The 65109-nt window shown below is 35.3% G+C and overlaps 9 protein-coding genes and 1 non-coding gene across 11 annotated transcripts; 7 read left to right on the forward strand and 3 right to left on the reverse strand.

The window, feature by feature from the left end:
- Window positions 2842-3729, reverse strand: LOC105159787 (NAC transcription factor 32-like). Its single transcript, XM_011076973.2, has 3 exons — window positions 3510-3729; window positions 3149-3426; window positions 2842-3034 (listed from the first exon to the last, which is right to left on the reverse strand). The coding sequence occupies exons 1-3, from the start codon at window positions 3727-3729 to the stop codon at window positions 2966-2968; spliced, it is 567 nt and encodes a 188-aa protein (XP_011075275.1). The 3' UTR covers window positions 2842-2965.
- On the forward strand, window positions 4862-6416 carry LOC110011864 (uncharacterized mitochondrial protein AtMg00810-like). Its single transcript, XM_020693285.1, has 2 exons — window positions 4862-5111; window positions 5458-6416. Exons 1-2 carry the CDS (start codon window positions 4862-4864, stop codon window positions 6414-6416), a joined length of 1209 nt encoding a protein of 402 aa, XP_020548944.1.
- On the forward strand, window positions 10859-12287 carry LOC105159754 (RING-H2 finger protein ATL79-like). Its single transcript, XM_011076941.2, has one exon. The coding sequence runs from the start codon at window positions 11465-11467 to the stop codon at window positions 12041-12043; it is 579 nt and encodes a 192-aa protein (XP_011075243.1). The 5' UTR covers window positions 10859-11464; the 3' UTR covers window positions 12044-12287.
- Window positions 18162-35454, forward strand: LOC105159756 (insulin-degrading enzyme-like 1, peroxisomal). 2 transcript variants are annotated; one of them, XM_011076943.2, is made up of 26 exons: window positions 18162-18487; window positions 18601-18676; window positions 19550-19617; window positions 19854-19945; window positions 20035-20108; window positions 20193-20236; window positions 20461-20512; window positions 21351-21473; window positions 21553-21665; window positions 22568-22730; window positions 24853-24945; window positions 25045-25130; window positions 25948-26034; window positions 26623-26726; window positions 27058-27160; window positions 27266-27361; window positions 27463-27652; window positions 27885-27946; window positions 29459-29563; window positions 30683-30884; window positions 30958-31166; window positions 32112-32236; window positions 32336-32387; window positions 32495-32581; window positions 34727-34849; window positions 34965-35454. In XM_011076943.2, exons 1-26 carry the CDS (start codon window positions 18359-18361, stop codon window positions 35214-35216), a joined length of 2910 nt encoding a protein of 969 aa, XP_011075245.1. In that variant the 5' UTR covers window positions 18162-18358; the 3' UTR covers window positions 35217-35454. The 2 variants fall into 2 exon arrangements, with proteins under 2 accessions (XP_011075245.1, XP_011075246.1); XM_011076944.2 differs by lacking the exon at window positions 18162-18487 and having other exon boundaries at window positions 18612-18676; window positions 19539-19617.
- On the forward strand, window positions 36018-36089 carry TRNAC-GCA. Its single transcript has one exon. It is a non-coding gene; the product is annotated as a tRNA-Cys (tRNA).
- Window positions 40187-44657, forward strand: LOC105159757 (probable glycosyltransferase STELLO2). Its single transcript, XM_011076945.2, has 4 exons — window positions 40187-40842; window positions 41158-42397; window positions 43598-43724; window positions 43868-44657. Exons 1-4 carry the CDS (start codon window positions 40377-40379, stop codon window positions 44333-44335), a joined length of 2301 nt encoding a protein of 766 aa, XP_011075247.1. The 5' UTR covers window positions 40187-40376; the 3' UTR covers window positions 44336-44657.
- LOC105159758 (magnesium-chelatase subunit ChlH, chloroplastic) lies at window positions 44918-50547 on the reverse strand. The gene is made up of 5 exons (XM_011076946.2): window positions 48915-50547; window positions 48648-48730; window positions 46191-47993; window positions 45606-46082; window positions 44918-45515 (listed from the first exon to the last, which is right to left on the reverse strand). The coding sequence occupies exons 1-5, from the start codon at window positions 50323-50325 to the stop codon at window positions 45138-45140; spliced, it is 4152 nt and encodes a 1383-aa protein (XP_011075248.1). The 5' UTR covers window positions 50326-50547; the 3' UTR covers window positions 44918-45137.
- Window positions 51872-55322, forward strand: LOC105159759 (cytoplasmic tRNA 2-thiolation protein 2). The gene is made up of 7 exons (XM_011076947.2): window positions 51872-52299; window positions 52752-53100; window positions 53181-53267; window positions 53418-53539; window positions 53670-53748; window positions 54357-54748; window positions 54933-55322. The coding sequence occupies exons 1-7, from the start codon at window positions 51872-51874 to the stop codon at window positions 54979-54981; spliced, it is 1506 nt and encodes a 501-aa protein (XP_011075249.2). The 3' UTR covers window positions 54982-55322.
- Window positions 55616-58232, reverse strand: LOC105159762 (protein N-terminal glutamine amidohydrolase). The gene is made up of 6 exons (XM_011076949.2): window positions 58098-58232; window positions 57525-57630; window positions 57330-57407; window positions 57094-57224; window positions 56505-56629; window positions 55616-55929 (listed from the first exon to the last, which is right to left on the reverse strand). The coding sequence occupies exons 1-6, from the start codon at window positions 58184-58186 to the stop codon at window positions 55772-55774; spliced, it is 687 nt and encodes a 228-aa protein (XP_011075251.1). The 5' UTR covers window positions 58187-58232; the 3' UTR covers window positions 55616-55771.
- On the forward strand, window positions 58403-60033 carry LOC105159760 (DTW domain-containing protein 2). The gene is made up of 2 exons (XM_020693436.1): window positions 58403-58774; window positions 59458-60033. The coding sequence occupies exons 1-2, from the start codon at window positions 58423-58425 to the stop codon at window positions 59907-59909; spliced, it is 804 nt and encodes a 267-aa protein (XP_020549095.1). The 5' UTR covers window positions 58403-58422; the 3' UTR covers window positions 59910-60033.

Raw genomic sequence — 65109 nt, forward strand, 5'->3', positions numbered from 1 at the left:
GATTAACCATTTAACTGCGCGGTGATTTTTTTTTATTTATGTAATTTTTTATTCTAAAGGATGTTTGATATTTTATTAGCTCTGCCCTTTTATCAGATGTCTGTACTTATTTTTGTTCAGAATAAATTATATTTTTTTTAACACTAAATCTGATTATATATACACTTATTATCATTTGTAAAATTATTAAAATTATAACTGTAACTACAAGTATATCACATGTTGTTCAATTACGAAACTCTATAAAAGCATCTTTTCTAAATATATTATACTAACACCCCCTCCTCATGGGCATACATATAATTTTATAAAAAATATAGGGTGTTTGTCTAATTAAGTCTATTTCAAGGGGTGTGGATGAAATGTATCATTTTCTAATAAAAAATGTAATATATATATATACAGAAATAATAGGTGGAATTAATGAATTGTTTTATGTTCAACTGTTGAACCATTGAGATAGGAATAGGTATGGGGGTGGGGTGGGGGTGGGGGGCTCCCTTCCCTACTCAAACTAGGCCCACCATTTCTCCAATTATAATACCATACGATAATATAATAATAATAATAATAATTATTATTATTATACTACTACATAGTTATTTTTTTATAATTTGCAATTATGAAAAATAACATTTTCTGTCTCATTTTTAGAATCATCACATTTTCATCTTATTGATTACGAAATTCTCATTAATAGTACCATAATTTTTTAAAATTTTCATCAGATTCTTTAGTATTTTGATGAAAAATGTACGTGTTAAGCATCTAGTCATTAATTCTTCGACTACTTTTAATCTCATTAATTATATGATTCTTGTTAACGATCATATAAATTATAAAATTAAAAAATATATATAATTTTTTAGTCTTTTCATTGGATTTAGATCCTAACATAAAGGCCCAAAATTCCAATTTCTCCTTACAATTACAATTTACAACCTCAAAATATGTATTTATAAAAATTCCCAAGTATTTTTGTCATTAAATACCCTACACATAATCAATCATTATAGTTTCCCAATTATTAATTTATTTAATAATTAAAGAATCCATATATAAAGATGGATGAAGAAGTGCAAATGCCTTTGCTGCTTCTGCTGTCTCACTGTTAAAGATGTTTTCTGTGTTTGTCCAGATGATGATGGGGTGGGGTTTGGACACAATGATGAGTATAAGTAGGGGTTAATCAGTGATTAAGGCGTAATTAATGCAGGGATTAAGGAATCGGCGGGAAAAACACTGACCCATCAAATCATGTTTCTGCCTATCACTTTTGATTGCCATAATCATCATTTCTTCAGGCTTTTGAGTTGTTTCCTTTTTCAGCTCTACTTACTAACAATTTAATTAACCTATACATAGGATGACATCTTTTTAAGAATAAATTCATTAAACTCCAATCACAACATACCATATTTTATGCAAAAACATTACGTAAAAGACGAGACAACACATGCTATGTTAATGTACGACGTCGGATTGAATTTTTTATTTTTTTTATTTGATTACATACACGTCATGTATATCAATTTTTTTTAAATAAAATACATGATATTATTTTCATAATTATTAATTAAAATAAACAATTTAATAGACTTTAAAATAAAAAATTCGATCCGCAGCTTATTTTGGAGGGGTAGAGATTGGCACCAAAGTCATGTGGATGGATGATGGTGTGGGGTAGGGAGTGTAGGTGAATGTCATGTATGGTATGGTATGGTATGATATGGGTGGGCCCAAAAGGAAAAGATAAAAAGAAAGGGAAAGGGGACTTTAATTTTCAGTGTGTGGAATTGAGATTGGGGATACCACTTTATTAGACATGCATCATCACCCTTCTATATATCATGCATTGTCTCCCTTCTTTGAGGCACTCTTAGACTCTAGGGTCCCCCCCCCCCCCCGGCCCCCCCCCCCCCTATAATATGTAATTTATCATATTATTTGTTTCATATTTCACTAAATTGGTATTAATACATGATATACTTGAGACAAGTTTTATGTTATTTTAAGATTTATAATTTTTATTTTAAGAAAAATAAGACGTGGAAAATTATGAAAATTTTATTTTTACTGCATTATCGTTTGGTCCACATAAACATTGATGTGTGTGTATGTGTAATTTTTTTTTCTAATGTCGTGATGGTATAAATATATTAATTAATCTGTATAAAAATTATTTCGAAAATAAGTAAAACGCAAATTAACTAAATAAATGGCCCATGAAAAATGTTTATATTGGGCTGGCCACGGCCCAATAGTCATTGAAAAGGCCCAAGTTTTAACAACATTACAAAAAAAATAAAATAAATAAATGAATATCCTTAGAATGAAAAATAAATATATATATAAATTATATATGTGATTGACTCTTTATTAAAGACCATAAAGTTAAAAAAAATCTATTAATTTACTTCCAATTGACTTATTACTAATTTATTGTAGGTTCGATAAATTTGTTTATGGCCGAATCCCTTATAAATCTTGACTCGTTAATGCATGTGAGGAGTATATTTTTTCACCATTGTAAATGTAGTTTAGTTCAAAAAAAATTATTTGACATATAATAAGTTAGAAATAAGTTAATTAAGGGTAAATTTCATTCAATTTCTTTTTATTAATATTAGCAAAATTCAGTGAATTTTGAATAACGAAAAGACATACTTGTTAAATAGGATCAAACCTCAAGAGTGTTAAATATAATGTTTTAAACCAAAAAGGATTTAGGTGTAATTACACCAAATCTTAGGGAAGAGGAGTGTAATCATCCCTTAAACAACATATATACGGAAGTACTTTCTTTTTTCATAAAAGAATAATTTATCAATTTGCAATATCACATAAAAATTATTGACATTTTTTCATATATATATATATATTTATGTATATAGATAGATATATGAATTAATGGTCCGTATGATAATCAGAGAAGTGATGAATTTGATTTCCAGAAGTTGGGGGGTCATGCAGAGTCGTCCTTCTTCTGCCCAACATTTCTAAGGAAAACCTTGCACAACACCCACTCATCCAACTGCACACAAATAATTATAACATCAAACATGTATTGTATATATGGTATACACATGAAACAGACCAAATTTGCAGTAAAAATTATAAAAAGGTTAGGTTAAAGGGCAATGAATACCTTGCGAGGTTTGTTGTGTGGAGTTGTGGGTCTGTCAACTATATATTCATGCATAATCCAGTTGGTCTTTTCTCCAGCCATGGGCTTCCCCTCATGGAAACATAGAGTTCTCTTTGTGCCAAGCACGAGGCCGACGTGGTTGCGGACCTTGATGTCTGCGCCGGTGGTCTTCCAGTATCCGCCGGGAGTCCCCCGGTCTGGCCGGTCACCGTTGGCGTACTTCCTGAATCTTGGTGTGAAAAAATACCACTTCTTTTCTCTAATTAACTTGATGTTTGCTGCAGCGTTGGATGGATGGATGAGAGCCCATTCCTCCATGCATGCATGCTAAATATTTGTTGTATATAAAAGAAAAGCGCACCAGTGAGTGCCTGGGGAGTAGCGAAGCTGTAGAGGTCCACCTCTCTGATTCTGTTCAACGGCAGCGGTTGATTCTTTAGTTTCTTGATGAGGTAAGCCTCCAGAAGCTCCAGGTCTGTGCGTCTGAACTTGAAACCCTGCGGAAGCGACGAAAAATATTCATCCTCAGAATTGTAGATCCAATCGCTCTCAATCTCCTTCTCCTTCCCCTTCCTCTCCATCTCCGCCGATCCAGAGGTTTTCCTTTTTATATTTTGTTTTAGGGATAGAAAGGCAATTGAAGTTGGTTCATGCATGCAAATTAAGTGCAAACACGCAACCTATATAGCTATATTTATATATATGTAGTAAACAAATCCAAATAGAATTAGGATTGGGCGTTGTGAACTTGTGATTGGGTTGATTTTGAATTAGCTATATTCATTTGTCACATGCTCCTATTATTTCTTTTTTATATGTTAAAATTCTTGATTATTTTTATATCAAGTTACTTGTTTTGTATTTTCATATTTTTGCAATTTCTTTCAAATTTTACATCACTTATTTTTATAATTTAAATAATTTTCAATAAAAACATTTCACAATTTTTAAAAGAAAAAAATTATTTTTATAGTTCGCTTTGATGTCCAATATTATTTTTTTGCTTGGTAACTATGCTTTTTCTTTCTAAATCTAGTAACTTAAAAAATTAATTAGAAAAGGTCCTCCATTGGACGTGTTTTTTTCCTTTGATGACCATAAATATTACATAGCAGGCCAACTGAACATATTTTTAAAATATTTTAAGCCTAAGTGTGACAATTGAAATGAGGTGGACATATTTTGAATTATATTATAATTATAAAATGGAAATTATTATTTAAAAATTGAAAACTTAACCCCCACCCTCTCCCCAAACCACCTCCCCCTTGGGGCTGGTACTATCTCTTTTTGGCATGATCGGTGGCTATCGAAAGGCACGCTAGCGAATATCTTAGACACTCACTCTAATCTTTATGTCCAAATATCTTATGATCTTTCTTTACTTGTAATTCCAAAACTCACGGGCTCTACACCCCGTACCTCTGGATCATCTAATACAACTCTTCCAGCTCATGTGCCAGAGCCTGAACTTTATCCTCCTCCTTCACCTCTTGTTTTTGATCCTACTCCTTAGGTGCATCTTAGAAGATCTCAAAGAGTATCCAAATCACCCTCCTGGCTTGCTGACTCCATTGTAATTTTTCTTCTGCACCTATGATATCTTCTTCTGACCTAACTTCACCACATAGGAGCTTCTTAGCTGCTTTGTCTACCATTCAAGTGCCTAGAGGTTACCTACAGGCTAAGGGTTATGTAGAGTGGGAATAGGCGATGCAACCAGAATTGGCTGCTCTTGAGAAAAATGACATTCGGGACACTGTGGAGTTGCCTAAGGGGAAGAAATCAATAGGGTGTAAATGGGTGTATAAGGTGAAGCTAAGGTGGGATGGTAATGTGGAAAGGTACAAAGCTCGATTGGTTGCGAAAGGTTATAATCAAGTTGAGAGGGTCGATTATTTTGACAGGTTTTCACCTGTTGTTAAGGTTGTGACTATAGGAACTATTTTGGTGGTTGCTTCAAGTAATAACTAGCCTATTCATTAAGTGGATATCAATAACGCATTCCTCATGGGTTCTTGGATGAAGACATTTATACGACTGCTCCTGAAGGTTCGTCTATACCTTTTAAAAAGGTTTGCAAGCTTAAATTGTCCTTGTATGGACTAAGCAGGCGTCAATGCGATAGAATTTAGAGCTCACAGCTCAACTACTCTCTTATGGTTTTGTACAGTCCCAGCATGATCATTTCTTATTCATTAAAGACTCTGCTAATGGTTTAATTGCCTTGTTGGTTTATATACATAATATTTTGATCACAAGTTCTTCCCTAGACCAAATTTATGATGTTAAGTAGTTTTTGGATTTAGCTTTCGCTATCAAAGATTTAGGCCCTGCTAAGTACTTTTTGGAGTTGGAAATTGCACATTCTATTGCAGGAATGACTATCACCCAGCATAAGTTTATCAGAGACATCATCAAGGACACGGGTTTACAGTCTTCCAATTCCACAGCAACCCCCGTTCCCATGGGTTTGAAGTTGACAGCTTATGATGCTCCCACATTGCCTAATCCTGAACCATATCGCAGGCTAGTGGGACGTTTTCTCTATCTCAGTTTCACAAAGCCAGACATCTCCTTTGCTGCTCAGCAATTAAGTCAATTTGTATACCGTCCTTGCGTTGTCCACATGAATGTACCTCTACATTTGGTGCGCTATTTGGAAAGATGTCCAGACCTGGGGTTATTCTTCCCTTCTTCCAGTTCTTTCACTATCACTGCTTACCGCGATGCTGACTGGGCTGGTTGTGTTGACTCCCGTCATTCTTTAACTGGTTATTGCATTTTCTTAGATGAGGCCTTAATCTCTTGGAAGACCAAGAAACAGACAACCGTTGCTCGTTCCACAGTTGAGGCAGAATATAGGAACTTGGGGGCTACAACTTGTGAGCTCAAGTGGATTTCATACTTATTGCAGGATTTGCACGTTTCTGTCCTTCAGCCAATTCCTCTTTACTGTGACAATCAGGCTGCCATGCACATCTTTGCCAACCCCGTGTTTTATGAATGCACGAAACATTTGGAGATTGACTGCAATTTGGTTCGAGATCAGTACAAGGCAGGTTTTGTTCTTTCATCTTATATCTCTAACAAATCTCAATTTGCTGACATGTACACGAAGTTGCTCCCTCATGCTAAGTTTGTTTATTCGTTGTCCAAGCTGGGTTTGGTAGCCTTTCCCCAAGCCCATCTCCAGCAACAGAGCAAGCTCAGCCTCTGTCATCACAGCACTCTTGCCTCAGCCTCAAACTCGCTTATTGATGAATGAAGTCGTGTTTGTCCTCTTTTACATTTTTATTAGTTAAACGTTCTTTTTTTGTTTTTCTTTACAGACGTGTATTAGTTGTGCCAAATGGATGCCTACTTGTGCAGGTAGTTAGGCATTAGTTAGTCTGTTGCACAGTTGGTTATCTTCTTTCTTTTTCTTCCCTGTAACTATTTAATCGAGCTTCCAGCTCCCAATATGCAATACAAGTTTCAGTTTTTCCATCCTGCTAGTCATGAGCATTATGTGTCGTGCACAACTCTCGAGTTTCATGATGATTTCGATCTCTGATTTCAACAACTTGGGCAACAACCAATTTGTTGTCCAACGCGATTGATGGTTCAATTGTACTAGTTGATGTTATGTTTTAATTCTTTTGATTAGTTTTCAATAGGAAAAAATACAAACAACTCGTAAAATTATCCTCTTATAAGAAAATAAATCATTTACCTTCTTATATTTTTTAAAATATAACAATTTATCCCCTTATGATTTTTAAACTGAAGCAATTTACCTTCCTGTATGAGGAGATAAATTGTTTCATTTTGAAAAATACAAGAGAGTAAATTACTATATTTTTTTCATAGAGAGGTAATGTGCTTATTTTCAAAATAATCGGGAGCTAAATCACTATTCACCCATTTCCAATGTAGACCGAGCATAAGTTGAATGAAATTCTTTGCTTGTAGAGGGCTTACGTCTATTTTTCCGTTCTATAAATCATCCAACATCAACATTTCTGACAATTTCATATTCCAGAGTTTCATAGCATTACTTTTCCTTTGTATTAGAAATGAGTCTTTTTCTTTTTTGCTTTTACTTACACTAAAAATGCGGAATTCTAAACTATTTTCAACCCGAAATAGTTAATTACACGATAAAAATAGACACGTTCTCACATTCGCAATGAATGGCATGAACGAACGTTGTTCAGTAGCAACTTGGTGCAAGCGGCAGCTTCCGTCTCCGTCGACATTGAACAATCTTGATCACCCACCTAACCAGATGCCCCAACCTTAAATAACAAGTGGTGAATAGGATAGGTGTTGCCTGCTTTGCACCTTCTATTCAGTTCCCTTGCCTCCAGGGCACTTCTCTTCTGCAATTACCTATGCTGTCCTCTCATCAGTTCTTGTTAAATATACATAGAAACTTTGTCCTCTTTGGTCCCTTTTCTGATGACAGATCAGTTTTGGAGGAACTTGGGATTGTAACAGCAGCATTAGGAGATGTATGTGTTATATGGATAGTAGAGTTTTCAACTGAAGAACACACGTGGATTAGCTACTATTTTTCAAATTTGGTGGGGTCCTATAACTCAATACATTACCTCTCCATTATTCCACGATTGTGTGTATATATATATATATATATAACATATTTCCCTCTATATATATAAGTGGAAAACGGGTTGGATTTTCTATTTTAAAATCTATTCCATTATCTACTCCATTCAACATAAATACGCCACATGTATAAAATTTCTCCCAAAATAAATACATGATCTCATCTTATATAAGTGGCATGTGTATTTTAAATGAAGTAGAAGACTAAATAGAATTTGCAACAAAAAATTCAATCCCGAGTAGAAAGTGATGTTCTTTCACTATTCCTGTATTATTACTATTAGGGATGAGATTATCTTGGAGAATTTGAAAGTTAAAACAACGTATACAAACAAAATCCTCAGTTTCACAAGATAATAAGAAGAATGAATTGTATTGTCTTGATTCATATTCTACACTAGAAAACTACATGTTGCACAGACAAAATAAAACTGAGGATATGATAGAAATTTCAGAACCTGAATACACACAAATGAACATTAAATGAGGCTTGGAAGTCCAGTGTGCTCTAGAAACAAGAGAAGTTTTTAAATTCTCAACATCAAAACGAATGCAGATCAGAGAGCCACATGTGGGGTGTAACAGTATTTGTTGGGATTTGATTTCGTAGGGTCCAAAGCTCCATATGAAATGAATCATTGAGTTTCTCTCTAATATTCCAGAGCTTGCCATTATACGGCAGCACTGCACTGAGTCTGTTCATTAACTCCTGCGGGCCTTCACTCATTACCTACGAAATGGACAATTCTGCTTAGCTACTTCGATTTTGTCCTCTGGCTTTGCGCACTCTCCCATCTGATTTGTCACCACAAGAATTCAACACATCGCCCTATTTGCTTCCTGAGGCTGAAATAGATTGGCTACCGGATGTGTGGATAATTGCAAGTTTTCAATGACGATGAGTGATTGTGCCATTTCGCTCGGTTAAGATGTCACTAGAGTCAGTACTCTTTCAACTTGATAATCCTTACGTTCAAAACTACAACCTGCTTGCGAAAACTATGGATCAAATCAATGGGCTGATGAACTTTAGAGCTGCTAAATAAACAGACTGAATTAGATAAAAGCTCTCAATATATGATACCTCAGATGTAGTAGCATACAATACAAAGAAAATATCCTTACTTATTTATTATCGTCGATGCATATCATGAAGACTTACAAGAGATTGAAATGCTATTATAGAAAAGAGACATCAATGACGTTTAACTATTATTAGCCTAGATATTTAGTGAGAAAACTATTGAAGAACAGATATATTTGCCTTAAATGATGAAACTTTATATATCTATAGCTTTTCCCTTTACCTTTTCCTCAATAAATCCAAAGTTCAAACATATAATATAAAAATATTATTGGCTTTGTTTGAATTTGTTACTTTGCATTTCCCGAGACAAGATAAAACACACTCAATGTTTGTTTTTGTGTTTTTACACCTTATCTGCGTGTTTTTATGTTTTTCAACTTTCTATATATAATACATATATACATAATAAGAGACATCAATGACGTTTAACTATTATTAGCCTAGATATTTAGTGAGAAAACTATTGAAGAACAGATATATTTGCCTTAAATGATGAAACTTTATATATCTATAGCTTTTCCCTTTACCTTTTCCTCAATAAATCCAAAGTTCAAACATATAATATAAAAATATTATTGGCTTTGTTTGAATTTGTTACTTTGCATTTCCCGAGACAAGATAAAACACACTCAATGTTTGTTTTTGTGTTTTTACACCTTATCTGCGTGTTTTTATGTTTTTCAACTTTCTATATATAATATATATATACATAATATAAAACAGACATGATTTGACAATAAACAGTAATTTTTGTCTCCCAAAAGTACAACATTAAACATAAAATATTTATATATATATAAAAATATATGATTTGATAATGAACAGTAATTTTTGTCTCTCAAATCCCAACATCAAACCTACGCCACTTATTTTAAAATATTTTAAATTTTACCAAAACACAAATCCAAACATATCATCTATTTTCAACATACACTCACTTATCTCTATTTTTCTCTTTCTATTTCCAAAACACAAAATAAAACAACTAAAACACAAATCCAAACATAATGATTATCTTTTATACTAGTTCATAGACCTACATGGGATAAGAATTATCTTCGCAAGGTTCAAGTTGTAAAATGGAAAGTAGCATTTACACTCTAGTAATGATTGTTGAAAAGAAATAAATAGCAACCATTTTGATAGTATATAGTATAAAAGAGGGGAGATCAACTCACAAGTATCCTACTTTCCAAGCTTTTTTTGTTGATACTGTCAAATGAAATAGTACTAAGATAGGACCGGCACTAGACAAGGACCGGCACAAAGACGTAACTTAGTGGCACTCCCACTTATTGATGTTTAACAATGTAGTGAAGAAGTACCAACACCAGTGACGGATTCCTAGGTCGAATCTGGTTTTATGTTTACTAAAATATTTGTACCAGTTCCCAGAATATGTGGATCAAAAGCTTGTGCAAGGGAGAGAGAAAGAAGCAGTATGCAGCAAGCATAAATATTCTTCTTGCATTAATTTAAAAACGAATTTCACTTTATCAAACGCTGTGCAAGACCAGATTTTGCTGACCTTAACTTTGTGGTCTTTATAAGACCAAAGCAGTTTTCACTTTTCCCTCTAAAAGAATTTAGGGTTTCACGACTTTTTATTTTACTTTTTAAAATTACAAATAACATTTTACTTCTCAAATGAAAGAACAAACACACCATCATGAGACTATAGAAAGATAAAATGTGCATAACAATTATATTATGAACTCTTTATCTAGCATTCTTGACAAGCTTCTTCTGAAAATGCAAAGGTTAGTTAATAATATTTGTCCAATCAACATCCTTCATTAAAATAACATATCCATTCTTCTCCATCTTCCTAAAATTCACTTTTCCCATTTCCATCTTTCCAATATTTACTCTCTTTTCTTGGTTCAACAGGTATTTCCCGGTTCCCCAACTTGTCTTGTTTTGGTGTTAGATACGTGGCATAATGTTTTCAATATTAAGCAATCAATTTCCAAATGGGAAAAAACCATCAAATTCTGCCACAGGAGAGCAGTTTATATAACAGCAGCCACCTATCTTGTTACTAATAAATTTAATTTGCATACGTCTCTCTTTGTTATTACTTGATACACCCCATTCCTCCTCTCCACCTCCCTTTTATCAGCACTCTCTTCTCTCTTCACTCAGACCCATCCTCAACTCTCTTCCTGCAGAAGATTTCATCAAATAGAGTGAAAATTTTCTAAATATTCCCCCTCCTTTTAGTTAGCATTTTCTTCTGCTTCACTCAAAGCAACTATTCTTGCAGAAATTCAAGCACAGACTGAGTTTTATTTCAGGACATCAGCTTCATCCTCCCTCTGATAGCATTATCTTCTGCTTCAGTCAAACCAATTGCACAAATTTTCTTTGTAGAAATTCAGTCACTTTTGTTGCCTTGCCTCATCTTTTCTACTTCAATTAAGCCTCCCCTCTTGTGGAATTCAACCAATTAAGCTAAATCATTTCCAGAAAATCCTCCTCTTACTGTTTAGCAGTCTCTTCTAAATTGTACTTTTTCTGGGAAATTCAATCAAAAAGCTCTGTCAATTGTTTACTGAAGAAAAGCCAAAAAAAGTGTAAGAAATTCAGGTGCCAAATAAGGAAAAAAAATCAACAAAATGAGAAAAGTACCTTCTTTGGGAACAGAAGCAGCAGTGGCAATGGCCGAATTCAACATTCACTTGTCGCCACCGATTACCACTTCAACTCTGGCAGCGCCACCCCACTGGCCTCCGGCAGCGCCAGGGAACTGCGACGCCCAGAAATGTCCCTGGTGGCCTTACTCCAGCTCTAAAGATTTCAAAACAAACACGGCCTTAATCCTCGTCGTCCTCTTCTGCGCATTAATCTGCGGCCTGGCGTTCAACGCCGCCATTCGCTACATCATAAGCCTGCATTGTAGCCGGCGGCGGCAGCGAGAGGCTTCGGACGAGAAAGCGGACACCGGAGGCGCCGCAGCGGAGCAGGCAGCGGAAATTCCTTCCGTGATTTACTCCGAGGGGATGAAGCTGACGGGGGCAGACACGGAGTGCATAATCTGTTTATCGGAGTTCGCCATTGGGGAGAAAATCAGGGTTTTGGAGAAGTGCAACCATGGCTTCCACCTCCATTGCATTCAACGATGGTTAGTTTCCCATTCCTCTTGTCCGACTTGCAGAACAAATTGTTCAACTGAATCCAGCTCTTCACCTCCATGAAAATCAAATGATACCAAAAATGGGGCAAATTCTGTTCAAATGCCAACTCCATCACATCAAATATGCAATCAAAATCAAACTGCGTCTGAACAGAATTTTCCGATTATGACAAATTTTGGTGTGAAAAATCCTCTTCCTTCCTTTTTTCTTTTTAATGCTATAGGGTGGTTGTAGTTGTACTCTACTGGTTTGATTATGATTGCTCTTTTCTTTATGTTGAGGAAATATAATTTACATTGTTGCACATCTTTGTTTTATTTTTTTATTTCTTCTAATTCTATCATTTTTAATTAAACTTTTTGCAGAATAAAATAATTTTTGATATAAAGTAGTAGCACTGATTTTTCTGAATTACAATCAGACTTTATAATAAATCATGATTTCATTTCGTCTTATATCATTTCAATAAGAAAAAAAACGAGATAGCATGAATTTGGTAGATACGAGATTTTGAAAATATGTGTGTAATGATATTGAAAAATGATCAAATTATTCACATTTATTTGAATTATTATGAGTTTTAAAAATTGTGTTTTAATTAGTTTGATTATTGATATAATTAGCTCAAATTAACTTTAATTAGATCAAATATGGATTGAGCATCAGTAATTTAATATTTTTAAATATATTTTATTATTTTTACACCAATCTAATGATGCTCGAAAGATTATCGAACGAAAACTTTTATTCAAATTTAGTTTGTTAAGTTTTTAATTCAAACGAGCTTTTATCGATAACTTTCAAATGAGTGTTGCACAAATTGTCAAGATACAATTTAAGGGTGCAAGGTGTCAATGGAGTATCCATTGGGGTAGGGGTGCAACTTGGGTCGAGTTGGTTCGATTTCAAGCTCGAGCTCTATTATTTCTATTGCGAACTTTATTTCTTTTTTAAATATTTATATATATATATATCCATATATATATTTAAGCATTTTTACATGTTTAACTGCATATTCAATATTATCAAGTTCGTATTCAAAATTCACGGTATATTAGAATTATCAATCAATATTCAATATTTTAATTGAATGAATCCATATGGTCCGAGACTTGACAATAACGTAATAAAAGCATGAAAATAAACATATTTTAAATTCTTAATCAAAATGGAACTAGTCCCTTTATCCTGGGTGTTTGGCACTCAACAAGCATAAAAGAACTTTGTAATAAAACATGCAGCTATAATAATATAACGTGGCGGAAATATAATCATAAAGTTTTACCTTTCCAATTTGAAAACTTTCTTCAAACTTTTTTCCTCCAACCGTGTGCTCACGCAAAGACCATCAAAATCTCCTATGTGTCGAACACATACACTACACCACAAGGTGGTCTACACCGAACATTGCTAGAGGTAATGTGCATGTAGTATATGAGATTTGATTATATTATTAACTTAATATATCAAATTTAAGATGACCGTGCTTCAACTTGAAACGAGTTCAAGAAAACTAAAGAATAAAGAGAAAAGAGATCGAGAACAAAGTAGTCAAGATAATGAGTATAAGTGAGGAGTTGTTTTTTGTATTATATACAAAGTAACACACACACAAGCCTATACACTATGCACACACACAACAAACATCCTATGTACAAGTTGTATGTATATATGTAAGCATTGCATGTCAAGTCAAAAGTAAGTAACATGGATGTTCTAATAGTTCACTACCTACTAGTATTACAAGTGTTCAAGCGTTAACTAACTCATCCTTACACCAATATTCATATATTTTCATCAATCTTTTAATATTTCATTTATATTGAGATTCAAACATCCGTTCGATTTTCTTTTAAATAACTAAACTTTCTAGGTATATATTTAATTTATCAACCAACTCCCAAGAATTCACTTAATCAAATTATCTTTATAACTATAATTTTTAATAACGTCACTAAATTGAATTATCATAAAAATACCATTTTTCTTTTTAATAACCTAATATTTCTCAAATATAATTTTTTAATATTTCTTAAATATAATTTTCGAATATTTTTATAAATTTTTCATCAATTTCTCGTTACTATATAATTTAATTAAACACCAATACATATAATTACACATTTGGTTAATAGGTAAGATGAAATTGAATAAATTTACTATAATAATGATTAAATCTAACAAATTTAATAATTTAGCTATTATCTATATATATATATATATACAGGGAGGCGGTGGGAGTGATGGCCCACCTGCTACATACTGATCCTATAAATATATTATTTAATTTTTTTTAAAAAATATTTAATTAGTCCTGTTTAATTTTTAAATTAATATAATTTACACTCAAATAATACAATAAGTTTCAATTTACTCCATTCAAAATTTATTATATTTTAATTTCAACTTATAATTATTATAATAAATTTATTTTTTTTTAATTATCAATTAGTCTTTCAATTATATATAAAATTTTATGAATAAATTTTTTACTGTTACATTTCAATGTCATTTGTAAGCTCTTTTACTTTTGTAAATTAACAAGTTATAATAATTAATTTACTTATAGTTTTTTATATTTATTTGTGGGTACATATTTGTAGCAAAATACATAATTACGTGTAATTTGTTTTATTACTTATATTGAAATTTGAAGTTTCTCATGAACTAATCTATAATAATACAATAGTGGTCGAACAATTTTACTTATTTTTACTGTTATTATATATATATAAGATGAAAATCAATCACTGTTTGATTTAAAAAAAAATATTATTTATATTTTTACATAATTGAAAGATATAAAAATTTAAACTACCATCATCACATTTTGAAAATATATATTCATAAACATTCTCATTTTATTTTTAGAAAATAGCTTATGTTTATTTGTTTTTTAAAATTAATATACTACATAATTCAATAAAAAGAGCTTTTTTTGGACAGATATATTTTTATATTTAATAAATATATAACTATACTAATTATGTGCAATCATATATTCAAATAAAAAATGTAACGTCCGTAGAATTTTGTACGTAATTGGAAGACTAATTGCTAATTATTAGAAATTTAAATTTAATTAGTAAATAAATTATAGACTGAATTTGGGATATAATAAAACTTGAATGGATTAAATTGGAATTCGTTATAATATTTGAAAGCAAATTATATTAATTAAGAAAATTAAAAAGGACGTAATAGTAATTATTAAAAAGAATTTTAAAAGAAAAAAAGAAAAAAAAAAGGGGGTGGGCAGTGGCATGTGCTGCCACCGCCTCACCAACCATTAAACATATATATATGTATATTAATTGCACACACATGCACAATTACACTCACAAAACACACACACTCACATTTAACACACACACTAGACGCACACACACATTTTCGGAAAAACAGAGGTACGAAAATTGTAATTTAATTTTATTTAATTTATATAATTATATTATTTAATTAGCTCGTTTATTAAATGTTGATTATATTGAGCGGTGAACTATTTAATCGGAGTATTTTATGATTTTGGCTATTTAAATTAGTGTCAAATTAAATATCACATTTGATATAAAAATGATATAGTTGGGTAATATAAAATATTAAATTTGTTGGATTTAATTATTGTTATAGCCAATTTATAGAATTCCAATTGAATGATTAACCAAATTTGTAATTCTATGTATTATTGTTTAATTAAATTGTATAGCAACGATAAATTAACAGAAAATTCATAGAAATATTTCGGAAGTTATATTTTAGAAATATTATGTTATTAAGAAGGGAAGATGAGGTTTTAATGATAATCTCATTTATGAATGTTATTAAAAACGATAGTCATAAATATATATGGGGTTTGATTAAATGAATTCTTATGAATTAGTTGATAAATTAAATATATGTTTGAGAAGCTTAGAAAATATAGTTATTTATAAGAAAATGGAACAGGGGTTTGGATTTTAATATAAATAGAATATTAAAAGATTGGTGGAAAATGTACGAATATTAAATAATATTTTATTTAGAGTTTATGATATTCTGTAAATATATTGATTATACGTATAACATTCTATTATAGGACGTGACGACAAAGTAGAGGGTTGAGCAGTCTCTCATAAAACAGAAGCATTTTGGGATATAAGGTAAGTATAACTAATTGGATTTATATATATCTGTATGTGTAGTATTGTATATATTATATATATTGGTTTCTTGGATGCGATCATGGACTTGGCTTTATATTATTATACGTGGCTTTCGTATATTGATTGTTTACATAATTAGTTGTGGATTATTTAAATATTGGTGAAATTGTTATTATGTGTCATATGTGTTTGAAATGGTTGGACGTGAGAGTGGTATGATTACGTGATCGTATGATTGATTGTAGTATGAAATCAAATTGGGAGCAATTATTGAGGAAGTAAATTTTATAAAGAAAAGAATGATGATCGTGTATTGAAATAGAAGATGATGCTTACCTAGTTGGGAACACAGTCAGTGGTTTATGAAAATGTGATTGATGATGATATGATTGATATTGAGATATGATTTAAGCTAGGTACCATGGCGCGTAGGGTACCGGGGCAGTAGAGAATATCCTGTGCTGTTAGCTACACACTGGGGTGGTGTGGGGGTACCATGTTTGTTGTGATGTCATGTGCTATATTGCTACACAACTGGAGTAAAAGAGTGTGGGGATATCACACAACCGGTATCCTGTGTTGTATATGATATGATGATGGCCGGCGAAACCATTGACTGATGTATACCAATTAGAGTAAGTGGGGCCCTAACTAATAAACGATAATGTCGAATAGTGTGTCATAGATCGATTTATAATTATGAGTAGGTATTACTGCTTATATTTGATGTTACTATTGATAATGACTGTTAGTCAATGTGACTGCATGTACGTGAAATTGTTGCCTGTGTATATATATAAACTGATCAGCTATACTTATTGAGTAGGCAGCTCATTCCTTGCCACGAACTTTTCAGGGAATAGGTCACACTGATTAGCCACATTGGACTTTGAGCGGTACCGTCGTCTTTATTAGGTGGGTCAGCCGTGACTTCTAAAACCAAAGTTTTTGATTGTTGGGTTGTTAAATATTCTGGTCTTTTATCGGGATTTGTATTTAAAGTTGTGGTATGATTTTCCTTGAGGTTATGTACATGAGAACATGTAGTAAGGGTAAATATTACTTTTGGTGGTATATATTATCTTTTGTGATATATAATATTATATTGATAAATTAGAATTTATTTTACGGGTTGAAATAAAATTACTTATAGAATGAGTTCTAATTAAAGTAAGGATGAAATAGTGATAATTAAATGTAGCGAGTAGGGGATGCTACAAAAAAAGCCTTTTGAATTTATTTGTTTATTTGTTTAAAATTTCAATCTGATTGACAATGGCACAAACTCTTTGTAATATGCCAAATTTTTATTCAGGAAAAAAGAAAAAAAAAAAAAGCTTGAGCTAGGCTCTTGAACAACACTTTGTTTGGTGCTCGAATTTGAACTTATTCTATCAAACTCGTCAAATTTGAGCTCGAACCTAAAATTTTGGCGAAGTTCGTATACAACTTTCAAATTATTTGCAAAACGCAAATGACAAGTAAGCAAAATTTTCTATTATAATACCAAATGGCAAAATTTTCAATAAAAAATTTCTATTATAAAACAATCTCGAATTTGAACCCTATTTTCATCATACTCATCAAATTTGGGTTCAAATCTGAAATTTTGACGAAGCTCGTTTACAGCCCTAAATTATTTGCAAACACCAAAGGGCAAACAATTGAACTTTTCTATTATAATACCCAAATGGCAAATTTTTGTCCCCAAAAAAAAAAAATAAAGCTTCACCTCAGCTCTTGAGCAACAAACTCGAGCACTTTGTCTGGTGCTTGAATTCGAAAGATTAGTTAAATTTGAAATCAAGTTTGAAATTTTATCCAATTCAAAACTGTTTTCATCAAGTCGATTAAACTTGAGCTCGAGTTTGTAATTTTGGCGATTTCGAAATTGTTTTCATCAATTTCGTTAAATTTGAGTTGGAGTTTGCAAATTTGGGATAGCTGGTTTACAGTCCTCAATTATTTGGAAATGCCAAATGGCAAGTACCGGAACTTTCCTATTATAATTATGACCGTTTTAAGCGCACAATAGGTAATGCATAGAATACAACCTTTCTTTTACCCCAAGTCTTTATAGAAAAATCCCTCGGATGACCCTCTCATTGCAACGAGTCAAGTCAATCTCCACACACACACACACACACACACCAATCTCTGTCCGTTTGTGTATGTATATGTAATCCACCCAATTTGCAGTAGTAGGAGAAGAAGAAGAAGAAGAAGAAGAAGAATGGCTGTGGGAGGAATAACAGATGAAGTGCAGATTATTAAGCCGCGCAATGATAAACGGGAGTATCGGAGGATTGTTCTGCAGAACAATCTCCAAGTTCTCCTCATCAGAGATTCCGAAACTGATAAGGTATATATATTTACGGTTGAATTTATCGGTTTCTACCCGTTTCTTGAAATTTTATTTGAAACTTTCGGTACTTTGTTTCGAATATGGTTGTCTGGATGTGTTTCTTGGTGCAGTGCGCTGCTTCAATGGATGTTCGTGTGGGTTCTTTCAGTGACCCCGAAGGACTTGAAGGCCTCGCCCACTTTCTTGGTGAGGAAGATATTGAACTTTCAATTCAAACACTTGAATTATTAAGGATGCACGGTGCCTTAGTTTGACTGATTTCTTAGAGTTACTCTGTGGAAGTAAATTTTGTTTCCAGTTATTCTGATCTTGAGGGACTTGAAGGCCTCTTGCATATTCTTGGTGGCAAAGATTGAAGTTCCTTGTCTGCATCTTTCAGTTTCAATCACTTGGACTACTTAGTGATGGTTAACTGGCTTTGTTTTGAATGTTTGAGTGTCGGTTTTGAAAATATGTTGTGTTTTCAATTCTTCCAGCGACTGAGAGATTTGAAGGCTTGGCACATTTTCTTGGCGACAGATATTGCATTCTTTGTTTGCATTGCATCTTTCCACTTCAATCACTTAAAACATTCGCTTGAATTCAAAATTGTCACTTATCCTTAGGGGGTTGAAAGCCTTGCACACTTTCTTGGTGATGGAATTGTCTTGGCTTACATTATTCAATCTAAATCATGTGTACTGCTTAAGGGTGCATGGGTATCCAATTTTGTGTGTTTAGGTTAGGTTTTGGAAATATCTTTCTATTTCAGTTCTCCATGAAAGGAACGAGGGAAAATAAAACATACGTACACCTGATAAGTGCATCAAAGTGTAACATTCATTTAAATGATGCAACACATGTTGGTTTTAACTGGCTTTGTGGCTGACTATTTTCTCACAAATATTTGATGCTTCCCATCTAATTCTTCATGTCTTCTTCTCCTCAGTAGAATTAATTTAATGTTCTTTATCCACAACATGTCATGTAACTCATTTATGTTTTCTGTTGCATAGTTGTAATATACTGTTCCAAGTAATCTTTGTTGGACTTCTTTCTCACAATGTAGTTATAGTACAGAACATATGCTTTTTTATGCAAGTGAAAAGTATCCATTGGAGGACAGTTACTCAAAATACATCAGTGAGGTAATCATCTGCTCTTTCATGTTGTTCTTGTAGCTTAATTGATCACTTATCTCTGGACATAGAAATAGATAATTAACTTGGGCCACATTGCCTTTTACCATCCTTGAATTTGAAATAATAGATGAATTTTGTCTCTATGGTACTGCTTCTGTTCTTTGTGTAATAAAGTGGATGCTATTTAATGTGGCTAGACCAAAAATAATCTCTCTGTATGTATTTCATGTCTTCTTTTTCAGCATGGAGGCAGTACAAATGCTTTCACTTCATCTGAACACACTAACTACTATTTTGATGTTAACCCTGACTGCTTTGAAGAAGCCTTGGACAGGTAGCATTGCTTAATAACCACAGTTTTTGAGCTGTGTTTTTAGTAATTATTGTCCTGGATGGATGGTCTTAATGCTGTTAATTATTCAGATTCGCTCAGTTTTTCATCAAACCGCTGATGTCAGCCGATGCTACCACGAGGGAGATAAAAGCTGTTGATTCTGGTTAGCAATTCTGTCTTGCATCTTGTCAATGTATTAGTTTTGAATTCTTCTTGATAATACGCACACTCTTCCCTTGTTCCTCAGAGAATCAGAAGAATTTACTCTCTGATGTTTGGAGAATGAACCAGGTACTTTTATTTACTAGCTCCCTATGGCAGTATTTGTCAGGAATCAAATGATGACGAAAAACTATATATTCTCCCCTTGGAATTAAATGGCAAGGTCCTAAAACCTCTGGAATTGAATGATGTTTTAGAAACAGAAGTCATCAGTTCATGACTTGCATTCCTTAAAGTCTATTTAGTTTCTTTTTGGGGAAGAGGTCAACTCCTTGAAATTTTTTTCTTTACAGCTTCAGAAACATTTAAGTGTGAAAGATCATCCATACCACAAGTTCAGCACAGGTACATCCTTGCTAATCTCATGTTAATTATACTTGCTTTACTAAGCTTCCTTACGTGTTGTGTCTAGCGCGGTTAGATTTATCCTTATATCTGCACAGGACACTCTTGTTCTTTGTTGAACCTTCTAATCCTAATGTTGTCCTGTTATTTCCCTACTTAGTTTCAGTAAGAATCTGACTGACTAAGGCTTGTTACAAGATATTTCATTGTTGTAGTATGCTCTCAGGAAGCTATAATAAGTTTTATCTGATTTTGCGTTTGTTTTTTATTTGGGTTGCACGTTCAAGTTTGGTGATGGTGACCAATGATATTTCATAATAGAAGAATTTGTTTCAGTGAGTTTCTGAAACAGTTTTGGACACTTGTGACCGGCGCTTGCAAGTAGAGCTTAGAAGAAGAAAAGAAATAAGAAAGAAAAGCAAAGAAGACGAAAGAGCTTCATTATCGTAATCTTAAGGAAACTCACATAAAATAACAATCTGTTTTCAGGATTACATGTGATGCTTATGTGCTGATGTTGGAACTCTGCATAAGCCTGGTGACACAGAAATTTTAGTAACTAGATCCCTTTGAGAAAGTTTTTAACCAAGATTGCAATTTTAGTAACTTGATCATTGAGAAAGTGTCTTAACAAAGATTCTAGCCAGCTATGTAGTAGGATTTGTAGCAAAAGTTGGGTTTTGTCAAACTACTAACTTAAGGCCACACAGGATACAATGAGTTTTTTGATGGTTGATATATTGGAGATATTACTTATAAATTAGATTGATCAGAATAACGACTATCCTTTGTGACTAAACATTTCTATTGATGTTTCCCGAACGTTATGTATTGGTAGGGAATTGGGACACCCTGGAGGTCCGCCCAAAAGAAAGAGGGATGGATACTCGAGAGGAGCTTCTGCGGTTTTATAATGAAAATTATTCAGCCAATCTCATGCATCTTGTAATATATACTAAAGGTAATAAGTAGGTGCTATCACTTGTTGTATGTGATCCTGGCGAGTGAACTGCATCGACTTATTAGGTTGGATTTTCCAGATGGCCTTGACAAATCTGAAATCTTGGTGCGGAGCAAATTCCAGGATATCCTAAATACAGATCGAAGTTGCATCAGTTTTACTGGTCAACCTTGTGATTCAGAAAGTCTTCAGGTACTACAAGCACCCGTCACTTGCTTTTATTGATAAAAGCTATTGCCATTATGCTCTTTCTTTATAAGGCTTGTTTGTTTGTGTTTTCATTCCAATTTTTAGTTTTTGAAACAGTACTTAAACATGTTTGTTTATACGTATTCTCATCAAAAGTATATTGATTTGACAAAACATTCTCATTTCACATGAAAACCTAAACAAAATTGAAAACACATATTTGCCACTGAAAGTGAAAACACAAACGAAATGTTTTATTAATAAGCATTTCTCAAAGATCAATCAACTTAAGCCATTCTAATGCTGTATTCATCTTAAGGAGCATAATCAGTAAATGAAATAATTATATAGAAATGTTTGTACCATCTAAAAAAGTTCATCCTACTCTTGATTTTAACTTGTCAATACGAATGACTGGTTAAGACCATCACCAATATCTTTTATGTGGGTGGACCCTTGTCTTGGTTCCTTCCAAGGTAGCTACTTGGACTTAAACATGAAACATTGTTTCTGAAATAAATCTCTGTTGCTCAGTTGAAGGATAAAAGCATTTCTTTTAGGTATCCAAAATTCTGAACTCATGTAAGGGTGTGATTATATCAAGGATTCTATCCTTTTATCTCCATCTGAAGGAAAAAGGATTTAAAGATCTCCAGTAACTAGCGGAGTTTTGAAATTATTATATCGTGCAAACTGGTAAATGGGGAAGGTTTGAGAAAGATTAGTGGTTTTGGTTTTGTCCAGACAATTTGACACTGCATGCAATTACTTCAGACTTTAAGTCATGAACATTTGGAATAACTGTAGGTTGAGGAAAGTTTGATTGACTGAACTAAGCAGAATGTTTCTAATTTCACTCGATGAGGTAATGGTATTATATTTTCACTTCATATTTTATGCTTCAGATCCTTGTGAAAGCTGTCCCAATTAAACAAGGTCACAAGTTGAGATTTGTATGGCCAATTACTCCTGGAATTCGTCATTACAAGGAAGGGCCGAGCAGGTATCTGGGTCATTTGATTGGCCATGAAGGAGAAGGATCTTTGTTTTACATCTTGAAAAAGTTGGGTGGGTGTTGCACTTCCTTTCCATGTCAAAGTCCACAATTCCCCCTTCCCAATTTGCTGGTCAAGTAATTGAGCAGTGGATATCTATTAAATTTGCAGAAGTCCTTAAATCACTAATTAAATAGGGAATATGGAGGTAATAATGAATGGCATTCCTCTGTTTTGAATTGCTAAAGGAGTTAAACTAACAGAACTGGATTTTGTTTAGTTATTATTCTTCCAAAAATAATCAGGGTTCTTATACATGAAGGAGTGCTCCTTTTGTTTTACTCAAGAGTCTGGTTAGTCCTAATTGGCTTATTCTTGGGCTAGATTATGTGAAATTCAAGATCAACTTGGTTTATTCGTGGCAGAACTGTTGTTAGGTTTTTTTTTGTATGCCACAGTGTATTGCTTAATTCTGGTGATTGTTTGTAGCAAATTGTCATGATATATACACACTTGTAGCGGTACCCAGATCTGAGTATCTAGATATTTTTGACTGAGTTTAGGTTATCTCTATCTATATAAATACATTGTAGCAAATGCGTATATTACTTCTGACCTTGCTATAAGTGGAAAACACAGCATTCGAACATTCTTTTGAGTCAAAGTTTGAAGGATAAACTTTTGTTCATTTATCTCTCTATTTGTTCACGTTTATTAGGAACTCTAGAGAGAACATGGTACAAAGTTTCTTACACTAAGTTAGTCCTGCATAACTGGTCTTTGTATTAGATTTGAAAAATGGACCAATTAGAACCCATTTTGGTGGATGCATTTTTCAAGAGTTGCAGTTGAAATATCTCTCAGTGAACAATTACTCTCTTCACACTATTTTGTGGAGTTCAACTTTCAGGATTTTTCTTAATGTTCTTTTTGAGCTTGGTGGAGAGGCTTTATTTTCTATCGGATACCCTTGTTCTCTATGTGTTTTTGGTTGTGTGGATGTAGTATGTCCAAGGTGTTGCTTTTTATAGTGTGGACATATCCTTCTAAAAGAAAGGATTAATTACATTGGGTCCCCTTAGTACAGCTACACAAACGTCCTCTTTTACTTCCAAAATTACAAATTTCCTCCTCTGGTCATTGAAATTTTTGGTCAAACCTGGCGGAATTTGTGAAAGGCAAATTTACCTTTTTAAGATTTGATAGTTACTGAGGAAGGGAGGTAACCGTAATGCTTGCTAACATGAAAGGAGGCATAAATTATGTACATTGAGGTCATAAGTTATATGATTCTTTGTGAATAAATTGAAATGATAGACACATTTTTACAAAATTTAGATAAGTTAATCATTAGGGTGCAAACATTAGATATGTTAATCATTTGGGTTATGATAAGATGTGTGAAAGTCAAAACGTCCACAATATTGAGCTATGCGTTGATTGTAGAGCATGAAACATTTTTTAGAAGAGATAAATCTAGGAGACAAATCAGTAAGTTATACACTGACTTTAGCTTCTATATACTATTATGCCTCATAGCCCTTCTGATGTTGCATCTTGTGGACCACAGTGTTTATTCAGTAAAATATTATTGAAACAATTACTCGTCATGATGTAAATTGTTGTGCTAGTTTCTGGTCAGTAGGGTGTATCTGTCAATGAAAGTACTATGTAATTATTAAATGGTTAGAACTTAACCAATGTTGATTATCATGATTAACTTCTGTAAGTCAGGGGGTAATTGTATTATGTCATCCAAAGTATGTGAGGGCACTCCTGGAAGTTTATAAAGGCTCTGATTATGACATCATCTATCCATCAATTGGATTGCCAAAAGGGGGTGATTGTTAGCCGAAATAAGTAACAAGGCTGAGCATTATAATTTCCAATTCAAGAGGCTTTTGTGTAATTAGTACGAGGGTTCTGTAAGTATACCTACAAATATATCTGCTTTCTAGGTAATTTATCTGCAGAGTCATGACTGCTTCTTTGGTGATTCACTTCTCCAGTGAAAATTGTCAAAGGGTGCACAATTTAGTTAATGTCTGGATACTCCTGTAGGATTATGTGCTTCCATATAATACTATAAATTAATAATTATATATTAATTCTTAGTATCTCACTGAGAGAAGCAGCAGATAAGTTTCTTACTTTTCTAAAAGCAAGTTGATTAGTTCAATCATAAATACTTGCAGGTTGGGCTACAAGCTTATCTGCCGGTGAATCAGATTGGACTTATGAATTTTCTTTTTTTAAAGTAGTTATTGATCTGACAGATGCTGGTCATGGTAAGTGCTAAATTTTCTGCCTTTGCGCTCAGTTACCGAGAAGTGGGTCTGAGGCGGGTGATGGATGATTTTCTTCTTTTCTTTTTTGGATAATCACAGAGCACTTTGAGGATATTGTGGCACTATTATTCAAATATATTCACCTTTTGCAACAATCTGGTCCCTGCCAATGGATATTTGATGAGGTAAAACTGATTACAGTTTTTGCAAGCTTTACAATGTATTCACGATGCATTCCAGGAAAAGAGTGATGCAGAAAATTGGCCTCTTTAAACACTTGGCCTGACTTATGAAATTGCATAGCATTACATCCAACAATTATGAGATGCACATAAATAATTGTGAAGGTCCCAGATCTGATAAAAGACAAATCCTTGTGGGTCTTGTTATGGATTTAGTATAATTGGATGTGTTCGTTTTTATTGATAAACTTGAGGTTGACTAGCCATGCATATACCAGAAGCTTGTTTTATGCAACTCTAGAGGTATTAAATCCTAATATTCTTCCCACCTTCAACACAAAAGAAAAAAGAGAAGGAGATAGAGAGAGAGAGAGAGAGAGAGAGAGAGAGAGAGAGAGAGAGAGAGAGAGAGAGAGAGAGAGGTGGGGAAAGAGAGAGAGAGAGAGAGAGAGAGAGAGAGAGAGAGAGAGAGTTGTGGTCATATTGATTGAGTTGAAGACGGTCCACTGAATGAGTCCCCAGAATTGATCTGTCAGAATAGCCGATAATCTCATATTCGTGGAAAGTTGGTCACTTGATTATTTTGGGATGCGAAGCTGTATTCATCTGAGAAGCATCACCATGCTGCTGAGTTGCTATATGTATTTTTAGGATTCTAGCATCTTATGATCTCAAATTGTGACACTAGAGGCACTTTATAACCCTGTTATCAACTATCCACCTCATGCTGCTTTCTGAAAGGCATAGTTTTTTGAAGATTTACCTATTGATGTTACTCTTGAGATTTAACTTATCTCATCATCTTAATTTGTTAATGAAGCTTGCAGCCATTTGTGAGACTTCCTTCCATTACCAGGACAAGATTCGTCCGATTGATTATGTGGTTAATGTTGCATTTAATATGCAGGTAAATGTCAATTACTTATAATAGACGTTAAGAGTGTGTAATTTGCATGTATGCGCATGATTGAGGGAGCACAGTTGGTTTAGAAAATATATAAAAAAATACACCTCCTTATCGATGTGCATAGGAGAGTGATATTTCAGTTTAAGCAGTTCATGAGACATCTTATTTTCCTTATTTCCTCAAGGCTTAAGCTGCATCTCGTCAATCTATAATTTTCGGCCTGTTTTGTTAATTGAAGAGAATGATATTAAAAATTCATGGTTTTTTGATATATTTCAACTATGTGCTCATATTTGTTTCTTTTTTCAAATCAATAATTTTCAATTTGTCTTGTCCATTGATATAAATGATTGTGAAACTCTTGTGTTTGATATGGAAGTATGCTACCTATGCATGCAAGTTGTAAATTTCCACTAGCCATCTTGTTTGTTTAACAAGGTTCATGTTTCTCTTAGAGCTCTCTGTTCAGTCATACCTTTTGTTTTGCTTTCTGTCAGTTGAATTATCTACCTGCTATTCCTCTTATCATTTGTTGGTTTTACAACTTACATTTCTCGATGGTTTCTGTTAAAAAAAAAACTCTTTTAGTTTTATGCTCCAAAAGATTGGCTGGTGGGATCATCTTTGCCTTCAAAGTTTAATCCTGAAAAAATTCAGTCAGCACTGAAAGAGCTCAGCCCATATAATGTGAGGTCAGTTTTACAGAGATTTGTGGAGATTCTGATCAGTCTACCTTATAACTTGCATCAATTTGAAATTTGCCTCTTCTTGTTGTTGACTATGTAAACAAAATTCATATAACATAGGTGGTCCTGTCTGCCTGACCAATTTATCTATTGTTGTCATGTCAATGTTCACCCGGCTTTATCCATTGTCATCTTCTTTCTTAGTTGGCTTCAAGTTTGGACAAGAAATTTGGATTTCACATATTCAATTATCTGATGTCAAATAGTGGTGTTTTTTAATTTATTTTTTTGGGCATCATTGTTTGTTGTTTAGTGTTATAAGATTTGTGTTTTGCAGAATATTTTGGGAGTCTACAAAGTTTGAAGGGCTTACTGATTCAACAGAGCCTTGGTATGGAACGGCATATTCTGTTGAGAGATTACCTGGCTCTACAATTGAGGTTCGCTGCTTCATGTCTGTTTAATGATGAGGCATCTTTTCTTGCCACATAAAATCTCAATAGGCTTCTCCACTTGAGATATCCTAAGACTTTGTTGACTTGCAGGAATGGATTAAAAAAGCTCCTAAAGAAGATCTGCGTCTACCTGGCGCTAATGTGTTTATTCCTACAGACCTATCTCTTAAGACTGTTTCTGGGCAAGTAAGTTATTTCCATAACTTTGGATAATGCCATCTGGACTTTCTTTGTCAGACACTTACTATGAGATCTTGATGTTTTGGTGCATTGGACCTTTGGAACAGATAAATTTACCTGTTTTATTGAGGAAAACGCCATACTCAAGATTATGGTTCAAGCCAGACACAGCATTTTCAACTCCTAAGGCATATGTTAAGATAGATTTCAACTGTCCTGTTTCTGGAAATTCCCCTGAATCAGAAGTCCTCACTGAAATATTTACACGCTTGTTGATGGACTACTTAAATGAATATGGTAATTTTCTTATGGTTGAGAAATAGAATGGAAAAGTGTGGTATTATGAATGTCGAAACTCTCAATCTACTTAATAAAGCTTTATATCTATGTTACATATTCTTTTTGGACTCATTTCAGATTATCGCCGTATGCTTTTCTCCTGGTGCCGTAGCCAATTCACAGAACAGTTGTTTTTCTGTTTTTTTTTTTTTTTTTTTTTTTTTTTTTTTTTTTTTTTTGCATATTTCAGCATACGATGCACAGGTTGCTGGTCTGTATTATGGAGTTACCAACACTGACTATGGGTTTCAGGTACTTATTTGTGTCTGTATTCAAGTATATGCTCCTGAGTGGCACTTTCCACTTCTCAAATAACATCATTTCTCTCTAGAGTTAATGCATATAGAAAAGCTTAAGCACTTAATTTTTGAAGTTCTCAACGTTATATTATAGTTGCATCAGGTAACTGTTTTAAAATGTGATGTTTAGATGTGGCTTACAAGAGCAATTCCATGTAGTTAACATGCTACTTGGTATAGAATGTTATGGAGTTATTTCACCCACTATTGGGCTTAGTTGGTTGGTTCTCGTGTATCTGTAAGTTCCTGAAATTAGGTTAAGCAGTCTGTAACTTTAGTGAATCCAAGACTGAGGAGATTGGGTTGTGCTCAATTTGCCCAATGAGTGTGTGCATGCTCTCTCCTGGAATTATGCAAAAATCTAGGAGAATTGTGTTGGATGTTGTGAAGTGTGGAATTTGTCTCAGATGTTATATCCTACTACACAAAAGCAGAGAAACTCCATTATAGCTTGTGGGGGTAGTCCAAGCACCTTTTCAAGGAACTGCCTTGAAATTTTAGTTCTGCTAATGTGGGAAATAAGCCATTCAGAATACAACTAGAAACTGTAGATGCTTCTAATTGGTCCATCATGTATATTGCTGGGATTCTGATCTCATGATCTCTGCCATCAGTAACATTTCCACCTTTGATTTGGTTGGGCTCTCACATCTGCCATCCAAACATTTCCACTCTTCATTTACAAACTTATACAATACATGCAAAAGCTTTTGATGAATCAGTAAAATGTGAAGTTTGATTATTATACTTGCTTCTATCCATGTATTGAATTGCATGTATGTGAGGCTCATTCCTTCTGTTTCCCAATTGTCTTCACATTTAAATGTACACTTTTGAATGTACATGGAGATATATGGAGCTCCCAATCAGATTATGTTCATATAAATGTACAGTCTTGTGCAGGAATTACTTTTTATGCAGCTGTAACTTTCAGCATGCTGTGTGTATTTGCTGTTTTGAATCTCTTTAAGATGTAATAAAGTTCGCGGATGAATGAGGATTGTTCTGTAGCAATATATCCTATAAATATAGACACCAGCTGAGGGAGATTTTTCATGAGTAATCTCTTAGGAAAACCGCCCTGTTCTCTTTGATTTGTGGCTGTGGGTCAGGTTTATGGCATGCAATTAATCTCTTGATTATACTCTTATCAAGTCAACATTTGGTCACTGTTGAGTATTGTTGCAGAATCTAACATAATGTTTTCTGTTCTAAAATGAGTAATGTTACTCTTCAGTTTATTCTGGTTTATACACTATTGAAGCATGCTAGAACCAGTTATCTTCTTCAACTGGTTCTTCTTTTTTCTGTATCAGTTGTATGAGCCCTTTCTACAGTATACTGCCATCACTCTCTTTTGCCCCTTTCACATAAGGGTTCCAAACCCTCCTGATGCTGTTTGTCGTGTAGTCTCCTCCTCAGAACTAATCTTATCTATTATTTGTTCTCCTTTTCCTCCTTACAGGTCACTGTGGTTGGATATAATCACAAACTGAAGATCTTACTGGAGACTGTAGTACATCAAATTGCTAATTTCGAAGTAAAACCTGACAGGTTTGCTGTTATTAAGGTACAGGTTTGCTGATTATGTTCATTTACTACTTCGACTAGTTCTTTCTCTATGGCTAAGTGCATTTATTTGCCATTAGGATCACAACATTGTCCTATGACAGAAAATAACATATAAGATTGTATCTAGTGTTAAACTTTTCTGCTGTAGTTGTTTGTGCATGCAGTGTCTGGTAGGTGGGCCCTTAAAGTTTGCACCTAATTGCTCCATTGATTGCATAATTATTTTCTAAGGATGAAATAAACCTGAAATTTGTTATTGGTAGTGCATTTGATTTTATTGTATTTTGTCCAAGCTGTCCTGGTTTGTTGCTTTTGAGTTCATCCCTTGTAGCCTGATGGATCTCCACAGGCTCCATTTGGGGAAAGGATTTGGAAGAAGCCTATGGAACTTCAATCACATTTGTTAGGACCGCAAATCATTCTTTTGGGGGAATGTTATGGGGGTGTGGGGATGGGGGTGGGCCTTGGAAACAGTAATGGGGTACAATACTCCTTTTATTTAGATGTTCTATTCTTTCTGGTGGGTGTTGGAGAAATTAGTTCAGAAGATCAAAACACCTGACTGATTAGTAAGAACATTGCTGTTGTTCCAATACAAATTATAGAGGTTATAGTATCTTTTTCTCTTCTTCCTGATATTTTATTAGACGTCCAAATTCTGCTCCTTCAGTCTAAAATAGAAATTACTGTCCTGTAACTTTTTCCAGTTTCCTTAATTACTATGGTTCTACCTGACAAAATAAATTGATCATGCTTTCACACTTATTTAATTACAATTTTTTGTCATAGAATTAGAATGTTTAATGATTGTGCACTCTTGCTTTGAAATAAAGGCCCAACATACAAAATAAACTGCTTAGCTGATAATGAGATGCTTATCATGCTTACTTCCAAAGGCTGACTTAGATTCTATATCTGAAGCAAAGCAAAGAGTTATATGGCATTTCCTCTGCCCGTTTGATTTTTTTTTACTAGTTTTTACCGTTAGTTATTTTTGGTAATCATAGAGAGAATTTGTCGAACATTTAGGACACTACATTCTTATGAAGGTTTTGACTAACAGCTTTTTGTTGATTCTTTGTTTCATCTTTCATTCATTTGTTATGCGTATATGCAGGAATTGATCACAAAAGAATATCAGAATATGAAGTTCCAACAGCCATATCAGCAGGCTATGTACTACTGTTCATTAATACTACAAGACCAAACATGGCCCTGGACTGATGAACTTGAAGTTCTTCCTCATCTTGAAGCGGAGAATCTTGTTAAATTTTATCCTCTAATGCTATCAAGGACCTTCTTGGAATGCTATGCAGCAGGTTCTGATTCTTGCAAATTTGCTTTTGGCTCACCTGCTAGTCTATTGATCGTTCTGTTCTTGCTTGTATGTAGGAAATATTGAGCCAAATGAAGCAGAATCAATGATCCAGCAAATTGAAGATATCTTCTTCAGGGGTTCTAATCCCTTGTCTCAGGCTTTGTTTGCGTCTCAATACATGACTAATAGAATTATTAAGCTTGAGAGGGGAATAAATTACTTCTACAGTGCACAGGGCCTAAATCCTAGTGATGAAAATTCTGCCCTTATTCATTACATTCAGGTATTGAGGAAAAAGTTGGATGAAACTAGCAGGAGTTATCAATTAATATCTCAGTTATTACTGATTACTAGATTTCTTGCATTTTACACCATCTGTTTGACCATGCATGGCCTAGTCATAAAAGAAGGGGAAAAAAGCTAACATGTGATTCTTTTATGGAACAATGGTGCCACAGCCCAGGCCACCCCTTAGATCTGCTAGTGGACTCAAGTTGTAGGAGGTGCCCCAGCACACCACCCTTAGAGAATCTGCTAGGAGATTCAAGTTGTAGGACTAAGGAGTGACTGGTTGGGTCGATTCTACCAAATGGTTATAGATACCTTGTAAACTTGTAATTCCAACTAGCAAGAAAAGTGATGCTAGTAAATTTTAGTGAGCCTACTGAGGCCTTAGAATCTAATTTGTCGCAACCACACAGTTGAAGACTGCTTAGTAAACCTTGGGGCACCACTCACTTCAATATTATCTTAAGGGCCTGCTTTACTACTACCTTGTGATATACTAGGATCATGTCCTAGGTCCAATTTATAAGCAACAATTTATGCTTAATGATTGGCACATTCCAACTTAACATTTGGGTATTACAGATGGATTGTCTAACTATACAGAGTTCTCTTTTTTCTGTCCGCCCCTAACTCTCTGCCGGTTGTTTTTGCTTTTGATCGCATCTTTAAACGTCGAGTTAAACTATTGAATATCTGAAGCCATGCTAAAGAAATCCATAAATTATATCAGATGCTTTTGGTTTGTACGGATTACAGGGCAGGTGGTATATCTTAGAGTCCTTAGTTACACAGTTTCTTAAGATTTTATATATTAAGATCAAAGTGCTGGACAACTTTGTACAACTGACTGTTGGACTTCTTTCTCAGACATGTTCCATGCATTCTGATCTTTCGTTCATCCAACGAGATTCTGAATATAACTGCTATTCAAACTTTACAGGTGCACCAGGATGATTTCAGGTTGAATGTTATACTTCAACTTTTTGCTTTGATAGCTAAACAACCTGCTTTCCATCAGCTTAGATCAGTTGAGCAACTTGGTTATATTACTGTACTTTTGCAGAGGTGTGAAAAGTTACTTTATGTTAAGTTCTTCAGTTGTTCCTAAGCGATTATTGTGTCATAACTTTTGCTCCTTACCCTTTGCTATACTTATTAATGTAGGAATGACTCTGGTGTCCGTGGTGTACAATTCATCATTCAATCGAATGTCAAGGTATAGATTGCATCCATGATCTAAACTCTGTCTGGCAGATAATGCATATCTATCTCTGCCTTTACCCATGACATGCAACTATTATATGTCCTCCTTGTGCTTGACAGGGTCCTGGGCAAATTGAACTGAGAGTTGAATCATTTCTCAAGATGTTTGAAACTAAACTCTCTGAAATGCCGAGTGACGAATTTAAGGTAACAAACTAGTATGCCAACCTTTTTTGTGAATTCCTCGTATATTGACAAAATATATGTAGAAATAACTTGGAAAATTAGTACATTGAGGTTAATTTAAACTGGAAGAAGTGATGTAAACTTTGTTCTTTTGGTATGTTGTGGGTTGAGGTCAACCCAAGATACTTCTTGGGCAATGAAATTACTCATAGCAATCATAGGATATTGCTGTCGCAAAGAAAGTATGCTTGTGATCTTGTTCAGGAACCCTTGAATTTCAGCCCGTATTTATGAAATGATGATAGTGCTATTCGGAAGATAAAACCAAATACTGATGACTTGTAGAGAAGTTGATCTGTTTGACTGTTACTAAACCTTACATCTCCTTTGCCCTAGTATAGTTAGTCACTTTATGGATAAGTTACAACTTATTCATTGGGAAACTGCTCTTAGGATTTTGGAGTACATAAAGGGCCTCCTGGTAAAGGTTTGTTGTTTGCCTACTCTGTTGCAGGGCATGTTGGGTTTAAATATGACAGGATTGGAGATCTCATTCTTGGTGTAGTAAGAAACAAACTACAGTAAGTAGTAGGTAGATTGAGTTCAGAAGCTGAGTATAGGGACATGGTTCACACTGTTAGTGAAATTTTATGTTAAAAGGATGGGTTGGGAGAGTTGGGCTTAACAAATAATGATCCTGTGCCTATGTATTATGTGTTATGACAATAAAGCAACGATTCACATTGCTAGTAATCCGTTTTTCCATGAGAGAACAAAGCACATTGAGTCAATTGTCACTTTGTTTGTGAGTCGGAAAATTTGCACTCTTTACACTCCTAAAGAGTAGAGAGCAGACCTTTTTACTAAAAGTTCAGGAACAAAGCAGTTCAAGCCTAATAACAAATCTGCTCCAACTTGAGGGGGAGAGTTAGGATTTATGTTAAGTTGATTTAGGTATATATTCTCCTATCTCTTAGAATAAATAGGTTGGTTTATTTGTAGTTATCTCTAAATCCCATCCTATATATATTGAGGTTGGGTCCTCCAATGAATACCTAGAAACATTATTTCTTCCTTCAACACTTATAACATCATCCCTTTTCACTACTGCAGCTAGGGAAGCAGGCAGCAAATGGCTTTTTATGTTTATTGTTTCAGTCTTGGTGATAAGAATTGCTAGGCCAAGATGCACCGGATTCTTGGGTTAGCAATAAAGATAAGATCTGCTTGGATCAATTTGGTTGTTCAATCATAATGAACAGAATGATGATCTATTAGTGTAGTTGTTACCTTGAGTTACATGCTGAATGTCTGGAAATTGGCTATCCGAGGAAATTTAATCCTATCTGCTCATTGTGTTTGGGAAATTATTTCTTTAGTAAAGAAAGAATGTGATATCTTTACGTAATACCTAGAAACATTATTTCTTCCTTCAACACTTCTAACATCATCCCTTTTCACTGCACAGCTAGGGAAGCAGCCAGCAAATGGCTTTTTACGTTTATCGTTTCAGTGTTGGTGATAAGAATTGCTAGGCCAAGATGCACCTGATTCTTGGGTTAGCAATAAATAAGATCTGCTGGGATCAATTTGGTTGTTCAATCATAATGAACAGAATAATGATTTATTAGTATAGTTGTTACCTTGAGTTACATGCTGAATATCTGGAAATTGGCTATCTGAGGAAATTTAATCCTATCTGCTCATTGGGTTTGGGAAATTATTTTTAGTAAAGAAAGAATGTGATATCTTTACGTAATACAATAAAGGCATCATATCTGCTCATTGAGTCTAGGAAACTAGATTCCTGGGGGAGCATGTAACAAATATACTATGTAACTACATAAACTACTTGATATCTTTACATAAGAGAGCATGTATGGGGACACTGTAATTCTTGAGGAACAATGTACTTAAGATTAATGCTTCATATTTTGCACTTATTAACTTCAAAAATCGGTATCTGCATCATTTACAGTGATATGAATGCTCTGCTGCTCTTATTCTAGACTGGCTTCTGAAAGATAACAACTTTTCTTTTGTTGGCATTTACTAGAAATTATGAATAAGACATTTTATATTTGTGTTTGAGAATGAACCCTAGTGACCTGCAAATCAACTTCTTTTGAGAAATGCCTTGTTATTAACATGTAAATCTTGATGCAGAGCAACGTTAATGCACTTATTGAAATGAAGCTTGAGAAGCACAAAAATTTACGGGAAGAATCTGTATTTTACTGGCGAGAAATATCTGACGGAACTCTCAAGTTTGACCGCAGAGAACGCGAGGTATGGCCATTGATTTTATTTCTGCAAAATCTGTGGTTGGTATACATCAATAAAAGCCTGTGAATTTTATACCTAATTAGTTGCCATTGGTTTCACACCATACTTAATGAAACAGGTTGAAGAGCTGAAGCGAGTATCTCAAAAAGAACTGATAGACTTCTTCAACGAGTACATTAAAGTTGGTGCTCTCCAGAAAAAGAGTTTGAGTGTACGGGTATATGGAAACTTACATTCTTCAGAGCAGCAGGTAGACAATTCCCAACCTGTTGAATCTAGTAACGTCCAGATAGAAGATATCTTCAGTTTCAGAAGATCTCGACCTCTTTATGGTTCATTTAGAGGAGGTTATGGCCACTTGAAGTTGTAAGATATAAAAAGCGCTCATCAGGGTCAGAAATAGAACCCTCCTAGGAGTGGTTTTTCTGTAAGATAGGACAACCCAATAAAGTTTAGCACTGAACAGATGGAGGGTTGCCATCAATTTGGTTGTGAGTTTGCAATGTGGAAATCGATAAACATGCATATGACTAAAGAGTTCTTGTAGTGTGGTTTACAATATTCATTTTTAGAAAATTTTTCAGAATCAGGATCAGAAGTTCCGAATACCCTCGATATTTGGAGAAATTTTATTTTATTTGCTCTCCCCTAATTCAGGTCAGTTTGTGCTGTCTTTCGGTTTCTTGTGGATTTAGCAAGGAAATTGCGTACTTGCTGTGCTAAGTTAAGGACAATCAGATCATTATGTTTCCCATCTGTATTAGCCAAGGTAATAAGCTATCTCTGATTTTGATTGGACCAGCATCAAGCTTCATGAATCAACTGGATGAGTGATCTGATTTACAGATGACTTGGTTTGAAACAAAATAAAACCATCTGGGTTCTTGCCTCAACGATTCAAAACGTTTTAATCATAATCCCCGTTAGTTACTTGCTTCTCGGAGCTATGGCTTAAGTCATAATCTGGCCAGGTAATTCAAGCACAGGCCGTGAAACTATTCTCAGAACGTTTAATCAAGATGAGAGCCTGAATTTTTATGACAAATAGAAACAGTCACATTGGAAGCCAGTTATTAGTTTTTATCACAAATTTGAACTCAAAAGAGCCCCAAGCTCCGATCTCGTCCGAGTATCACGAATAAGTCATCTACTGTACCCCTTCTTTCATCAAGGGTCCATAGCTCAGTGGTAGAGCATTTGACTGCAGATCAAGAGGTCACCGGTTCGAACCCGGTTGGGCCCTTCTAAAATTGATATTCTTTTTTCCCTTTTTAACGTGTGAAAAATTATATACTAAAAAGAGCAGTGTGAAGAAGTCTTTAGTTTGTGATGAGCAGTCTTGTCTTCTTATACATAATCCACAAGCAAATACGTAGGTGTTGTGTGTGTTTGGTGGAGTCATACCAAAGAATACACTACATATCCAGGATGAGGAGCATCATCCAAGCTGTTGGTGATGGAGGAGTAGTAATTGGTGCTCTTCGCCCCCACCATTGATGATGACTCTTGCAACTCCCGTTTCTGGCTGTCGTCGGTGGCAGAAGGAGGGTGGTAGTACCTACGTGCGGTTTGAGGGCAGAGGGAATGGAACCTGGCTGCTATTCTCACACCTACATCAACCATTTCCACGTATTGCTTCTTCATTCAGACAAACAAAAAAACCAATGATATATGAGTGCATGTACCTACGTGCTCTTGTTCTTCTTGCAAGGGAAAGACTTGTGTATATATATGTAGTTAGCTGCTACCACATTGACATTTACGTCTATCATCTTTATGTGGTGCCAATCAAAGTTTTTAGAGTAACTAAATAGCTACTGGGGTTTTATAATTCTTGAATTAGATTTTATCTGTAGTAAAAATTTCTCACTCAAATTAAAATTTGATAAAATTAAATCAATTGTTATATGATTGACCACTTTTCTTAAACTGTACATCAATAGCACCACAAGTGTATTATATTTGTCATATAATTAATTCAATTCAGATCAAATCAAATCTAAGTTAGAATCTAAGTTACAAGTATATTGCATTTGTTATGCATTTTGCATACAATTAGAGTAGGGGTGGGGTGGGGTACTGGGGTCATTGTTTTACTTTCAATATAATTAAATAGGGAAAAACTGCAAGCAACTTTCTCGTGAAAGTGATGAATTATTATTATTTAAAATAAATCAATTAAAATTATTCACGTCGAATATTTATATCAAACAAAGAATAAAACAACATCCCACATATTGATGGGGTCCGAACCCATACATATAATTTCACCAATTGAGTTAGAGCTTATTGGTTTAAAAGGTTGGTTTGGGAAGCTTTTATTTCTTATATTTGAATAAATTTGCAGAAGCCATTCATCTCTTGATAGCAAAAGCCATTAATTATTCAAAGAAATTGGGGTTTGTAATTAGGTTCAATGCTTCTAGCTACCACAACTAAAGAACTAAGCTGTGAAAAGTAATATAATTTGATATGAATATTGGAAATGAAATTGTATAATAACATAATAATTATTAAGTTGTGATCACAATGTCCAAATGAAATGAACCTCAATTATTTTAAGATTGAATCCCAATTGGTTCTATATATTTTACTTCTTCATAATGAGGAGTTATGTTTTGGGCTATGATAATTCTATTCATATGGGATGAATTGGGCCCAATTGGATAGAATTTGGGCTACTTTCTGAAGGCCCAATCTAGTGCTAGTGGAAATTTAACCATCTGTCAAATGGAATTGGGCCGTTGAATTAATTATTTTAATAAATTCAACAATACATCAATTTAATTAATATATTAATATAATTAATTAAATTGAAACAAATATTCATGCATTTTTTGAATTCATGAGTTCACACTTGTTGATGGGACTTTTAGACTTAACCACTTAAATTAAGATATAGTTTTTTTTTTTTTTCAAATTTGCAATATTTGTAAATAATCTTTTAATTATGTGATACATTTTGCTGTTGATTTTTCTATATTCTTGTGATATGATGCTTGTTTTTTGATTTATTTGTGATATTTTAGGTGTTTTAATAGAAAAAGATCAAGTTGTAAGATAACATCTCAAATACTAGAAAAGTCTAAAAATACATTAAAAAGTGAATCAAAAATAACCCGTGACTCGCGGGCTTTTAGGAATCTGCAAAACTAGATAATCAAATTGGGCATAACCCATAACTCACGTGTTATTAGACAGACACCGAGCAGAAATTAAAGAATCCCAAACATAATTGCTTAGTCAATTTATAATATTTAGCAGCTTATTTCGTTGTAATTATATTGGGAGGTTTAGCGACAATAGGATTACGAAAGAAAGAAGGAGAATCAGACTAAATTTATGAATCTTGAAAATTATTATAAATGGGAGAAAGAGAAGAATACTTGGGATTCTTTGGACTGAAAATTGAGAGACTCACATCAAAGCACAAGTGGAGAAGTTGATTCGGTGCCAGAGTAGCAGACTGATCACCCCCGATTTTCGACTCCATGAGCTCTTTTTATCTTTTTATCTTTTGTTTTCTATCTAGTTAGTATGAACTAATTTTCTTTTTGTTAGGGCTTTTGGAAAATCTATTTGAGACAATGTTCTCAGTATTTTATCAAATTAATCTACAGCTTTATTCTCATATATCCATGTGTTACTGTGCTTGTTTTTATAATTTGAGAGCCTAATCAACTTCTAGATAATTAATTATATTGATGAACTTGAAGGAAATTCAACATAGTGAAAAAGATAATTCATAGTGTGATTGAACGATATGTAGGCATACATAGACGTGATTCATCTAATTTTACAGGTTTTTTACAAATCTTAATGCATTATTGTCGCGAGTTTTAAATTGGAGGAACCCACTAATTTCTTGATAATAATAGGTTTGATATAACTCGAGAGAGTATATAGAATTAACTTGAGAAAGACCTCAGTATATGAAAACATTGCCTGCTAGATTAATTTGTGATTCCTACATTTAGGATCAATTAGGTACATCAATTGCCTTAGCATCTTCTCATCTTTGAATCTTCTCCAACACTTTCGTTTAGCTTATTTTAGTTAGTAATTGTTTTTAGTAGTAGTAGTTAACTCATTACTTGAATCACGATCGTCCAAATAATCGTTGATTAGTTATCTTACATTTAAATCCTCGTGGAAAAGATATTTATTATACTACTTGATAACTAGTGCACTTGCTAGTGAATCTATACATATTTCAGTAATCGTTAATCCTAACGAAATGGGTTCGTTATAAATAAAAAAAAATTTAAAAAAGGTGTAAATATACTTTAAAGAAAATCATAATTTTATTTTTTGAAAATATAATTAGAAAATAATCATTATTCCAAGGAACTGTCTCACTCTACTTACCTACACGTACCAAAAGATTGTATTGGACCATTATACTCTCCTCTCTTTTCTTGAAAAATGCATTACCCTATCATTAATATGTTTCAAATATAATTATTCTTTTTTTTAAAAAAAAAATCAACAAATGATTATATGGTTAGGGGAAGTGTCAGTGTCACGTGACCCCATACTAATAAATCAACAACTGACAAATTAACCTCATCTTCCAATCTACACTAAACTTTACTAAAACTCACTTCTCCTTCATACTAAAATATTTGGGGCCATGTGCTTTATGCAGTTTGATGATTTTATTATCTATGTCTATTTTACCCCTTTTTTTTTCATATATTCAGAAAAATATAACTAAGTATTTCAAAAAATTTGAGAAGGATGGATATTAACTAATGTAAGATCTTTTATTTTAATATCGGGTTACATTTAAATATGAATAACACATTTTAAATGTATTAAATATTGTTTTAAAAATGTATTTTGAGTTATTAGTATTAGCTAATATGTCTCTATCTCTCGTCCCATCCCATCCTAACAAATTACAAATAAAATATAAAAGAAAAGTTCCTCGCAAAAAGTATGAAAATACCATAAAAGTAAGGATAAATTATAAAGGGTTTCTCTGAAATTTATCATAATTATAAATATTTTTTTATAATTTGAAAAATTATAAGTACTTTTCTAAAATTACTGGTTGGCTAACAGATATTCTTTTTAACTTATTAGAAGGATGCTATCTCATGAATATTTGTAATATTTAAATAATATAAAATATTAATAATTATCATAAAATTTTATAAAAGTCCGTGCAATTTTTCCTGATTATAAAAGAAAATAAAATGAATCCTATGCTACTAACAAACAAGTCATAATTGCAAGAACAAGACATACTCCCCACTCTGTGCAGTGTAGTTTAACATTTTCTTACCAAACCACACACACACGCACACCAGCATTAGTTACACCCCCCCTCCCCCTCCCCCCCCACCAAAGATTCAGATCAAAGAAGAGAACCAGACTCGAGTCAATGTTTTACTGAATAACGCAAGACTCAAGAGATTAAACTGAGTCAGTCACTTGCACCACCACTCACTTCTTGTAGTGTGTGTTGCGTGTGTGTGTTTTTCTTGGGAGTTTCAGTTTTCAAATCACAATTTGAACCACAGAAATGTTGGTCCAAGATCGCATTGTTCCTCCCTCTGATGCTCCAAAGCTCCACAATCATCAATCTAGAAGCAAGCCCTTTTCGATTCCTTCCAAGAATCTTGATTTCTCAACATGGGCTTCGGAGAATCTGTACAAAATTCTAACAATTCTGCTTCTCATCACCACCGTCGCGGCCTTATTCTTCCTCCGGAACTACTCCACTGCCGGCGGCGATGCGGCGGCGCTGCTCTGCATCCAGTCCACTCAGTCGCATACAATCCACCCCAAGTTTCCACAGATTAATTGGAATTCTATCAACCGCATTGTTGATAAATCAACTCCGTTTTCCAGCTTTCGATCGGAGAAATGGATCGTTGTTTCTGTTTCGGATTACCCCTCTGAGTCTCTGAAGAAAATGACTAAAATTAAAGGGTGGCAAGTGCTTGCGATTGGGAATTCTAAGACTCCAAAAGACTGGAATTTGAAAGGTACTTGTGTGGTACCAAATCTGTAGTTTGAGTTAGTTGGGTTAGCTGTTTTAGTTCTTAAGACGTTCCATTGGTAGCTTTATATGGTTCTTTTCCCCCCCTTAAATGACAGCTTTAGATGGGTTTGATGCTGCAGAAACACGCATTTCTTTAAGAAATTACATCAAAGGATCTTATGATAAGTTAATCTAGTGGGCATGAGTTATCAAAGGATCTTATGAGTTATTTGTTTAATCTCTTAGGCACTCTTGTAATCAGGGATGGATTTTTTCTTGGCTATTGATTTTTATATCTTTGTAACTTTTTCTTTAACAGGTGCTATTTATCTATCGTTGGACATGCAAGCTCAATTGGGGTTTAGGGTGGTTGATTACTTGCCTTATGATTCATATGTTCGAAAAACTGTTGGGTATTTATTTGCCATACAGCATGGTGCACAAAAGATCTATGACGTTGACGATCGAGGTGATGTGATTGATAATGATATAGGGAAACATTTCGATGTCGAGTTGATTGGCGAGGGTGCTAGACAAGAGGTTATTTTGCAATATAGTCATGAGAATCCCAATAGGACAGTTGTGAACCCTTATATACATTTTGGACAGCGGTCTGTTTGGCCAAGGGGATTACCCTTGGAAAAGGTGGGTGACATTGGACATGAGGAGTTCTACACTGAGGTCTTTGGTGGGAAACAGTTTATACAGCAAGGGATTTCCAATGGGCTACCTGATGTGGATTCAGTATTTTACTTTACAAGGAAAGCTGCGCATGAAGCATTTGACATCAGGTTTGATGATCGTGCCCCTAAAGTGGCATTACCTCAGGGTACAATGGTGCCCGTCAATTCATTCAACACAATTTTTCATTCATCTGCCTTCTGGGGCCTTATGCTTCCTGTCTCAGTTAGTACAATGGCTTCCGATGTCTTGAGGGGGTATTGGGCACAGAGACTTTTGTGGGAAGTTGGCGGATATGTTGTGGTGTATCCTCCCACCGCACATCGGTATGACAGAGTTGAAGCATATCCTTTTTCAGAAGAGAAAGATCTTCATGTAAATGTGGGTCGTCTTGTTAACTTCTTGGTGGCATGGAGATCCAATAAGCATAGGTTGTTTGAGAAAATTTTGGAATTGAGCTATGTGATGGCTGAGGAAGGATTTTGGACAGAAAAGGATCTGCAGTTTACTGCTGCTTGGCTTCAAGATCTGCTTGCTGTTGGTTACCAGCAGCCTCGCCTTATGTCTCTTGAATTAGACAGGCCAAGGGCAAATATTGGTCATGGCGATCGGAAGGAGTTTGTACCACAGAAGTTGCCATCTGTGCATCTTGGAGTTAAGGAAGTAGGAACGGTGAATTATGAAATCGGGAACTTGATACGGTGGAGGAAGAATTTTGGAAACGTGGTGCTTATAATGTTCTGCTCTGGATCTGTGGAACGCACTGCACTAGAATGGAGGTTACTCTATGGCAGGATATTTAAGACGGTTATTATATTATCTGGGGAGAAAAATGTTGATCTTGCAGTGGAAGAAGGGCAGTTGGACTACATTTACAAGTATGTGAATCATAATTTGGATTTCTCTCCATCTCCTCTGCTTATGTTCTTTTCCCTAAGTTCATATGGGTAACCACACAGATGTCAGTCACATAACATGCAGTATGAGGAACAAAATCTGTTCAACTGCATAACTGTAGGATAGAACGTCTTCCCCGTCAATTATTATGGCCAAAATATGTTACTCTGCATCAAAATTTTCTTAGGGTAATATGTGAATAGACGTTAATTTACTTGTTTATATTGCTGTTCCTAGCTTGATTTTGGTTAAAGCTTTATACATATGCTTTAGTTTTTCCCTGCAGTAGCAACAAATATAAATAAGATGGTTAGTCCTTCGACTCTTTCCTCCCAACACCATCACTTTTTACCTTATATTTGTTTTTGTATTGGTTGATCAAGTTGTACTATCGTTCAGCATGATCACTTTATATATTTTCTGTTCTTATTTTTGTTTGTCCAAGTTTCACTCTCATTCAGGCCTCTTGTACAATTAGCTATGGGGTTAAGTCTGATGAATACCACCAAAGGACCTTGAACATGCAAAACCAACACCAATAACAAAGAATTCCTCTTAGAGTTGGAGTGCAGTTCTCTCGACTATCACATGATAAGCTTTAATGGACCTTTTGGTTGTTATCACATCACAACTATAGTATAATAGTAAGAGGTGGTTTTGGAAGGGACTATGTTGCTTGCCTTCTACATTTGAGAAATTTGTTTACCTGTAAATATTAGGAGACACTTGTTATTGACCTATCAGTGACCTTCATTAAGGTGGTTTCCCTTAGCTTGCTAATGAGCAACACTTGAAGTGAGGTGACAAACTGATAGGTAGTTCCCCCTGTCAAGTATTAGTCCGACAGATGGTTCTCTGTTTCTTTTCTCTTAACTTACCCAGTAAGTGTCGTGGCGAAATGAACCAATTCTTATTTTGTTATACAATCATCTTTGGTGGACGTGCTCTTTATTGCATTTCAACAGACTATGTTCTGTTCATTTAACTATGTAGAAGAACAACACACGTCCTAACAGACCTGATCATTTTAGTATTGAGACACTGAATGTGCGAGCTTCTCAAAAAGTACCAAGGCATTTAGTGCCAGTAATTGGTAAAAATAGGGCCTGTGTATATGTTATTTCACCTTTACATATTATCTCCATGCTGCTTCTTGATTTAATCTCTCGCATTTTCTTCAGGTATTTGCCAAAATATTTTGATAGATACAGCAGCGCAGATGGCTTTCTATTTCTTCAGGATGATACTGTTCTTAATTACTGGAATTTGCTCCAAGCTGACAAGTCTAAGCTATGGATCACGGATAAGGTAAATAGCTTTTGCTCATTAATTGCCCATCATGAGTTGTGTGCATTTAACTCAAAGTTAAATCTATTGGACAGTACTGTAAACGTACATAATATTGTCATACAAACACTCATGCCCATTGGTATGCTTTATAATGCGTGTAGGTATCCAAGTCTTGGACGAGCGTCTCAGTTGCTGGAAACTCCGATTGGTTCGTGAAGCAAGCAGATATGGTGAAGAAAGTGGTTGCCACAATGCCGGCCCATTTTCAAGTCAATTACAAAGAAAGTGTTAAAGACCAGCAGAGCCTTACGATATGCAATTCAGAGGTATTCTATGTGCCTCGACATTTCGTACCTGACTTTGTCGATCTTGTGAACTTAGTGGGCGGTCTAGATATCCATCACAAAGTTGCAATACCTATGTTCTTTCTGGCAATGGACTCTCCTCAAAATTTTGACTCTGTCTTCAATTCAATGAGATACAAGCAAAAGCTGCAGAGCAATTCTACATCATTTTATTCTGCTGAAGTACCTGCAATTCACCCCTGGAATGTTTCGAGCGAGCAAGACTTCATTAGGCTAATCAGAATCATGGCAGCAGGTGATCCCCTATTGATGGAGTTAGTTTGATGTAAAAAACAAAGACAGCTCAAGTCCTAAGACCTCAAAAGGGGGAGTTAGAAACATATATACTGCAACTTTTTGTTTGTACTATTCTTTCAGAGGATGGCATTCCTTTCTAGATTTTTTTTTCCCCTCCTTTTCTTCATCCTTTTCCTGTTTTGGTAATACTGTTTACTGATTGTAGATCCTGCACAGAAACAAAATGTGGAGAAGTATCTTTTGTTCCTTTTTCCCCTTTAGCAGCTTGAACATGCCAAGTCTTTATTGACATTGTAATTTGTACATTCATATGACATTTTTGCTGCTAAAATATCTGTATTTTGTTTCACCAATGTTTTTCAATTTTGTCTATTACTTCAATATCAATATGGTAAATCATTCAACTAAACTGCAGAGCTTTAAGCACCTGGTTCTTGCAGATTGTTGCATGAAGACCTGACGGCTGGAGCAAATGTGTAAACATGATTTTAGGGCTGAAATGGCGTACTATGTGTTTTTTGAAATATTGTCTTGCAACGTCCTCAAACCTTTGCCGAATTGTCTATGTTATACTTAGCATTGAGAGCATGAATAATGCCAATGGAGGTATTACATGATGACAATGGCAGAAAATTGAATTTATGCGAATCAGAGGTTTACAGGTTACAATTCAGACAACCAACCACCCAGGAAAATGAATACATTGGGATATTGGTGAAAAATTCAGTTCCAATTCTTGAACAGATCCAAAGATCCATCCTACAAGAAGGGAAGGAGAAGAGACCACCTATGTTATTTGCAGTTGACAGTAACTTCTTCAAATCAAGAATCAACGATCAATTCCTTCAATCTTGTCTTCAACTTCTGAGTACAGCTGCCTCAATCTCTCGATGTTTTCTGCAGAAGTTTCCCAGTATCCGCGTCCATTTGCCTCCAAGAACGTCTGAATCAACTTTCTGAATGAGTTTGGATTCGTACTCATGAGTCTGTTGAGCATTTGCTCGTCTTGAATGAAAGTCGTGTTTGCCTCTTCATACACCCAATTGTCGACTTGTCCTGAAGTTGCACTCCAACCAACAGTGTTGGTCAGACGTTTTTCAATCTCACGGACCCCCTCATATCCGGTGGACAGCATGCCCTCATACCATTTAGGATTCAACAACTTGGTTCTTGCATCGAGGCGCACAGTCTCAGAAAGTGTACGGACCTAAATCATCAATACAAGGAAGTTGTCAAAACAAGGTTGCCAACACTCAGGAAAGATTGTTGCAATTGATCTTGAAATTAAAGAATTTACCTGTGCATTAGCTGTGGTAGTGTCAGCTATGTATGCGCTAGGCTTCTTGCCATCCTTCCTGAGGTTTTGTACAAGGTTTGTTGGGTCGGAATCAAAGTAGTGACTAACATCGGTGAGGGAGATCTCTGAGGAGTCAAGATTTTGGAAAGTGGCATCAGCTGTACTCAGAGCCATCTCAAAAATCTTCCGTTTTTCAGTCATGCCCGCACCGGGAGCATCAGAGTCGAATGCAAATGATTTTCGGCTCAAGTACATGTCCTGAAGTTGCTTCTCATCATTCCATGAGGAATTCTCGACAGCAAGGTTAATGTTGGAGGAATATGAGCCTGAGGCGTTTGAGAAGATTCGAGATGCAGCTTCACGCACTTCAACTCCTAACGTTTTCGCTTGTTCTAGCGCGTGTTTTCTCACATAGTTTTGGTCTTCAGGCTCGTCCAGCTCAGCAACCATTTTTACAGCCCGATCAAGAAGATTCATCTGTGAACAGAAGTGAACTTTTATCAGCAGATACACATAAGGAAACGATAGCATGCAGATGAAAGGTAAGTAGAAGCCTTTCATTGAAGTTGAAAAGGCATCAAATACCTGATTAATGAAGAGATCTCTGAAAACACCAGAACAATTGACAACTACATCAACTCTTGGTCTCCCAAGCTCTTCAAGACTCACAGGTTCCACTCGGTTCACACGTCCAAATGTATCAGCAACCGGCCTAACTCCAATCATCCACAAGACCTGAGCCAGTGATTCCCCATATGTCTTGATGTTATCTGTTCCCCATAGTACAAGAGCGACAGTCTCGGGATATTTCCCTCCATTGTCGATCTTTTGCCTCTCAAGCAACCTGTCAACTACCACCTTTGCACTCTGCATAGCTGCAGTTGTCGGAATAGCTTGTGGGTCCAACGCATGGATATTCTTTCCAGTGGGCAACACTTTTGGGTTTCTGATTGGATCCCCTCCTGGACCTGGCTCGACATATTTCCCTTCGAGAGCTTGTTTTAGACTTCCCAACTCATTGTCAGCCACAACTAGCTTCAAGCATTCCCCTAAGAACTGGAACAAGACTCTGAGTTTTTCTCTGTCAGCCCTGTAAAATTTGGTGTTTGATAGGTACTGAATCCATGGTTCATTTAGGCCGAAGCCAAGAATTGATGTCAACTTGTCAGCAACATCAACAACCTGGCCTTTCTTGTTAGTTGTTCTCTCCACAAATGCACTAATCGCCCCACGTGACGCCTCAGTAATCTGGCGAAGGAGTTCAACGTCCCTCAATATGCCCTTGTCACTTCCTCGGTAGACATCTTCAATTTCTCTGCCCACCGTCTCGGCCAATATAGATGGAAGCGAAGAAATTCCATCTTCTGGTCGATCCAAAGCAGCAATGTTGACAAGTGTAGCAACTGCTTCCATTGCAGATGGAGGCTCGCCAATGACATGAAGACCACAGGGTAGCAAACGGGATTCGATTTCCATAATTTTGGAATACACCTTTCCAACCACAAGGTCTCGCTCTTTGGCAGAGATTTCCACTCCCTCTTCTGGAAGATCCACGTCCTTGTCCAGATTGCACTGCCTAGCTGTGCTGATGATAGAGTTCACGATTTGAGGGCCACGTCCCGTGTCTTTAAGGGATTGGTATGAGGATATCAGCTCGCTCAGCTGCTTGAGTCCTTTGTAAAGCCCCGCGTTTTCAGCCGGAGGAGTCAAGTAACTAATGGTATTCGCATAGCTTCGACGCTTAGCAACGGTGGCTTCAGATGGGTTGTTGGCTGCATAGTAGTAGACATTGGGAATGTTCCCAATGAGACTGTCGGGGTAACAAACGTCACTCATACCAACCTGCTTCCCAGGCATGAATTCAAGAGAACCATGAGTGCCAAAGTGCAGAACCGCATCAGCCTTGAAGATTTTCTCGACAAATGAGTAGTAAGCAGCAAATCCGTGGTGTGGACTTGCTGATTTAGAGAAGAGTAGCCGCATCGGATCACCCTCATAGCCAAATGTGGGCTGAACACCAATAAAGACGTTTCCGTATTGTTTACCGTAAACAAGGAGGTTTTCTCCATCAGAGTTCAAATTACCCGGGGGCTTTCCCCAGTTTTCTTCAAGAGCAGTGGCATATGGAGTCAGATTCTGGTATTCTCTCACACCCATCTTGTAGGCTATGTTAAGATTTGGGCTGTTAAACTGAGCCTCTTTGTCGTGAATTATATCTTCTATCAAGGCTTCAGCAGTTTCTGGAAGGCCTTCCACACTGTAGCCATCACTCTTGAGATCTTTAAGTACAGAGTAAATGGAAGCGAAAACATTCAAGTAAGCAGCAGTTCCAACATTGCCTTTGTCTGGGGGAAAGCTAAATACGGTGATAGCCAGCTTCTTCTCTGCCTGCATATGATTAAGAAATGAAACTTCTATCCAAAAATGTAATATCTTACTCTAGGTCTACGGTACATAATCGATATAGTGAAAGCTTGAAAAGCCGAGTAAAGTTATACAAGAAACATAAAAGTAAGAAAACTGTATCTTCTTTGCATCAGTTTATCTTCTTTCGTGTTGATTCAATCTCTAAGTGGAAAATACCTCTCAATATCTTCTTCATGACAAACTGTGAAAACTGAAATCTAGAAGCATAACTTGAGACGACCAATGCTCAAGCAAAGAAATCATGGTAGCAAGAAATGAATCAGGCCAATTGTTTAGGAATTATTATGTTGCTGTAAACTTATTGTGTTAACATCTTTAGTTAAATTATAACCAAAGACTAATGAATTTCTAATCAGTTTACTCTGTCAGATTTCTCATACGATCTTTTTTTTGGAAGTAGGACATATCCCATTCCTGACAGCCCAAACGAGTATGCAATTGAAGTGCACCAAAATGGGAGAAACCATTCATAACTCTGAATTACGTTGATTCCATTTCCTTGCAGATCATTGATTTGATAGTTTTGAAGATTTCTTGAATACTTTGCTAGTTTTGGTTAGTCTTTAATAGAACTACTACCATACAAGTTCTAATCTTATATAAACCAGTAGGTACCTTGGATTTCCTCTTGAGCTCAGCCCATTTAATGGCTCTAGTGCAGAGTTGCTCCACTCTTTTGTGAAGAGCATGTGATTTTCCTGCAATTATATAGTGGAATATTCAAAAAGATGAGTACATGAATCCACCAGAAATGCAAGATACGGAAAGAAAAGAGATGATCAATAGCAAGTATCTATATGTAGTGATCCTGCAGAAGAAACTGAAACAATCATTTCTTAAAATTCAAAGGAAAAAGGAAAGGAGCAGCCAAAATTCACTTGCCTGTTCTAGGATCTCGGCCTGCAAAAACAATTGGCTCCATTCCCCCATCAAGCTCCGGAAGAGCAACTTGTAGAGCCACCTGGATCGGGTGGAGCCCCAATGTGCTGTTCAACCACTCCTCTGTTGTCTGGAACACCAACGGCAAGGCCACAATATAAGGCACATCAAGCTTCATCAACGCCTCGACGGCCCTTGGATGGTCCTGCCTTGCTGGACCTCCAACAAGAGCAAAACCAGTAAGTGATACGACCGAGTTCACCATCGGCTTCTTCGTGATTGGATCAATAAAGTACCTCTCGACTGGACCCGAGAAGTCGAGACCACCAGCAAATATTGGTATGACTTTAGCCCCTCTAGCTTCCAGCTCCATGATCACAGCCACATAATGACTCTCGTCACCTGTAACAATATGACTCCTTTGCAAAACGAGTCCAATAACAGGAGAATTTGGATTCTTGAGCTGCTCATTTGTATCTCTCCTAGTAGCATACCAATTCAGGTACTCCTTCACATCATCATACATACAAGGAGCCAAAGGGTGCCAAATTCCGCTGTCCAAGTACAGCACCGGATCCGAGTACTCAATCTTCGTCCCTTTTAAAGCAGGAACATAAGAACCGGAAATCATCTTCAAGAAATTCACCAGATTATCCGGTGAACCCCCAAGCCAAAACTGCAGGCTAAGTATGTACATCCTAGCATCTTGCGCCTTATCACTTGGTAAGTACTTCAAAACCTTAGGCAGTGTCCTCACAAGTTTCAACATGCTGTCAGCAAAGCCCGCAGACGACTTGTTCTTCTTCTTGAATAGCTGGAAAAATGGGCTTTTCGACTGCCCGAGCTGCGACATACTGAATGAGCCCAACTTGTTGAGTCTCATTACTTCAGGCATTGATGGGAATACCAACACAGCGTCAAGCCTCTCCCTCTCTTTCTCCACTGCATCCTTAACCTTTAAGGCCAGTTCCTCCACAAAAATCAATGATCCTATAAAGATATTCGCATCCTCGAGATCTTTACAGAAAGTTTTGTAGGTATTCGCATCTCTAAGCTCCTCAACCAAGTACCCCACAACTTCAAATGAAGCATACTGTCCACTCTGGTTAAGACTTTGAACTGCAGCTGTGAGGGATGATTGGTACTGAGCTTCTAAAACTACATACACAATTTTCACAGTGGGGAGGCCATTGGATGACTTTTCGGGCACGATCCTCCTGACTTCGGGTGTGGTTTGAGTGAACAAACCATTGCCAATTGCAGCGCATTTGAACTTATGAGATGACTGTGTGTTGGTGTTATTGAATTTTTTAGGAAGAAAAGAGTGAAGGAAATAGTTCTTTTGTGAAAATGAAGAAAGGTGTTCTACTTTTGAGTTGGGCAGTGTAAATGGCGATGAAACCAAAGAAGCCATGCTGAAACTTTCTGTATATCTCAAGAAACAAGAATTCTGGTTCTTGATTACACAGAAGGAACTGAAGTTGCAAAAGAAAAAATAATATGTACACAGAGAGCTAAAGAGCAGAAAGAGTAGAATCAATGAAGAAAAAGGTGTGAATTAATGTACCTTTTGAGAAGGGCTTTCTGCTGCTTCTGCAGCGGTTCAAGAACTCTTCTCTGTTGGAAGACGAAGAAGTGTTTTTTTATATATTTCTTAGTGGAGGGGGGAAGTGAAAAAACAGTTGGTGTATCAGTCAGTGGTCAGCAGTGGGACACGTGTCAACAAGGGTAGACAGCATTTTGAGGCTGAGTTTCTCTTCGTAGGATTTTAGAGAGAGGAGAGAGAAGTGGGATTGTCTAGTTGTACTTAGTCTATCTGTGATGAAGTTTCTTGAATTCTGATTGGTTGGTTTGGATTTCCTGGAATTGAAGAGGAGGTAAGAAAGGTTGGATGATGATAGAGGATTTAACAGATAGACTCCCAGATTTTTATGTCACTATTACAATACCCTTTTCGCTCGTGGAGATTCTTGTTTCCCAGTTTGTGACCCTCAGTGAAAAGGAACTGATATTTTTTGTGTGTATACGAATGGGTCCAGGTATCGCACTTCTTTACCCTTCACCAGATGAAGAAAAATACAAGAGTAAAAACAAAGAAATCATTAACACTGTGCTCAGCACACACCAAAACACACACGTAGATGTTCTGCTCACCACCAATTCTTTTGGTTCAGCATTGATTTTTCTAGGTAAAATGAGAATGTCTGGTGGTTAATCAATTTGAATTCTGCAGAAGAAGTATCTTAATTTGTAGTGCAAGTTCAAGAACTTTCTTGTTTCTTCCAAGAACTTTCTTCAATGTGTGATATTAGTATATGCTGCTTTGCAAGCATCAATCTTTTTCAGCTCAATGAAGTTTTCAATTATTGAAATCAAATTCTGAAATAGCACAACTATATCATCTCGCCCGAAAAGCGAGCCATTTCTGTCCTCAATAATCAGGCTACTCATGGGCCCTGGAGATTACATTCAAACCGGTGAACGGCGGAGGAGGAGAAATCTGCAGCGGGCTAGGCGGCGGAAATGGGCAATGTAGCATGAGAAATGCGATAGATGCAGAGTTATGAGTCTGTTTTACAGTTTCACCGAGAAAGAACTGATACAAGCCCATGTAGGTGTACTTAGTGGGCAATTAGGGCCAATCCAGTATTTGCTCAGGCCCATTACCATTAGCTCATTTAATAGCTCCCCAAGCCTATTACTAGACCCAATTGAATCTCATTAGCCCATTCAGTATCTGGGTGGCCCAATAGAAGATAATTGAGTTTCTGATCAGGCCCATTTCTTGAATTTCATTAGCCCCACAGTGCCATTGTAGATCTGATTGACCCAATAGAATCTGATTATCCCATTCAGTAACTGAGTAGGCCCATTACTGCCATGGGTGGCCCAATTCTGTCCTACCCAAGCCCATCATTATATCCTAATGGGCCAATTAAGTTTACTTAGCATCATTGAATATGTTCGCAGGTCCATTAGAATATTTTCACAACCCCATTGAAGTTTACTTCTGTATGATTGTAAAGAGTGAAAAAAAGAAAATCGGAAAAATGGCGTGCAATTCGGCGACTTGCCAATCCGGTTGCTACGGAGATGAACATTCCGTCGACGAAGACGACCAGAAACGGCCGCCGGTGCAGGAAGACGGAGTTTCGGCTGGTGGCGGAAACTTCAATTGCGACGGCCTCTGCATCAAGTGCAAGGTTAACGAAACTATCGCCGCCACCCACCCCGCTGTTAGTGAAGGCGGCGGAGACCGCGGAAGATTCTGTGCCGATTGCTTTCGGAGTAATTTATTCGGGAAGTTTCGCTTCGCTGTCACTTCGAATGCAATGATTTCGTCTTCCGATAATGTTCTCGTCGCGTTCTCTGGTGGTCCTTCCTCTAGGTATTGCTCTGTGTGTGTGTTGAAGTTTGTGAGTCTGCAATTGATTGTGCATTGGAGCTGATTAAATGAGAAGAACCTTATTTCTCTAAGCTTGGATGCTGAGCCTGAATTACTTGGAGTTCCTGATTTTTATGAGCTTGCCTTGATCAAGTGTCAGCAAGAAACTTTTTCAGAAGAAATACTTAGAGAAGATCGACTCATTGTATAACTTTTTAGAGCTTGGTTTCGATTTTTTTGCGTAGAAGTGAGGTACCTCGAAGTTCATTCGGGAAACAATGCAACGTATACATTGGGCCAGCTTAAATTGGCAATCTTTCCATATGCGGAGAGAACTGATACTCTACTTTCTTTAGTCGGAATTTTCTTGATAAATGTCAAAGATATGAGCATAAAAAAATCACATTTTTATTTTTGATTGACTTAGATTTTCTAAGCACGTTCTTTATTTTCAGGGTGGCTCTTCAATTTGTTCATGAGATGCAGCAAAAAGCACAGAAGAATTTTGAAGCAAGTAGAGATAGATTGTTACCAGTATTTGGAGTTGGGGTCGCCTATATTGATGAAAGTACCATTTATCCAGTTTCTTCTCATGATTATGATGGAGCAATCAATCAGATGAAACTCATTGTGGCAAGTTTAGCACCGCCGGCCAAACAATTTTTTGTTGTTCCAACTCAAAGTATTTATTCACATGATTCTACGGATGGAAAAGATCGATTGACTGAGTTATTTGGTGCTGTCAGTGATATTACTGGAAAAGAAGATCTACAAGTGCATCTCCGCATGCTATCTTTGCAGAAGGTCTGTCTCTATACCACTTCTTTAATTAAAATCAGATGATGGACAAGCAGAAAATTCAGTATGCTGTATCCGCTATGCAGGTTGCTCTTGAAAATGGATACACCAAAGTTGTGATGGGAACATGCACATCCCAGATAGCATGTCATGTCCTTGAAGCAACTGTCAAGGTTAGCCCCTACTACCATATTGGACGAATAACATACTAATATGTTGTTTTCCGTTAGTGGGTGCTCTACTTTGTTCCTAAGTTAAGTGATATTAGAAACAGGGAAAGCTTAGCATCAAACACATAAGCTATTTATATCTTGTTTTACCAGGGACAGGGTTTCTCATTAGCTGCGGATATCCAGTATGTTGATGCTAGGTGGAAGATACCGGTGGTTCTTCCTCTTCGTGACTGTCTATCTGAAGAGTTGAACATGTGCTGCATTTTGGACAGGTTTGCATATGATCTTATATTTCCTTGATGGTGGAGAGTCTTATTGGATGTTATATAATTTTCTCTGTGTGTACCTTCTTTTGATGAAATTAGTTCTTTGTTATGTACCTCTTATTTTTTGTCAGGGCAGTTTAAAGACTGTAGAAGCATTTCAGCGACCTCGCTCTGGCATCAATGGCTTGATATCATCATTTGTTAAATTATTGCAGGTAGGAATCCCTTGGATGTATCTCTTTGTTAAGCTCCGGCAGCAATCCCTTTCAAGTACTGTAAAAATAATTGAAAAAAACATGCTCAGGTTAAGATGAAATTTTTAATGAAAATTGTGTATGAGCACATTGGGTATAGTAGTCCAATACGGCATTATCAAAACATTTCAATTTTCAACTTATTGTGAAAGGCAGAAGTGGAGACCCTTTGTCGCGACCAGAAGTACATGAAGCTTATAAGTCTAGGTTAGTCTCGTGAGGCTTGGCTCCAAGAATTAAAATTAATAATAATAATAATAGTTGTGAGGAAGAGTCTTTCAGAAATATTGTGGAGTGCCTCCATTCTATTCCCTTCAAAAGCTGATTTGTGAATCCACCACTTTGCCTGCATTACTCAGAAGAAGGCAACAGTAAGTGACTCTACCAAGTGAATCATTCTTGCTTGCATTAGTAGAACAAAAATTATCTCATGGTCAAACAAATTCGTTGGCATCATAAGTTGCATGGAAATTTACTTCTCCTTGGAATAAACTTGTGATAACTTGATGTGTGTTTGTTTTTCTGGATCAGCATCTGATCAACCTTTGCATTCGATATTCTTTTTGCAGGAGGAAAATCCTTCACGAGAAAGCACAATTGTGAGGACAGCAGGGAAGCTCACACCTTTCTGTTTCAACAGGATTCCAGAAGTTGGTGATAATAATGGCTGTTTGGCTACTAAGAGGCGGCAAAAGAAATACAACTTGAAGCCCAGTGAATCTCTACCCCCTGAGTCTTACTGCCTTATATGCAATAATCCACTTAAGAAACCCAACGGCACAAGTTCAAACCATTTTCACGATGGGAGAGCAAGTTCTGAAATTTATGCATCTACATGCTCAAGTTGCCAATATCAGATTCTTCCAAAGGATCCCACATTACTGGAGAACTTCTTTTTGCTGCTTCCTCAGTCCATGACAACCCTGGCTAAGGATAGCCGTGACAACCACAAGTTGCTAAGGTGAAGTTTTATGCTGAATTTTGGTTGTCTATACATCAAAACCAATTTATTCGATTTTTGTTTTCTTTTCTAGCAGACACCATGTTCTGCTGGTGGAAAGATGCTTATCATCATTTTTCATATATCATAAACCAACAAGTGCTATCTTCTAAATGTTTTTTTCCCCTTTTTGGTTTATCCCCAGAGACCAAATACAAGATTGTCTGTTGTCAGATAGCGATGATGGGGCCTGAATCTGTGATTTCCCGCTCATCGATGTACAATAGAGTGTAGGCAGTCTTTGCCATGTTCTCGTGCTAGAGCATTAGTCTCTGCATTCCTTGACTGGGCAAGCGATGACTTGCAGCTGGAAGCAGGATAGAGGAATGAATTAGACTCCGTACATTATTGTTACATGTTAGTAGATGGTTTGCCCAAAATGGAGCCTGAAGCAAACAGAAAGAAGCAATCACTTGGCTTTTGATACTATTTGGAGGTGTAATGGTTTTAACTCAAGTTGTGATTCTAGTGTTAACATGACACTGCTTGCCTGAATGATATTATTATGAAAAGTGTAGAGTTGCTTTTTTGAAAATATGCTTCCTTGTGTGGGCTTAGCTGTCCGTTAGTTAGATGAGAAAATGCTGCAACAATAGGCACAGTAATTTTATACGTCCTGAAAGAGATGCAGGAGCTGTCGTATCCAGAGTGTCGTTGGCTGAAATCTGCTGTCCTCAAATTAGTCTTACAACTCTCAGAAACCGAGAAGTATTTAATAAATGAAACTCAACAGGTTAACTCCAAAATTAGAACACATTAACAGCAAAGATCTTAATGGATTCATATTGTATAACATAATATAACGACCAAGAAAACACATGCACAGCATAAGTATAAATCTTTGATGCATTCATTGATCCAAAAATGTTTAATTTACTGTCTTCATAAGGTAAGATCAGATATCAGTTTCTGTGTACCAGGTGGTGATACAAGATGCTTTCCTAAGCATAAAACTCAATGCTGCCACCTAATTTTCACCAATTATCAGGAAATCTTTGAAAAGAATTCCTCTAAATGGCTTTCACTCACTAGCACACCAAGCTTTTGGTTCAATACAGCATCTATAGTATCAGGTCCAATGCTTTTCACAACATTGGCAGAGGACATCTCCATGTACTCATTCAGGTTATGATCAGTTCCATCTACAGAAACAAAATACAGGTCAGCATATGAAACAACGACATTGCCTGGAAACAACTTTCCGCAGAGATGGAATAGGGGGAAATAAAAGAAGAAGAGGAGAGAGCAAAGTATCAAACATATTAAAAAAAATCCATTATTAACTTAATTCACATTGGAGCCTAAAAAATGTCATGAGGTTTATATTGCTTCAACTCTCCGAAACTTCATAGACATGCCAGCACGTTTCCCCTTTCACATATCATATTTTCCAATGAGAAAAGAAAAAAGTTGTTTCTTGCTATTCTTCATTTAGCAAGAGGGGAAGAACTTGTACTAGCATTGTTGACACACTTGTACAAATTTAAATGACTAATATTTATTTATCAATCCTACAACTATTTATTTATGCATTATTTGAAATCTTTATATAGTATAAAGAATGGAAGAGGGGCTAAAAGTAACTACCACAATCTCTCAACTTGTGCTGATTTATCAAGTGGTAAGTAGAAACTTAAAGCAATGTAGTGATCTTAGATGATTAGACAGGAATTAGTAAGATGAAGTGTGAAATTCAATGAGAAACCAGAATTCTTACCTTCTGCAATAATTACTTCATATGAAGGAGGTGGAGAAATCCAGTTTCCAGCAGAATCTTTCATGTGTCTTCTGTCAGATGCAAAAGATCGCAGGAATACTGGTGCATGTACAATCCGAAAAAACCTGAAAGTACCAAATTGACCATTTTCAGACAGAACAAAGAAATTCCTTGAAAAATCTTCCTGGTTACTGTAAAACCATGTTTACAACCATAAAATACCACAAGGGTGATGGTTCATTCCAGTTCAAATTGGACCAGTACATTGTTAATTCAGATTTGTTTTCCATGAGCCTTTGCGTTATCCGTATATAACTGGTATGGTATACATTTTACAATTTGTTATTTTTCCCTTAAGTATTGCATATTTGGAGAAATGAAGATAAAGAACATAGAAGAATTTTTCTCCACATGCAGAAAGAATTCCTTCAGGGACAACAAAAATTAGATCTGGCAGAGATGGTATGGCTACAGCTGAAGTGATTTACAGAAACAGCACACATATTTGCAGTTGATCTGTACCTGAAAGCTACACCATAGAAATCAAAACATCCCACAGAATGTCATGATAGCATCTAAATATTCTTACCTCTGAAACTCAGAGAATAGTTGAAATGAAGGCCGAATAGTTTCTGCAACATATGTGGCTAATGGAGATGGGAAAGGAAGGCTTGAATCTAAATCCCACACTAGATGAGGCAGGTTGCTATCTTTTCTTTTCTGCAAGAGACATTATGAGACATGACGGTCAAAACCTTTTCCCTTCTCTACCACATTTGTTGGCCAGAAATGTTCCGTTCTTCAATAACATCATAAGTTTCTTACTTGTACACAGATAACATGATAATCCCAGAGAATCACCCCATCTGCTCTCGGGCTTGCCTTTTGATGCCACAATGGTATCTGATAAAAGGTGATCAATTTGAGTCTCGGTTTACTGACATTGTGTACTCAGCATTTCAAGAATACAGGGACAAGGAATCAAGAATTAATTGATCACGACCAACCAAAATTACTTGCCTGCTTTTTTTCATTGGAAATGAAAACCACATATAGATCAGATCCATCTGATTTCGCGATCCCATCCTCTGAGAGCTTCTTACATAGCAAATATACATTCTCCTCACTATCAAAATCAAAAAGTGGACAAACTTAACATCCAAACTATGAAAATGCTAAAACCAAATTCAATCATACAGTTCATCAATCAAAATACATCAAAAAAAACACTAAGCTCATAAAACTTAAAATCACACACGATCAATAGTATTTCCACCGAAGAAACATTAGTAACACATCAGATCATAACAAACTATCCGACAACATCTGAATTGCATTTCAAGATTTCGTTCTCCTTTCCCCCCCTCCGTCCGCGTATTGAAAATCTAAAAATGCATCCAATAAATTCAGATACCGATTCCAACACTGACCCATAACAGCAAACATCAGAATAAAGCAATCTGCAAATTACACAAACAAATAACAACAAAAAGACAAAAAGGGTTGCACATGTGATCAATCAAAACATGCACATAGTTTAACAACTTAGAGAGAGAGAGAGAGAGAGAGAAAGGGAAAGAAGAATCTAAATACCAGTAACAAGGGGTGTGATGGAAACGAGAAACTCCAGGAAGTGCAGCTGGTGAAGAAGAAGAAGTCGCGTCCACATTCAAAGTCGCCATTGTTTTTTAGTATATTTTCTTGATTTTCCTCCAATCTTCTATACTATCATAGCTAATGGGCTTTCATTCTTGACGGGCCTCTCGGAAATCAGCCCAAATTTGGGCTGTAAGTATTTGATTATTTGGGCTTTAGTGACTTAAAGACCCACTCTCGTTTGGGCTACTCTTTAATCATTTAAAAAGGCCCATTAGTTTCCTTTTAACGTAGTACTCTTTCAGATCAGAAGAAAAGCCCAATGGACTTGCCTGAAGAAGTTGCGTCAGCCACCTCCTCCGCCGGCGACCATAACCAAACACGGCGGATAATCTGCACCACCGGCTGCGGCCGCCCCGTAAACGTGTGCCTTTGCCACACCCTCCCGTCAACTCCCATCCCCACGGCCGCAAAAATCGTGATCCTCCACCATCCACATGAGCGCCGCCACAAGCTTGCCACCGTGCCCCTCCTATCCAGATGCCTCCTGAACTGCGAAATTATTGTCGGACGTAAGCTGAAATACGGTCAATCGAAGCTTCTCGATTCTCTCCATGATCAAGCTTGTGAAAACCCCAATTTGCCTCTTGGTCGAGCTCTTTATCTCTTCCCTGGTATGTCGCTAACATCAAACTGAAATGGTTTTTATTTCTTTATGTTTCCTCTCTTTTGAGCTAGTGCTTTCTGACTGTCGTATTTACCTCGTGCGAAAACTGTTGGACCTTGCTTTATTTAATTTTCTACGATAAACGCCTGTGAATCAAGTAGGTTTCTAATACTGATATTGCGAAAGTGAAAAAAATGATCCGTGCATTAATATTGTGTCTTGTGAATGTAAATGGATTTACCTCGTGTATCTTTCTGTAACCACGGTTGAGAGTGAGATAAGGTGTTAATCTTAAAGTCGTAGCCAAGAATAAGTTCCAAAGCCCAACGGAGCTCCATCAGGTAATAGAGAGACATGTGTGAGTTATACTAATCACTAGGTGTTGTATTCGATTTCTTTTTTTGGAACAAAAGAAAGAACCAATTTGGGGTAACCTTTTACTTTTTTTCTTCTCTCTTTTGATGTTTGAAGCCATGCCTTAGTGGTATTATATTGTGTGGAATGATCCTCGCCATAAATTCATATGGATAGTTTTGATGGAAACTGTGTTAAAACACATCGCTTGAATTATTGGGTTCTTTTTTCTTTCCCATTTCTGCTTCTTTCTACTATTTCCCATTGATATGAATACATGCAAAACGAGCCACATGCATATATGTGTTTCTGGTGTTGATGGGAGCACTTTATTAGGTCCAAATGCCTTGCCATTTGCTGAAGTTAATCGGTTTGGTTCCTCTTGTGATTTCATTGGCATGGATGATTTCGTTCTGATTCTTTTTGATGGAACATGGAAGCATGCCAAGGAAATGGTGCTTGCAAGTTTACCATTTTTATCCAAGTTTGCCATTCAAGTTTGTTTAGATTTTGATGCTGGGGTTGATGGTGGTACTATTTTTGACTCGGACTTGATTCTGAGGAAAGAACCATTTGCTGGATGTATGAGTACAATGGAGGCAGTTGCCAGGTGTTTACGAGTCCTCGAGCCTAATGGTATTGATATTGAGACAAGGATAATTGAGGTTTTGAAAGCTATGGTTAGTTTTCAGGCTTGCTTCTTGAAGCCCATGAAGCCTAGACCAAGATTAATGAAAACTAGTACGGGAAGAAATGACAAGAGCGATAGCACTGACTCGGTCTGTTAATGATATTCAAGTTTCTTACCAAGTCCTTTTTGTTAACAATTTGTAGTTCTCCAAAAAAAAAATGCAGGTACCAGTTTAATAACCTGTTCTTTACCATAATGTTAAAATATTATTTTTTTGGTGATCTCGGAGATTCTTAATTTGAAGTGTACAGAAGTATGAGGCTCGCTTAGAAATTTTATTTTCTTCATTGTGCTGCTCTCTTTCTTTGTGGTTTTATTGTTTTACATTTCAAATACTGATGGGGGACATTCTTGCAATCACAACCTAAGAGATCAACAACATCTAAAGGTAATGTCAAGCCAAAATTAGTTAAGATAAGAGGAACAATAAAAATATGGCAGGCTTCAAGATTCTCAAAATTTGTTGCATTTATGATGAAAATACATACATATGCTTTACTACAAGTATTTGAGTCCCTTCATTTTGGAACTTCATGAGTTCCTCTAAAGCTCAAGTTGTTTAATTATATCTACTATTCAAAATTACGATTTGTGCCCTTTTTCTTCTCCTATTCCATATGTTATAAATTCTCAATAATTTAAGGCCGGATCTTTTTCGGATATGGTTGAGAATGATTAATACAATTCAAAGACAGACATGTTCCTTTATTCGAACTGAGGAGGGCCTGTGTTGGTAATGTCAGGCTGGTGGTGGGGATCCTCATGTGCTTTATCCTTTCTTTTATCCCATGATAAGTGTGCTCTGGATTGACCTCCATATCCTGCTCGGCAGTTCTTGTCTATCCATCTTTATTATCTCTCAGTTCTGCTAGATTGACTCAGAAGCATGCAACTACTGTAGAAAATGTGAGAAGCTGAAGCCAGAAGCACCAAGCCTGCACCGGGTTTCGACTTTCTATATCTCCCTTCTTTGTGCTTCATAGTAAAGTATTTGGAAATTCTAGTATGAATCAGGTTTGCTCGAATCTAAACCAATCATATGATGAGTGAATTACACTTGTCATGTGATTGATACAAATGTAAGAAAGCGATTGATCACATAGCCAATACAATTGCGGTATGTTCGATCTGGCCAAACATGATTGGAGTAAGCATTTTTTGTGTTTGGATGCCAAATGATAATAGATGGACTGTATAGATTTAGTTTTTGAGCAGATCAAGAAAACTATTTGTTGAATTTACCCAAGTAGCCTCTTCTTTAATGTTTTCTACTGCGCAAGAGACAATGTAGCAGCAGAGCCACTTGGTGCAACATTAATCACAGTTATGCTTGTTTTTCATTTTATCAGTTGTTTATGTCCTTGCATTCTTCAGTTCTGCTATGTCAGCTGCAATTTGTGGGCTTGCATTCCACTTTACCAGTACTGCTTGTGGAGTTCTTGTTCTGTAGTTTAAATAGTAAATTGTGTAGAAGTGCAGATCTCAAAGGGCCTTGTGGTAAGTTTGTGGTGTGTAACTACAAAACGCTAAACCGTCTAATTAACGTTCAAATTTCTCTTAACTCATATAGTGCACGATTTCACATTTGCCTCGTTGTTGATTAAGTTCGACTACACTAAAATATACTCGTTTGTGATTTTTCTTATATGTTAAAACCTTTCTGTTATAATTTCGTTGTATATTTTGGAAGTATATTGTCATCAGTATATGTATGCAAATAAATAGACAAAAAAAAAAAAAGATGGATTGTGTGTTTGATTTAGGTTTGCCGTTCTTGAGAACAATATTTCTGACATTTCATACGAGAATTTCATAAAGGTGATGATGACAGGAGATGGGGTCATTTCAGAAGCATTATTTGATTTCAAAATTTCATAATTATATGGTCAAATAAATCCTTTTTTTGCAGTTTTTCTTCTTGGAAATGTCTTTTTCAGTCGTCAGTTTTTTCAAAACGTATGTCCCCAGGGCCGGCAACCTTGTAAAGCAACCGCCCAAACCGTCCACTTCTTACTTCTCTCTCCGTGTAATCTGTATTTATGCAATCTACGTATTTATATCTTGACACGTTCAAATATGTGTATAATAATTTTAATATTAAAAAGTGACCTTATTAAAAAAATTGAGACATCAAGGCATAGATATCTCCATCTATTTTGTGTCTGGATTTGTCAATAACTTACCTTATCAAGTAGTTTTTCTTATTCAAATTCCCATTTCTTTTCTCCATTTTCTCTCTCGTTTTAACATTAAAACTATACTTACCTTCCTATGTACTGATTTTAAAGTCTGACCATAATTTGATAATTTAGCAGTGTTATGCATGGGAAAAATAAAAATTAGGAATGTATGAGTATGAAGGATAGAAGACAGACATGATGGCAGGCAAGCCCAAAAGGCGTGCGTTAACAGTCGCTTCACATGAAAAAACAACCAAAGGAAGAAATCAGGATTGGTAAGAGGAAAAGCCATTACTGGTTGGGTGGTCCATGAAATAAATGAAAAGTGGATATTGATTACGGATATGAGTATCAATAGGAATACGAAGATACAAATATTGTGATACATAGTTTTTTATTTTTTTTATTTTTTATAAAATACTACTATTTCGAACGTGACAATTTTTTATAATTTTTATTAAAAAAATATTAATATAAATATATATATATGTGATATTTTATGTAAATCTACGTATGTGGAATTACAAAAAAACATTACAAGAAGACAAAATCAATGCTGCAGTAGAGTATTTTTCGAATAAAAGAATTTTACAAAATAAGAACTTGGTAAAGATTATGGAGGTGGTGCTGAAGGCCAAAACTTTTAAGAATTAATTAACTTTAAGAAGTCATCTTTAATCATTATAATAAATTTAAAATTAATTAAGTATTAAAACCATTTCAATTCTTATTTCAAATTCAGAAATATTCCCACTAAATTCACTTTATTTTAGCTCATACCCAATTTCATCTATATTCAACTATTTAATTTACTACAATACTCTCACTTTTAATATTAATCTCTCGTAAAATATAAATAAATAGAGTTCATTAATTTATTTTCCCTCTACAAATATAAAGTTATACTTATTTTCCCTCTACAAATAGATACACATATTTCTAATTTGGCCCATTATATAACACTTTCATGTAATAATTTTGTAATTATAAAAAAAAAACTGTAATGATGTTAACTTTAATATATATATATTATATGTAATCACTTTATAAGTATAAGAATATACATGAAATGGTAAATAATGGGCTCTGTGTAATTTTTTTAGGGTAAGATATACTTTCCCCCCTGAATTATTTTTTATTTAATATTTATCCCTCTAAATTAATTTTAGGGGGTAAGCGTTATATTTGTTAATATGAGGGGGTAAAATAAATATTACACCAAGAATAGTTCAGGGGGTAAAAGTATATTTTACCCTTTTTTTATAACGTCAACATTTTTCACCCAAATTTTGACGGAATGAAATTAGGTGTAAATGGAGAATTTTCAATTTTAAAATTTATTTAAACAGCGTATAATTTCGTATTCTCAAAGAGAATCTAATTGTAAAATAAATAACTGAAGTAATATATATCGCATTTACCACTATAACAACGGTTAGATTTTCCTAATTAGGAAAATTACAGTAAACTAAAATTGGAAAAGTGGTAGATATTTGGTAGTTAGAGCTCACATGGAACATCAAGCATATGATTATAATCCAAATTGAATTTGAAGTGAAGAAAAGCAATGAGCACATGACCCTAAGTTGGAAGCCATTTTCATTCAATGCAACTGAAAAGGACTTGAACCAACCATACCTTAACAATTTTTCCATTTTTTATATCTAATTCTATTTTATTTTGGGATCATTATATTTACACTTTCAAATTTATGGTTTATTTATATAAATTATTCATACTTTTTAAAAATTACATATACATCCGCACAGAACCTCGACATCATTTCATACAAATTATATATCCGTACTTTTTAGAAAATTACAGTTACATCCCCTATAAATATCAATATCATTACACAAATCACCCATTGCTTTTTGGTTGTTGTGGATGATTTCTGTAATTACGCAAAATATATGAATGATTTCTGTAAATAAACCACATATAAAGGGATATAAATATAATTATCCATTTTATTGTTTAGGAGGAGTCTACTTCAAGATGGGAAATATTCATTTTATTGTGAAAAATACATTTGATTACGAATTCATGATACACTACATACTATATATATATATATATATATATTATTGGGTTAGAATCGACTTAGATACATTTTAGTTTTTTAACTTGTCGATCTTCAGCTCGACTTTGATAAAATTATTTCCATAAATAATTGCATTTTTAACTTATTTCAGCTAAAAGTGCGAAAGAACAATTTAATTTTATTATTTGCAAGATGAGTTTTTTTTTTTAATTATAAAAGATTTGTATAATTAGACGTTGGAGTATTTGTACAATTAAATCTAAAGTTAAACTATATCATATTATTTACCCATTATAAAAAGGAGTAAAACTTTTTTCCATTAGTTAAGAAAAAAAATAAAGGGTAAATTACAACAGAATCCTTTGAAATTTGTTATAATTATAAATATCTCTTTATTGTTTAAAAAATCACAAATACACCCATGAAACTGCAAATACTTTAACGGTACCTCATTGTGGCAGCCTATTGTAGGGATATTTGTTAGAGTATTTATAATTCCAAGAGAATATTTATAATTTTTTAAATAATGAGAGAGTATTCGTAGTTATAACTAACTTCATGAACACCCGTTGTAATTTACCCAAAAATAAAAATAGAGCAGTTAAAAATATAATGAATTAAATTGAAAGAAAAAAATTAATTAAAAAAAATAATAATAATAAGACAGAGCAGTATCATTACATCTTTGAATTTTTTTATATAAATAAGATTTGATCGAATAAAATAAATCAAATAATAAATATAATATCATGTAATTAATTTAAGGACAAAATGCATAAAACCCCCCTGTGTTTTAAAAAGTCTGCAAAAAGCACCTCCCTGTTTTCAGAATAGGCTAAAAGCTCCCATGTGTTTTGTAAACTCAGCTCAATCGCCCCCTTTCCGTTAAATCCAACTAACGGTGTTAATTTCTTAGAAAATGACCGTTATACCCTTACTTAATATAAATTATTTCTTATTCTAATGACCGTTGGATTTTTTTGATCAAATATTGATCGTTAAATCTAATCAATTAATCTCAACCGTTAGATTTTGAAAAAATAAAAAGTCTAGATTCAACATATTATTTAATT

The sequence above is a fragment of the Sesamum indicum genome, linkage group LG4, assembly GCF_000512975.1.
Source record: "Sesamum indicum cultivar Zhongzhi No. 13 linkage group LG4, S_indicum_v1.0, whole genome shotgun sequence".
NCBI lineage: Eukaryota > Viridiplantae > Streptophyta > Magnoliopsida > Lamiales > Pedaliaceae > Sesamum > Sesamum indicum.

What these genes read in the sequence shown, in the direction of transcription:
- LOC105159762 (XM_011076949.2), bottom strand. Translation starts at nt 58,186, where the DNA reads ATGGCGACTTTGAATGTGGACGCGACTTCTTCTTCTTCACCAGCTGCA. An exon ending in TTTCCAATGAAAAAAAGCAG is followed by an intron (nt 57,408 to 57,524) that starts GCAAGTAATTTT and finishes ACCTTTTATCAG; the next exon opens with ATACCATTGTGGCATCAAAA. An exon ending in CTATTCTCTGAGTTTCAGAG is followed by an intron (nt 56,630 to 57,093) that starts GTAAGAATATTT and finishes TGGTACTTTCAG; the next exon opens with GTTTTTTCGGATTGTACATG.
- LOC110011864 (XM_020693285.1), top strand. Translation starts at nt 4,862, where the DNA reads ATGCAACCAGAATTGGCTGCTCTTGAGAAAAATGACATTCGGGACACT. An exon ending in TATTTTGGTGGTTGCTTCAA is followed by an intron (nt 5,112 to 5,457) that starts GTAATAACTAGC and finishes TTTTGGATTTAG; the next exon opens with CTTTCGCTATCAAAGATTTA.
- LOC105159754 (XM_011076941.2), top strand. Translation starts at nt 11,465, where the DNA reads ATGAGAAAAGTACCTTCTTTGGGAACAGAAGCAGCAGTGGCAATGGCC.
- LOC105159760 (XM_020693436.1), top strand. Translation starts at nt 58,423, where the DNA reads ATGGACTTGCCTGAAGAAGTTGCGTCAGCCACCTCCTCCGCCGGCGAC. An exon ending in AGCTCTTTATCTCTTCCCTG is followed by an intron (nt 58,775 to 59,457) that starts GTATGTCGCTAA and finishes GCACTTTATTAG; the next exon opens with GTCCAAATGCCTTGCCATTT.
- LOC105159758 (XM_011076946.2), bottom strand. Translation starts at nt 50,325, where the DNA reads ATGGCTTCTTTGGTTTCATCGCCATTTACACTGCCCAACTCAAAAGTA. An exon ending in AGGCCGAGATCCTAGAACAG is followed by an intron (nt 48,731 to 48,914) that starts GCAAGTGAATTT and finishes ATATAATTGCAG; the next exon opens with GAAAATCACATGCTCTTCAC. An exon ending in GAGATCTCTTCATTAATCAG is followed by an intron (nt 46,083 to 46,190) that starts GTATTTGATGCC and finishes TTCTGTTCACAG; the next exon opens with ATGAATCTTCTTGATCGGGC.
- LOC105159787 (XM_011076973.2), bottom strand. Translation starts at nt 3,729, where the DNA reads ATGGAGAGGAAGGGGAAGGAGAAGGAGATTGAGAGCGATTGGATCTAC. An exon ending in TACTCCCCAGGCACTCACTG is followed by an intron (nt 3,427 to 3,509) that starts GTGCGCTTTTCT and finishes CCAACGCTGCAG; the next exon opens with CAAACATCAAGTTAATTAGA. An exon ending in CACACAACAAACCTCGCAAG is followed by an intron (nt 3,035 to 3,148) that starts GTATTCATTGCC and finishes ATTTGTGTGCAG; the next exon opens with TTGGATGAGTGGGTGTTGTG.
- LOC105159757 (XM_011076945.2), top strand. Translation starts at nt 40,377, where the DNA reads ATGTTGGTCCAAGATCGCATTGTTCCTCCCTCTGATGCTCCAAAGCTC. An exon ending in AAAAGACTGGAATTTGAAAG is followed by an intron (nt 40,843 to 41,157) that starts GTACTTGTGTGG and finishes TTTCTTTAACAG; the next exon opens with GTGCTATTTATCTATCGTTG. An exon ending in CAGTTGGACTACATTTACAA is followed by an intron (nt 42,398 to 43,597) that starts GTATGTGAATCA and finishes CATTTTCTTCAG; the next exon opens with GTATTTGCCAAAATATTTTG.
- LOC105159756 (XM_011076943.2), top strand. Translation starts at nt 18,359, where the DNA reads ATGGCTGTGGGAGGAATAACAGATGAAGTGCAGATTATTAAGCCGCGC. An exon ending in ATGTTTGGAGAATGAACCAG is followed by an intron (nt 20,237 to 20,460) that starts GTACTTTTATTT and finishes TTTTCTTTACAG; the next exon opens with CTTCAGAAACATTTAAGTGT. An exon ending in CTCAGCCCATATAATGTGAG is followed by an intron (nt 26,727 to 27,057) that starts GTCAGTTTTACA and finishes TGTGTTTTGCAG; the next exon opens with AATATTTTGGGAGTCTACAA.
- LOC105159759 (XM_011076947.2), top strand. Translation starts at nt 51,872, where the DNA reads ATGTTCGCAGGTCCATTAGAATATTTTCACAACCCCATTGAAGTTTAC. An exon ending in ATGTGCTGCATTTTGGACAG is followed by an intron (nt 53,540 to 53,669) that starts GTTTGCATATGA and finishes TTGTCAGGGCAG; the next exon opens with TTTAAAGACTGTAGAAGCAT. An exon ending in CATTTGTTAAATTATTGCAG is followed by an intron (nt 53,749 to 54,356) that starts GTAGGAATCCCT and finishes TTCTTTTTGCAG; the next exon opens with GAGGAAAATCCTTCACGAGA.